Source organism: Lynx rufus, unplaced genomic scaffold, assembly GCF_022079265.1.
Source record: "Lynx rufus isolate CCGP_SWC_20201006 ecotype Redwood Valley unplaced genomic scaffold, mLynRuf1.p SCAF_3, whole genome shotgun sequence".
In the NCBI taxonomy this organism is placed as follows: Eukaryota; Metazoa; Chordata; class Mammalia; order Carnivora; family Felidae; genus Lynx; species Lynx rufus.
The window spans coordinates 29,217,502-29,277,802 of record NW_025814845.1 but is presented as its reverse complement, the minus strand read 5'-3'; the positions used below and the strand labels follow the sequence as shown (position 1 = coordinate 29,277,802).

At 40.4% G+C, this 60,301-nt stretch overlaps 1 protein-coding gene and 1 long non-coding RNA gene across 5 annotated transcripts; both read left to right on the top strand.

Moving 5' to 3' along the window:
• Positions 1 to 9,944: 9,944 nt before the first annotated feature.
• On the top strand, positions 9,945 to 22,591 carry TLR10 (toll like receptor 10). 4 transcript variants are annotated; one of them, XM_047091667.1, is made up of 5 exons: positions 9,945 to 10,162; positions 10,379 to 10,465; positions 16,902 to 16,999; positions 17,814 to 18,044; positions 18,156 to 22,591. In XM_047091667.1, the coding sequence occupies exon 5, from the start codon at positions 18,219 to 18,221 to the stop codon at positions 20,646 to 20,648; it is 2,430 nt and encodes an 809-aa protein (XP_046947623.1). In that variant the 5' UTR covers positions 9,945 to 10,162; positions 10,379 to 10,465; positions 16,902 to 16,999; positions 17,814 to 18,044; positions 18,156 to 18,218; the 3' UTR covers positions 20,649 to 22,591. The 4 variants fall into 4 exon arrangements, with proteins under 4 accessions (XP_046947623.1, XP_046947624.1, XP_046947625.1 ...); XM_047091668.1 differs by lacking the exon at positions 10,379 to 10,465; XM_047091669.1 differs by lacking the exons at positions 10,379 to 10,465; positions 16,902 to 16,999.
• Positions 22,592 to 27,792: 5,201 nt separating this feature from the next.
• LOC124520637 (uncharacterized) lies at positions 27,793 to 28,930 on the top strand. The gene is made up of 2 exons (XR_006964351.1): positions 27,793 to 28,091; positions 28,332 to 28,930. It is a non-coding gene; the product is annotated as an uncharacterized LOC124520637 (long non-coding RNA).
• The last annotated feature ends 31,371 nt before the right edge of the window (positions 28,931 to 60,301 follow it).

The following is a 60,301-nucleotide window of genomic DNA, read 5'->3' as shown; positions in this document are numbered from 1 at the left end:
TAGCCAGACTTATCAAAAAGAAAAGAAAAGGACCTAGATAAATGAAATCACAACTGAGAGAGGAGAAATAACAACCAACACCACAGAAATACAATTATAAGAGAATATTATGAAAAACTATATGCCTACATTTTGGACAACCTGGAAGAAATGGACAAATTCCTAGAAACATATAAACTACCAAAACTGGGGCTGTCTGGATGGCTCAATCGGTTGAGCAGCCAACTTCGGCTCAGGTCATGATCTTGCCATTTACCAGCTTGAGCCCCACATCAGGCTCTGTGCTGACAGCTCAGAGCCTGAAGCTTGCTTTGGCTTCTGTGTCTCCCTCTCTCTGCCCCATCCCCTGCTTGCCTGCTTGCACTCTGTCTCTAAAATAAATAAACATTAAAAAAATTTAATTAGTAATAATAGTAAGAATAATAAAAACCCCGACAAACAAAAGTCCAGGGCCAGATGGCTTCACAGGAAGAGTAAATACTTCTCAAACTGTTCCAAAAAATAGAAAAGGGAGCAAAATTTTCAAACTCATTCTATGAGACCAGCATTACCCTGATACCAAAATGAGATAAAGACTCCACTAGAAATAGAACTATAGGCCAATATCCCTGGTTAAGATGGATGCAAAAATTCTCAATAAAATACTAGCAAACTGATTCCAACAATGCATTAAAAAAAAAGTCATTCACCATAATCAAGTGGGATTTATTCCTGGGTTGCAAGCGTGGCTCAATATTCACAAATCAATCAATATGATACATCACATTAATTAAAGGAAGGATGAGAACTATATAATTATTTCAATAGATGCATAGAAAAAACATTTGACAAAGTACAACATCCATTCATGATAAAAAAAAAAAAAACCTCAACGAAGTAGGTTTAGAGGGAACATACCTCAATATAATAGAGGCCACATATGAAAAAACCCACAGCTAATACCATTCTGAGTGGGGAAAATCTGAGAGCTTTTCCTCTACAGTCAGGAACAAAACAAGGAGATCTACTCTTCCCACTGTTATTTAACATAGTACTGGAAATTCTAGCCATAGTATTCAGAATACAAAAGGAAATAAAAAGCATCCAAATCAGCAAGGAAGAATTAAAATGTCCACTATTTGCAGATGACATGATACTCTATATAGAAAACCTGAAAGACTCCACCAAAAAAATTGCTAGAACTGGTAAACAAATTCATAAAGTTGCAGGATACAAAATCAATTTACAGAAATCTGTTGCATTTCCATACTCCAATAATGAAGCAACAGAAAGAGAAATTAAGGAATCAATTCCAGTTACAATTGTACCCAAAAAAGGTAAGATACCTAGGAATAAACCAACCAAAGAAGTATAATATCTGTACTCTGAAAAGTATAAAACACTGATGAAGGAAATTGAAGATGACACAGAGAAATGGAAAGAAATTCCATACTCATGGGTTGGAAGAGCAAATATTGTTAAAATGTCCCAAAACAATCTACACATTTATTTTTTTAATGTGTATTTATTTATTTTGAGAAAGGAGAAAGGACATAAGCAGGGGGAGGGGCAGAGAAAGAGGGACAGAGAGAATCCCAAGCAGGCTCCATGCTGTCAGTGCGGAACCCAACATGGGCCTCGATCCCATGAACCATGAGATCATGACCTGAGCCAAAATCAAGAGTCAGATATTCAACTAGCTGTGCTACCCAGGTGCCCCAGCAATCTACACACTTAATGCAATCCCTATCAAAATACCACCAGTATTTTTCACAGAGATGGTTCTTTTACATAAAGAACTAGTAGAATAAAATAGAAAAGCACTAAATCCCAGTTGTTATATTGGCAATAAGATGGACAGTTCAAAAGAAGATTCAGTTGGAAAACAAACCAATGAAAAACTCTGACCTTACTAATGCAACCCAAATATCACTATAGTTTCTAGTTTTTCCTTTTATTTTCAAGTAAAACCATTCAAGTCCCCAACCTGTGTAGTTACAGGAAAGCAGTCCCTCCTGAGGATTTCAGGAGTGTGCTGAATTTCCTGGCTACCTCTTTTTGAACTTTCTGTGGGTCCCCAGCACTTTGGACCTGCTCATCCCTGCTTTCCTTCACTGCTCCAAAGCTCTCTGATGGACTTCATCCTCATACTAGGACACAGTCACTTCTTGAATTCCACAAATTAACACCCATACAAGTGGATGGCCACCCTTAATAAAGATCCATTATCAAAGTTAATCAACAAGGTCCCAGGCGCTATGTATTTGAGAGTCAGGGGAAGGAATGCTGCATGTTGATGAAGTGGTTAACAGGCAGGCCTACAAGGATGCTGACCTTTCTTCCAAAACAACTTGGAGATACTTCTTAGAACTTAAATAAGATATCCTTGTTCCCCAAAGAAATTGAAGACTTGGAAAATATGCTAAAGGAAGTTTTAAGGAGTAAGAACGAAAGGATTGGGGCACCTGGGTGGCTCAGTCGGTTAAGCATCTGATTTTGGTTCAGGTCACGGTCTCATGGTTTGTGAGTTGGTGTCCCACATTGAGCTCTCTGCTGTCAGCACAGAGCCTGCTTCAGATACTCTGTTCCCTCTCTCTCTCTGCCCCTCCCCCCCCTTAAGATAAATAGACATTTAAAAAAAGAACAAAAGGATTAATTGCCAATGTAAGAGAAAAAACAAGAAATAAGAGCCTAAATCTGGGAAGACCACCTACATCTAATAAGTATTCTAGACAGAGAAAATGGAGGAGGAGACATTGTCAAAGTAATAAAGGAAAGGTATTCCATTGAAAGACATGAAACTCTTAACTACACCCAGCAAAATTAATGGTACATGGCACCACCTCTTGAAATTTTAGGATAATTTTAGAATAATGTTAGACAATGATCCAAAAATTTTCCAGAGAGAAGGAGAAATGCATATACAAGGAGTCACAAATAAGGATAGCATTACACTTCTCAATACCAGAAGCTAGAAAATAAAATTGTGTGGGGAAAATTATTTGGAACTTAGGAATTTAGATACAGCCAAACAATCGATCAAATATGAAGGAGGACATTAAGCTCCTGCTCTAAATTAACCCTCAAAACACTTTTTCTTAGGAAATTACTGGAGTATGTGGTCCACTATAGCAGGTAAAAACCAAGAAAGACAATGTTATTAATTCTCTATGGTGTTTCAGCTATACAGATATAAAACACATAAATAACTTTAAGAACATAATAAATAGTAAATATCTAAAAAATAATTATGAAGTGATGAGTTTTGAGTATCTATTATTTTGTTTTTAATATAGTTTAGTTTATTTAATTGCAAGCATATACAATTTAATTTTTAATAATAGTTGTTTTGGGCAACTGTTTCACAAAATTCTTAAAAATTAAAACTTTGCTCTTATGAGCTGGTATAACCCAGCTCTAGCACACCACTGGATATATTGGAAGATATCTGATTCAGTGTGTAATTTTTTCATATTCAATCAAAACATTGTAAGTATTTGGTTGAAAACAAAGAAATCTAGGGAGATTTCTCCTGTTGATGTGTCTTACAGGATGTTTGTTACATTATTGTGTTTCTCTATAACTTGGTCTAAAACAAACATTAAGTGGGGCGCCTGGGTGGCTCAGGCGGTTAAGTGTCTGACTCTTGATTTTGTCTCAGGCCATGATCTCATGGTCATGAGATCAAGCCCTGTGTCCAGCTGTGTGCTGAGCGAGAAGCCTGCTTGGGAGTCTCTCTCTCTCCCTCTCTCTCTATCTCTCGCTTACTCACGCTTTCTCTCTCTCAGAATAAATACAGAAACATTAAAAAAAATACAACAAACATTAAGCAACCTATTAATAAAGCTATAATAATAATGGGCACCTGGATGAGAAATCCAGACTTCCCTCCTTTCCTTCTCTACTTTTTTTTCCCTTTGCCACTCCTTTCTTTATCCTATAAATTTTATTCCCCCCACCACTTATTTTTGATCTCCATTCCTATCCTGTCCCTTGTCTTCATCCTGATTTTCTCTATTTTGTTGTCCCCTGTTCTTTCCCCTATGTTTTTGTTTTCTCCTTTAGATTTGCTATCTTTTCTGCTTTTAAAAGCCTTCCATTTTCTCTCTTTCCTTTTTAAAATTTTTTTAAAAGCTTATTTATTTTTGAGAGAGAGAGAGAGAGTGAGGGACAGTAGTATGAGTGGGGGAGGAGCAGAAAGAGAGGGAGACACAGAATCTGAATCAGGCTCCAGGCTCCACGCTGTCAGCACAGAGCTTGACATGGGGCTTGAAACCATGAACCGTGAGCTCATGACCTGAGCCAAAGTTGGATGCTTAACCAACTAAGCCACCCAGATGCCCCTGTCTCTTTCCTTCTTTAATCTTTCTTATTTGCTTATCTTCCCTCTTCTTTCCCCCATTCTACCTCTAATATGTATATGTATATGTATATGTATATGTATATGTATATGTATATGTATACATAGGCTTATCCCTAATGCCTTTGGGGTAATTTCTGAGGACACAGGTCCAGATAGATGTTTCTACAGTAGGGTCATTTGAAGAGTGAATAGGATTATTTGAGAAAGGGAGCAGGAGTTGGAATTAGAAGAGGTGAGGAAATGAAAAATATCAATATTTTTCATTAGTGGGGACAATTCTGTGGGTGAACAGGAGTTCCAGTTTGTTGGCTAATTATAGGATGGTCATTAATTAGCTTAAGGCTCTAGCCCTATTTGTTCAATATGGTAACCACTAGCCATATTTGGCTGTCAAGTGCTTGAAATGTGACAAGTCTGAGTTGAATTGTGGTGGAAATGTAAAACATGTAGCAGACTTCTAACATGCTGTATGAAAAAAAAAAGAAATATCTTAATAGTTTTTATATTGACTATATGTTAATATTTTGATACAATATATCAATTGATTCAATACATATTGAAACTAACTTAACCTGTTTCTTTTTGTCTCTTTAAATGTAGTTACTAGAAGAGCACCTGGGTGGCTTAGTCAGGTAAGCATCAGACTTCAGCTCAGGTCATGATCTCATAGTTTGTAGGTTGGAGCCCCATATCTGGCTCTGGGCTGACAGCATGAAACCTGGAGCCTGCTTTGTATTCTGTGGTCTCCCTCTCTCTCTGCCCCTCCCCTGCACACACTGTGTGTCTCTCTCTCAAAAATAAATAAACATTAAGCAGAATAAAATAAAATAAAATAAAATAAAATAAAATAAAATAAAATAAAATAAATATAGTTACTAGGTAACTTAAAGTTACTTGTGTGGCTTTCATCATCTATATTCTATTGGACAGTGCTGCTCTACTCGTTGATCATGAAGTATTTACCACATCTCTGCAAAGTCTTTCTTTAGGTTTCCATTACATATTTAGGACCATTCAATTTATTTGTTCAAACAAAAATTTTTTCCCTTCCTTATACTTGTCAAGTATAGTAAATGAATGATAAAGTATTAGAATTTCCTAACCATGTGAGAATTTTGTTACCTTTTATTTTTGAGAAATATTAATTCAGAAAAAATACACTATGTCACTATTTTCTCTTACTGATATTTCTAACTAAACTAGAGGAACTTTACTCAACACATACTTAGTACTAGACTATGAGCTAGCCTGCAGTGGCTTTAAGCAACCCCAGTCTCTTCCTTCCACCAGCTGGAAGCCTTGAAATACAGGATCTTCCTACCGGCCCAGATCAGGGACCTAGGCCTTATCAAAGGCAAGATGTAAAATAGGCCAGTATACTATCAGATATGGGTCCTCTGCCAAATAGAGATACTCCATTTTGGAGCTCCTTGGATACAAAGATTCAATAAGATTTCTTACCTTTGGGAAGTACCCTCATTATGAGCCTCTGTCCTGCCCATAAGCTATAACACTAAGAACAGGCTGTAGTAAATAGAAGCAAAGGCAGCAATAAAGAGAAGCTGGCAGTAGAAAGAGGAGCAGATTAAGAAAGAGGAAGAGTCAAAGAGAAGTTGACTCATTACTAGAGAACAGCCTTTGCCCACTTTAGAGGATACAATAAGATGGTCCAACCAGGGCTACTGTGGTAGCCATTTTTTTTTTTTTTTTTTAAGTTCTCTGTGAGATCTGGTAGCCTTCCTTACTTCTGGAGTATCTTTAAAATAAACCTCCAACCACCTAAGGTAACAAAGGGTTCTCTGTTCACTGAAACTTATATATGAAGGATATCTTAAGAGGGGAAAATTATGTGAAAGAGAGAGTGTATGTGTTTGTATGTGTGTGTGGCGGTGTTACCATGGCAGATATCTCCGAAGCTCAGAGTAAGAGAAGAGGGGAAAAAAGGGATGGATAAAGGGGAAAGATTTTTGAAGAGAATAAAAAAAATTATACCCCCAAATTATCAGTGAATATGGTTTTGAGCTTACTGTTACTACTGCTAAGTGTAAATAAGGATTTAAATATTTAGAAATTCCAGATGAAGGCAGAGAGAGTAGTACATAAACTTTTGGTCACCTGGAATAGTGAAAACACTGTGGCCTTTGACTCAGACAGGCTCAGTTTTGAATCTTGACTCCATTTCTTACTGGATGATTACCTTGGGCAAGTTTCTTATTCTCTCTGGACTAGTTTCATCATCTGTCAAATGGGAATTATACGCAAGTTTTGTGGAGTTTCTGGTGAGGATTAGCCAATATCTTGTATGTAATACTTCCTATAATACTTCCTGTATTTACTTTAGAAAAGTAAATCAAGCTATCATGATGATGATGATGGCGATAATGACACAGAATACTGCTTCAAAAAAATATTTATTTATTTTGAGAGAGACAGAGTACAAGCAGAAGAGGGGCAAAGAGATAGGGAGAGAGAAAATCCCAAGCAGATTCCGTGCTATCAGCACAGAGCCTGATGTGGGGCTCGATCTTACCAACTGTGTGATCATGACCTGAGCTGAGATCAAGAATTGGATGCTTAACAGACTGAGCCACCCAGGTGACCCCAGAATACTACTGTTTAACTGGGATTCACTTGTTTTTGATAAGTAAATTAAAAAATAATTAAAGAAGGGGCACCAGGTGGCTCAGTCAGTTAAGTGTCTGACTCTTGATTTCAGCTCAGGTCATGATCTCATGGTTAGTGAGATAGAACCTGATATCAGGCTCTGCACTCACAGCGTGGAGTCTCTGTGGGATCCTCTCTCTTTACCCCTCCCCCCTCTCAAAATAAACAAATTTTAAAAAATAAGTAAAAGAAACTCCATTCACCGGCAGGGCAAAGTGTTTAAACATTTTGAGCTCTGAAAAAGGAAGAATATGTCTTTGGACAGCAAAAAAATATAAGTAATTTTTTCCATAAGAGGACCACAATAGAATGTGAGTGTCCTGATTATAGTGGTTTGAGAACTTCTGAAATGAAAGAGATTTTAGAGCTTAGTTTATCCAACAAACTAGGAATTCCCTCCCCACACTCCCAATGGGTGTACCTCCAGTTACCTATTTTTATAGACATGTTTACATGTTTAGTGTGCAGTAGACTGTTCATTTTCTGTTGTTGTTTTTCTCTATGCTGTTATTTATTGTGTGGTTTCCTCCTAAAGTATGTGCAGAAATACATGCATTACATTTTTTTATGAAAAACCCCAATGTTATTATTTTGCTTTTGTTTTTATTTTTTTTTAGAGAGAGAGAGCACAAGTGGGGGAGAGGGGCAGAGGGAGAGAGAAACTTAAGCAGGCTCCATGCCCAGAGCAGAGCCTGATGCAGGGCTTGATCCCATGACCATGAGATCATGACCTAAGCCAAAATCAAAAGTAGTTGGATGCTTAACCAACTGAGCCACCCAAGCATCCCCCACCAATATTATTGTTTAAAAAAAATCTCATTTTTAAGATTTTATTTACACTAAATATTTAGGTGACACTGCTGGATATCATCAGTGAAGATAAAAACTTCCAAATGGATTGTCCACAAGAGGAATGGCCAATTAAAAAATGAATGATTATAATAGGTTTATGTATATATGAAATTGGGAAGGGAGTACATTCTTAGAACAAGAATTTTTTTTGAAGTTTATTTATTTATTTTGAGAGAGAGAGAGAGCACATACAAATGGGGGAGGGGCAGAGACAGAGAGAAAGAGAGGGAGAATCCCAAGCAGGCTCTACAATGTCAGTGTGGAGTCCAAGGAGAGGCTTGATCTCAACCACGAGATCATGACCTGAGCCGAAATCAAGAGTCAGATACTTAACCGACTGAGCCACCCAGGTGCCCTGATCTGAACTTTGCAGGAAGGAGCCTTCAAAGTGCTCTAAAATGCTTTGGGAAACAATATGGCAGTTCTGGAAAAAATTAATCCAAAAATTGCCATATGATCCAGCAATTCCACTTCTAGGTATAAACCCAATAGAATTGGAAGCAGGGACTTGAACCCCCATGTTCATAGGAATATTATTCACAATAGCCAAAAGGTGAAACAACCCAAATATCCATTGATGGATGAGTGGATGAAGAAATATGGTATATACACAAAATAAAATATTACTCAGCTTTAAAGAAGACAATTCTAATATATACCACAACAGGGAAGAACAGAGTCCTGCCTTACCATTCTTTAACAAGAGTTAGGAATAATTTTTTCTTTAACAAAACTTTCGATCTTGAAGTCAGAGTGAGAGCAGTTAGAGAAAGAAAGATACATAAAGGAACCAGAATGACAATGGAGGGTACATCACTGAGCCTTACCACCACTGGTATGTAGTGAGAAGGATTTCTTGAAGAACAGGTTTTGATCATGGAGGCCAGACTAGTCCAATATGAAAGGTGAAATGAGATATGTGTGGACCTCACTGTTTTCAACGGAAGTATTAGAAACCTTTTTGGTTTTTTTGTTTGTTTTAGTTATTACTAGACCAGAAAGGGTAACTGGGCCCCAAAGAACTCTCATCAAGGGAGGTGAGATTTCAGAGAACAGACTGGAATAATTTCCACCCTGCCACCCCAACCAGAGAATGAAGTCCCAGGAAGCTATAGAGATGTGCCCTCTTAAAAGGTTAGATAAGGAGTCAACAATAAGTTTAATTGGGCAATCACCCTTTAAAGACTGTGACAGTTACACCAGGTAGTCACGCAACTGTGGCCAGATTTGAGGCAGGAAGGCTGAGATGATGAGTGTAGAATGCTTCTAGCATTACCAGTGAGTTTTGAGGTGGCTCAGTTATTAGAAGACAGAGAGAGAGAAAGAGAGAGAGAGAGAGAGAGAGAAGGAAATTCTGAGACACATTACAACATGGAAGAACCTCGAAAACATTACACACTAAGCCAGTCACAAAAGGGCAAACATTGCATGATTCCACTCATATGAGGTGCCTAAGGTAGTCAAACTCCTGCAGAGAATGTAATAGTGGACCCCACAGGTGGAGAGGAAGGGGAATGTGGAGTTATTGTTTAATGGGTCTAGAGCTTATGGTTGGGAAGATGAGAAGATCTACAGATAGACAGTGTGATGGTTGCACAACCATATGAATGTACTTGATGGCACCACACTTAAAAATGATTAGGGGTGGGGGCACCTGGGTGGCTCAGTCAGTTAGGCGTCTGACTTTGGCTCAGGTCACGATCTCACGATTTGTGAGTTTGAGCCCTGAGTGGGGCTCTGTGCTGATGGCCTGGAGCCTATTTCAGATTCTGTGTCTCCCTCTCTCTCTCTGCCCCTCCCCTGCTCATGATCTGTCTCTCTGTGTCTCAAAAATAAATAAATCTTAAGAAAAAAATTTTTTAATGGTTAGGAGAGTCAGGGTGACTCAGTCGGTTGGGCATCTGACTCTTGATTTTGGCTCAGGTCGTGATCTCACAGTTCGAGAGTTTGAGCTCTGCATTGCGCTCTGCTCTGACAGTGCAGAACCTGCGTGGGACTCTTTCTCTCCCCCTCTCTCTGTTCCTCTCCCACTTGTGCTTGCTCTCTCTCTCTCCAAATAAAGAAACTTTTAAAATGGTTAAAATAGTAGATGTTATGTATGTGTATTTTACTGCCATTTTTTAACAAAGTGCTTGAAGATTGTAATAAATTCATGCAACGTGTAATGCCACTAGCATGCAGTAGGGGGCAAAGGAGCTTAAGCTTCACTGAAAAGCTTGATTCAAGCACTCCTGCAGCCAGTTCTGGTCCAGCCAACAAATCATCCACACCTGCAGTTTTGCTAGAGCCGCTGCAAGCCAGGGGGTAAGAACTATTAGCCTTGTTTGCTCTAACACTCATGAGAAAGAAATAAGGGTGGGATGGGTCTTTTCTAAAGAAGAGATCATTCGAACACATGTACATGGGAAAGTAGCCTTACTCAGATTTTTAGTATTTATTATTTTGCCTATATTCATCTAAAGATTAACAATTAATGAGTGATGCTGGGCTACTGATCTAAGGACTTGAACTGTCTTGTAGGTGCTTGAGGGTTTGGATTTTCTTTCACTGGTCGCTGATTAAACCTGGTCAGTTCTTCTACTCAGAATGGATGATCCCATCCTTGTGGTGAGGTTTCTCCAGCTTTTATTTTCCTGTAGTACATGTTAATATCATCTGCTTTGGCTATTTAAAGCATATTTGTTGCTCCTTTACTAAAGTTCTGCATTTGTGTTTTATGTCAAAAAGTAGGAGCCCCTCTAATAGATTTTGTACAATGTAGATATCTTGTTCAGTTTCCTGCAAAAGTCCACGGTGGCTGAAGATGGCCATGTGGCCGCTATAGAGTACAGGATGATTAATAGCACCTAAGCACCTGATTCCTAGAAGAGCTTTACCACAGACCACCTATACTGAGTGATGAATTGAAGTTCTGTGTATGGTCTAAGTTTTATTTCAGTTCTCATGAGTTCATAACTTAGGAATGGATGTAGACAAAGTCTCTTGAGCTTTGTGATATCTAGCAGAGTGACCCCTAGTAGCTGCATGCCACTTCAGAGAAAGGCGCATGGGGTGGGAAGGGAGGAAGAAGCCACCATAACAGCTACCCCTGAGAGTGGAATCAACATGGGTAATCACATCCTAAAAAACTTCATTTCACAGTTTGAAAAGCCTTCAATCTGGGTGCCGGAAGGGACTAGATAGGTCTGGGTTCACATCCATACTCTGTGACTTATTCACTGAGTTACTTTGGGTAAGTTACTTAACCTCTGAGTTTTGGCTTCTCCATTTGTGAAATAGGGATAAAAATGGCCACCATTTGGGGTGCCCGGGTGGCTCAGTCGGGAAAGTGTCCAACTTCGGCTCAGGTCATGATCCTGTGGTCCGTGAGTTTGAGCCCCATGTCGGGCTCTGTGCTGACAGTTCAGAACCTGCAGCCTGCTTCAGATTCTGTGTCTCCCAATCTCTCTCTCTCTCTCTCTCTGTCTGCCCCTCGCCTGCTCATGTATGTGCACGTGCTGTCTCTCAAAAATAAACAAACATTAAAAAAACCTTTTTTAAAAAGACCACCATTTTGTTAAGTTATTGAAGGGATTGAACAAGATAGTGTATGGAAAACATTTAGCTCTATGCCAGGCACATAGGTGACACCCAAAAAATGTCATTCTTGCTCTTTCTTATGTTGCAAATATTGTACAACATGCTATAGGTTTTAACCCTTTCTCTAATTTTTTTATCACTGGGAAAAGAAAAGTTAGATGGTTAAGTATTCTTTGATAAATCACTAACAGTCATTTCATAGTGTCTTTTGATTTGGATTTTTAAATCATAAGCTATTAAAAAGTCATTCTCTTTTTTACCTATTTTCAGCAGAGTAGTAATAGTAGGAGAAGTATGATAAAAATATGCAATACATATTGAATGCATCTTTCATAAAAATTTTATGTTATACTTTTTAAAATGTTGTAATGAAATGCCAGAGTGCACATGCATTGACTGAGAGATAAGACCTTTTTATTTTCTTACATTAAGGAAAGTTCAAAAGAGTTAGTTCCTCTCCCTTCTTTAGAATAAATTACAGATGAGGTTGTGGTATTGGGTAGGGAGAAGAGGTGAGTAATGTATAGAGATCATGACACCTCCTTTCAGGGGATTCTAGAAGCAGCAACTAGGTTAGATATTGTCGCATTTTTCAAGGGCCATAGCCTCCGAACCTAGGGGCTTTAAGTAAGTTGCTAAAAATTTAATTACTCTGTGAGATGATGATGTTAAAAACACTTTTGTCAGTTTAATGACTATAACTGTCAGTGTCCTGCCAAGCCACATTGGATCCTGAGACAAAAGCAAAATTCAGTAATACTGATCCTGTCTTCACGAAAAATTTTGATATTTTGTTCATTGTGAATTTTTATGTTAAAATTAATTTTAAAATATTCCATTAAAACATTGTTTATCGGGGCGCCTGGGTGGCGCAGTCGGTTAAGCGTCCGACTTCAGCCAGGTCACGATCTCGCGGTCCGTGAGTTCGAGCCCCGCGTCGGGCTCTGGGCTGATGGCTCAGAGCCTGGAGCCTGTTTCCGATTCTGTGTCTCCCTCTCTCTCTGCCCCTCCCCCGTTCATGCTCTGTCTCTCTCTGTCCCAAAAATAAATAAACGTTGAAAAAAAAATTTAAAAAAAAAAAAAAAAAAAAAAAACATTGTTTATCTTGATTCTTGAATTTCTTGACACTCCTTAAAACTTGTGTCTGAAATCACCCTACCCTTGGCCTAGATAACTGCTACCATTTGAATAAGCCACACATGGTAACAGTGATTTATATACGTGATCTCTTGTGCCTCTGCACAAAATTTATTTTATAGATGAAAAATTGAACCTTTCAGCAGTTAAATAAATAGTCTAAGTTAACACAGGCAGTAAATGACTAAGATAGGACTTGAACACAAATCTATCAGTCCCCAACATCAAACTCATGATCTGACCATCATGTACTACACCATATCAGGAATTCACAACACAAATTCATTCATTCAACACACATTTTTTTTTTTTTTTTTTTTTTTTTGGGACAGAGAGAGACAGAGCATGAACGGGGGAGGGGCAGAGAGAGAGGGAGACACAGAATCGGAAACAGGCTCCAGGCTCCGAGCCATCGGCCCAGAGCCTGACGCGGGGCTCGAACTCACGGACCGCGAGATCGTGACCTGGCTGAAGTCGGACGCTTAACCGACTGCGCCACCCAGGCGCCCCTCAACACACATTTTTGAGAACATATTATGTGCCGTCATGTGCTAAGAGATACAGAATTGAATTTATTTATTTTAAAAGACTTTATTTTTCTTTTTTTTTTTTTATTTATTTATTTTTGGGACAGAGAGAGACAGAGCATGAATGGGGGAGGGGCAGAGAGAGAGGGAGACACAGAATCGGAAACAGGCTCCAGGCTCTGAGCCATCAGCCCAGAGCCCGACGCGGGGCTCGAACTCACGGACCGCGAGATCGTGACCTGGCTGAAGTCGGACGCTTAACCGACTGCGCCACCCAGGCGCCCCAAGACTTTATTTTTCAAAGTAATCTCTACACCCAACGTGGAGCTCGAACTCACAACCCTGAGATCAAGAGTCACACACTTCAACAACTGAGCCAGCTAGGCACCCCTCATTCATAGATACATTTAAAAAGTATTTACTGAGCATGTGCTTTGTGCACTATTCTATTAGGTGGGGATACAGAAGTGAAAAAGCTCATCAGCTCCTTTCTTCCCTCATGGGTGTAAGATGTGGAAGAGACAGTCAATAAACAAGTGCTCTGTTTTGAAGAGAAATAAAATAAGGTGATGTGAACTAACAGCAAGTCTGGCCACTTTAGATTAGGTAGGTGGTCAAGTCAGGACTCTTAGAGGAGATAAACTTTTTTTTTTCAAAAATTTTTTTATTGCTGAGAGAGAGAGACAGAGTGTGAGCAGGGGAGGGGCAGAGAGAGAGGGAGACACAGAATTCGAAGCAGGCTCCAGGCTCTGAGCTGTCAGCACGGAGCCTGACACAGGGCTCAAACCCACAGACCGTGAGATCATGACCTGAGCCCAAATTGGACGCTCAGCCAACTAAGCCACCCAGGCGCCCTTAGGAGATAAACTTTTTAAGCCAAGATCTAAATGAGAAGAGAGATCCAGCCAAGGAAGGGTTGGGAAAGAGTAACCCAAGGGAGAGGGGGGTGGGAAATCCAGTGCAAAGTCCTAAGGTCAGAGCGAGTATAGTTGTGGCCAGGGAGCAAAAAGAAGGACAGTATGACTGGAGTGTAGAGGGCCAGGAGAAGGGTGGTATGAAGAGAGATCCTAGAAAGAAGCAAGAGCAGCTCATGGAGAGTGTTATAAACCAATTTCAGGTGTTTGGGTTTTATTCTAAATGTAACAGTATGTAGTTAGGACATAGGTTGGCTGCTGTAACAAAATATAGTGGCTTAAACAAGACAGGGCTCAACAGAATGGTTCAGTCCATGTCAGTCCTTATAAGTAGTTGATATAAAACCTAAACTGTGTGGCATTTGCAGACTTACTCATTAGGTTCCTTGGACTCTATGATGGGAAAGTTTAAAGAATCAGTATGACTTAGTGAGATATAATTTTATTATGATTAGGTTATTACAAGGTATTTTGAAAACAAATTTACCTTGACTCACCCTAGAGAGACAAGGTAGCTGAGGGGCTAAGACACCAGGCACTGGACTCACCATCTATTAACTTTGTGACTCTGAAGCAGTCATATGACCTCTCTAAGCACCACCTTCATATCTGTGAAAGGTGAACTGCGGTAGCACTGACGCTGTAAGGCTGTTGTTGTAAGGATCAAGCTATATAAAATTAGTATTACATAGCTCAATGAATGTTAGTGGTTGTTATTAAAAAGACATCAAGTGGCCACTGCCTCATGTGCATGACAGAGTCAGTATGGAGTGGAGATGCTATCTGCCTTGAATAGATATAAATGTATGGATTCATCACCCAGGACAAGTTACTAAGGTCATCCTAAAGGTGGGTAATGGATTAATGTTATGGTACTGGTAACAAATTTATTTTCCCATATTTTTAAAATCTGGAAAATTATCATGAACATAAAGTTGTATTATAGGGGCTCTTTTTTTATGTTCGTGGTTTGTTCTTATATTGATCATTGGATGCTATATTAAGTGTCATATAAAAAGGAGTGACCAAGAAAAGGCTACCTGGGATAAATTGGAAGAATATTCTCAGTGGAAAGGTGAAAACCCCAGGCCAGTTCCAGGTTACCATCTTCTCAACCCCATTCCCCACCCAGTGTCTTTTGTGCTTTCTTCCCCTGAGCACACAATGGACAAGGAATATCAAAATCAAAGTTTTCTCTTTATATTCATGTCACAAGATGGTCAAGCAATTCTGTATCCATTTTTCTATATTCTACAAAATAGTTTTACAAAGTATTTCATTTTTAAGTTATTTTGGGAAATGTCCACATTTTCTAGAATTTCTAAACAACAACAACAAACTTAGGCAGGTTCTAGAGAAAGAAAAATCTAGATGAACATGAGGTAATATTCCAGGTGTCCTCTTGTATGACTTCTGCCTGTTTTGTCCCCCCACCATGCCTTCATACATATTATCTCATTTATTTATCTTGAAACTCTGGGAGGGGAATACTATTTCCTGCATTTTACAGATGAGGAAACTCATGGATGCAGAATTCTGAGGACTTTGAGAGAAGAGTCAGACTTCAAGTTGTTTGGACACAGAACAGAGGCAATTAAAGAACTAAGTTTTTCATAATATTCATTATTCAATATATTTATTAAGTACCCACTCTGCTGGGAACTTTTCTGGGCACTGGGGCTATAGCAGTGAATAAAACAGATAGAACTTCTGTTCCTACATAGCTTACATTCTAGTAAGGGGTAAGAAAAGAGAGTCTATAAAAAAAATGATAAATGTGCATGTTAGGTGGTGAGAAGGGCTAGAAAGAAAAATAACTTTTTGGGGCACCTGGGTGGCTCGGTTGGTTAAGCATCTGACTTCAGCTCAAGTCATGATCTTGCGGTTCACGACTTCGAGCCCCACATCAGGCTCTGCTGATAGCTCTGAGCTTGGAGCCTGCTTTGAATTGTGTGTCCCTCTCTCTCTCTCTGCCCCTCCCCTGCTCATGCTCTGTCTCTCTCTGTCTCTCAAAAATAATGAACATAAAAACGTTTTTTTAAAAAAAGAAAAGAAACATAACTTTAAGATAAGGAGAATAGAGAGTGGGGAGTGATATTTTGTAGAGGGTGGTCAAAAAAGTCTCTCTGATGTGGTGATCTTCATGCAGAGATGTGAAGGGAGTGAGGGAGCATGCCACTTGTCATCTAGAGAAAGTGTATTTTGGAAAAAGAACAACAAATCCAAGTTCAAAAATCTGATGTGGGAGCATGCTTGGGAAGTGTAAGGAATGACCAGACTAGAGTTGGAGAAATGGATTGAAGATGTCAGCTGTTGCAAGGACTCAGGATTTTCCTCCAGTTGAAATAAGAAAATAGTGGAGGATTTGGACTAGAAGAGGGTCAGATTCTGATGTACATTTTAAAGATTCCTCTGTTTGTTGGGTGGAAATGACTGAAGAGGCACAAGGTTGATAGGAAAGACCCCCTGGGTCTCTATCAAGAAGTGGTTAGATTCTAATATTAAATTTGTAAACTCTTAAACTTTATGTCTTCCTACACCATGCACTGGGAAAACACCAAGGCAAGGTAAGTAGCTTGGTGAGAGTTTTCCTGCTTAATACATGCATGTATTTCCTGCTTAATACATGTGCCCAATACACACCAACCCTCACTTTCCTCAGGCTGGTAACTCCCACAGAACAGCAGGAGGAACAAAAGATATAATACTCCATGGGAAGATATGGTGTAGTGAGACCTCTCTGCTGTTCATGCTATCCCATTGTTCTGAGAAGCTATGTGTGTGTGTGCCCATGTACCTGTGCAGACATGGTGTATATATTTTGGCACTGTAGAAAGCCCCCAAGAAATGGAAACTGTTATTATCATTATTTCTCTTATTTGTCAGTGATCTAGATTGCTGTTGCCACCAACCTGAAGACATATGGAACCATAAGGACAGGAACCATTCTGTTTATTTCTGTTTTAGACCTTCCATGTGTATGGGTAAGCATTGTTGAAAATCAGATATTAGCTCAAAGGACTCTCTATGTCCACAAATGTAAAAGTTGAGGAACAATTCCTTGACGTTAATTCAGGAGCCCATAGTATTTGGTAATAAAAAAGTACCTTCATTGAGAGTTTAAATCTTGCACAAAAACTGCACATAGTTGTTTATAGCTGCTGTATTCATAATTGCCAAAACTTGGAAGAAACCAACATGTCCTTCAGTAGGTGAATGGATAAACAAACTATGGTACATCCAGATAATGGAATACTATCCTGTGCTAAAAGGAAACAAACTATCAAACTATGCAAAGAATGGAGGAACTTTAAATGCATACTAGTAAGTAAGATAAGCCAATCTGAAAAAGCTATATACTGTATGTTTCCAGCCAAATGACAGTCTGAAAAGGACAAAACTATGGAGACAATAAAAATATCAATGGTTCTAAAGGGTTGTGGAGTACAAGGAAGATGAATAGGCAGAGCATAGAGGATTTTTAGGGCAATGAATGTATGCATAATGATGAATGCATGCCACTATACGTTTGTCCAAACTCATAGAATGTCCAACACCAAGAGTGAACAATAATGTCAATTGTGGACTTTGAGTGATTATACTGTGTCAATGTAGGTCCATTGATTGTAACAAGTGTGCCATACGGATGGAGGATGTTGCTGACTGGGGAGGCCATGCAGGTGTGGGGTTGGGGGGATATGGAAAAATTTCTATACTTTCTCCTCAATCTTTCTGTGAGCCTTAAACTTCTCTAAAAGAATAAAATCTTAAAATTTTTCACTTTAAATTTTCTTAAAGCCTTCAGGCTATCCAAATGGGACGCAAGGGAGTGTTGAATATGGCCTGGCAATGAAATTCCGAAGTTGAACTGGGAGAAAGGCACTTCTGCCAACTATTATATGTATCCCTTCTGGGAATTCTGACTCACCTCAGTGATGGGGATATGCACAGCAACTGGCTTGGAAATCTGTAAGCCAAACTCTCAGATCATGTCACGATCTCAGATCATGTCAAAGACTCAATATACAGGTTAGAACTCTGTTCCAAACTCTTGGTGAATATAGTGAATTTTGGGCATCAAAAATAATCCTGTAGGATTTAAAAAATTACATAACCATGTAACATTATATATCTTTCTAGGATTTTGAACTCATCTTCATCATCCATATGAAGGAACCAAGTGATTGAATCCTTGGAATTACAATGACACTTATCAGAAGTATTTATGTATTTTGTAGTATTGTTATGTCAGTGCTGGGCTACGCGTCAAAGCCGCCAGAAGACAGGGAATTGACAACCAACTGCTCCAACATGTCCCTAAGAAAGGTTCCTGCAGACTTGACCCCAACCACAACCACACTGGATTTATCCTACAACCTCCTTTCTCAGCTTCAGAGTTCAGATTTTCGTTCTGTCTCTAAACTGGAAGTTTTGATTCTATGCCATAACAGAATCCAAGAGCTGGATATCAAGACCTTTGAATTCAACAGAGAGTTAAGATATTTAGATTTGTCTTACAACAGATTGAAGATTGTAACTTGGTATTCACTGGCAGGTCTCAGACATTTAGATCTTTCTTTCAATGACTTTGACAGTGTGCCTATCCATGAGGAGGCTGGCAACATGTCACATCTGGAAATCCTGGGTTTGAGTGGGGCAAAAATACGAAAATCAGATTTCCAGAAAATTGCTCATTTGCATCTAAATACAGTCTTCTTAGGATTAAGAAGTCTTTCTTATTATGAAGAAGGTAGCCTGCCCATCTTAAACACAACAAAACTTCATATTGTTTTACCAATGAACACAAATTTCTGGGTTCTTTTGCGTGACGGAATCAAGACTTCAAAAATACTAGAAATGACAAACATAGATGGCAAAAGCCAATTTTCAAGTTATGAAACTCAACAAAATCTTACTTTAGCGAATTCCAAGACATCTATTCTATTGCTTAATAAAGTTGATTTACTCTGGGACGACCTTCTCCTCATCTTCCAGTTTGTTTGGCATACATCAGTAGAATGCTTCCAAGTCCAACATGTGACTTTTGGAGGCAAGGTTTATCTTGACCATAATTCATTTGATTACTCAAATACTGCAATGAGAACTATAAAATTGGAGCACATACAGTTCAGAATTTTTTATATTCCACAGGAAAGGGTCTACTTGCTTTTTACCAAAATGGATATAGAAAACCTGACTATATCAGATGCACAAATGCCACACATGCAGTTTCCTAATTATCCTACAAGATTCAAACATTTAAATTTTGCTGATAATATCTTAACAGATGACCTGTTTAAGCAACCTATCCAATTGCCTCATTTGAAAACTTTAATTTTGAAGGGCAATAAATTGGAGACACTTTCTTTAGTGAGTTTCTTTGCCAACAACACATCCTTGAAGCACTTAGATCTCAGCCAGAATCTGTTACAATATGAAAATGATGAAAATTGCTTTTGGCCAGAAACCTTGATCACTATGAACCTGTCATCCAACAAATTTGCTGATTCTGTTTTCAGGTGCTTGCCCAGAAGTATTCAAATACTTGACCTGAATAATAACAAAATTCAAACTGTCCCTAAAGAGATTATTCATCTGAAGTCTTTGCGAGAACTAAATCTCGCATTTAACTTTCTAACTGATCTTCCTGGGTGCAGTCATTTCAGAAAACTCTCAATTCTGAACATTGAAATGAACTTAATTCTCAGCCCATCTCTGGATTTTTTCCAGAGCTGTCAGGAAGTTAAGACTCTGAATGCAGGAAGAAATCCATTCCGGTGTACCTGTGAATTAAGAGATTTCATTCAGCTGGAAAAATATTCACAGGGCATGATGATTGGATGGTCAGATTCATATATCTGTGAATACCCTTTGAATCTAAAGGGGACTCGGTTAAAGGATGTTCATCTTCCTGAATTATCTTGCAACACAGCTCTGTTGATTGTCACCATTGTGGTTATCATGCTAGTTCTGGGGACGGCTATGGCCTTCTGCTGCCTCTACTTTGATCTGCCCTGGTATCTCAGGATGCTAGGTCAGTGGACACAGACATTGCAGAGGATTAGGAAGACAACCCAAGAACAACTCAAGAGAAATGTCCAGTTCTATGTGTTTATTTCATACAATAAACATGATTCTACCTGGGTGAAGCATGAATTAATTCCCAATCTAGAGAAAGAAGAGAACTTGATTTGCCTTCATGAAGGAAACTTTGATCCTGGTAAGAGCATTACTGAAAATATCACGAACTGCATTGAGAAAAGCTGTAAGTCCATCTTTGTTTTGTCTCCCAACTTTGTCCAGAGTGAGTGGTGCCATTATGAACTTTACTTTGCCCACCAAAATCTCTTCCATGAAAATTCTGATTACATAATTTTTATCTTGCTAGAACCCATTCCACTCTACTGTATTCCTACCAGGTATCCTAAGCTGAAAGCTCTTATGGAAAAGAAAGCATACTTGGAATGGCCCAAAGATAGGCGTAAATGTGGACTTTTTTGGGCAAAACTTAGAGCTTCTATTAATGTTAATTTATTAGAAACCAGAGAGATGTGTGAACTACAGACATTTGTGGAGCTGAATGAAGAGTCTCAAGGTTCTGTAATCTCTCTGATAAGAACAGACTGCCTATAAAAATCCTCCCTTCCCGTAGGGAAATGGGCCTTGCATACACCGTGGGGATAGAAATTGATACAGCCTTTATGATGGTTATTTGGCAATATCATTTAAATGAAAAATGACTACTTTTATGTCACTTCCTCGAAGGATTTCTAAGAATGTATCCTACAGAAATACAAGTTTGCAAAGGCTTCTATAAAACAGTGTTCATCCCAGAATATTTGTAATACTGAAAAATTGAAAACAGCTCATGTTTCCACAGAATAAAAACGAATTCAATAAATTATAGTTCATTAATGTGATAAAATGTTACACAGCCATTAAAAAGAATGAGGTAGTTCTATATTTACTGGTATGGAGAAAATTATATTAATATGGTGGTTTATATATTGAAATAAAAGTCTAAATGAATCTATATTCAGTACTTTGGCATACTTTGGTATACTTTGGCAATTTCACTTTGGTGTAGTAACAGTGGTTTAGGCCTGGGAGGTTATATTACAGAAAACTTTTGGTTTCTATGTTGTATACTTCCATAATGTTGAAGTTGCTTAAGTGAATCTATATTTCTTTATTAGGTAGAAAAAACAAGAAAGATAATGTTTAAAGCCTACGCATCCTACTCATTTTGCTTGATTCTTCCTTTCTAGTCTCCCCAGTCATAGAAAGAAAACAAGCTTTTCTAAATTTTGCAAAATTATATTTCAAAAAATGTTAACTCCTTCATTAGAAAAATTTCTGTGACTTACCCACCTGATAAAGGAAGAAAATGGCCATGCTTGTTTAAGATCTGACACCAATCTCCTGTTACCTTCCTGCCTCCTATCATTGAGCCGTATCAAGTTATTGGCCCTTTTCCAGAACATTCAGTCTCTTTCTCTGCCCCCAGACCCTAACATATTGCATGACTGACTGTACAATCCAAATGTCAACTTTTTTTTGGAAAACTTCCTCACTTCTAAGTATGATGCCCCTTGATTCTCCATAACACTTCAAATATATTTCTATCACAAACTGATCATATATATTTTTAAAGTTTCCCATTCTCATTAGAGTATGAGCTCCTGAAAGGCAAGGACAGACTTCCCTCTGCCCTTATATCAACAGGTGTTTACTCAGTCCCTGGTTCAGAGAAGGTGTCAATAAGTGTTTATGGAATGGATGCCAGGTAAGCTAGAGGAACTTAGCAGGGACTCAACCAGCTTCAGGATAGAAAGTCAGGGGAAAAAGGCAGAGAATCCAGAATTGAAGTATTTCTGAGTACAGCTTGAATTATGTGAAATTGCCAATATGTTGTTGCTCTTGACCTACAACACCTACTTCATCTCATTCAATCTAATAAAACTAATATCCTAAGTAGGGTAAAATTAGGCTCTGCATCTACCTTATTTCCTTATAGTTGTGATCTTATGAATTTCTCATGCTAGCAGTCATTTGAGAAATTGTATTCAAGATGGTCAACTTGAAAGTATAGAGACAGGGTTGGGTGTCAATCTCTAAGCCAGGTTGTGCTACCATTTGGCCAATGACCAGTCTACTTGGAGAAGCTAGAGCTCAGCAGCCTTGAGGCTGAGTGTCTCTCTTCTTCCTCCCTTATGAGCTCATGGTCTGTTTGGTAAAAGGGGAAACCCAAAGAAACCACAGTGCAGCAAGATCAGAGCATGGGGAGAATGCTTTTCCAACCAGGCTTTTTGCATCTGGGCCATTGCTATTAGTGTGATTCATGGCTTCTGGAGGAATCAGACAGACACTGTATGAGTATTTTTAAATCTTGAGTAAATTACTCAGTGTGAGACATTTATCTTTAAAGAGCAGTTAATTGAGAACATGTAAAGTAGGTAACATTAGTCCTGAAGTCAATAGGGTTGAGTTATTCCATGGTAGAATCCTCAATTTAATAATGCGGTTTTAAAAATAGATGTATTTTGTCACAATTAAAAAATAATACATTAGGTATACCTCTAGGCAACTTCTTTTTTTAAATTACTTCTAGTATTTTTTTAATTTTTTAACGTTTATTTATTTTTGAGACAGAGAGAGACAGAGCATGAATGGGGGAGGGTCAGAGAGAGGGAGACACAGAATCTGAAACAGGCTCCAGGCTCTGAGCTGTCAGCACAGAGCCCGACGCGGGGCTCGAACTCACAGACCGCAAGATCATGACCTGAGCCGAAGTCAGCTGCTTAACCGACTGAGCCACCCAGGCGCCCCAGGCAACTTCTTGTTTCAGCAGCTAGACTACCATGAAATCTTACCTATCAGATCATTGTACTGTTCCAGAAACTTAAGATTTTCCAGAAAATTAGAACTTCCTAATTTGCTTGGTTTTGAGTCTTATTAGGTATATAATATTGACTCTTGTGGTATATAATAGAAAATGAATCATACATAGGTTTAATATTGGGATATGAGATTGAAGTAGCACCTAGCCTCATGCAGAACTGAGGATATACTTTTACCCAAGAAGTTTTAGATTTCATCGAGGGACCCACTCTCCTCAAGCATGACATTGATGAGGAAGTAAGCATACACAGACTGCATGCTGTAACAGAACCCAGTGTAATGAGTCTGATCATATTTTGAAAATGATTCCAGGTCTTATGAAGTTGCAAGTTCCTTCCCATTCCCTTGCCATTTGCCAACCTGGAGCTTCTTCCATTTTTTTCTCAAGGAGATTGAGCTCTGTATCAATATTGTTCAAGTCTTCTGCGGATTCTTCAGGATGCCTTCCCAACCACTGTGCATCTCTACAGATAAATGACACTATTTTCTGGGTGTCAACAGTCCAGTGTGGATAATGTTCTATATTCTATAAAAGTGGCAAAGAGGTCTATGATAAAATGGGATTATAATCCTCAAATTCCAAATGGTTTGGAGGGAGATGAGTTTTAAATCTAATTTATGGCAAATTTTCTCTGAGGTGCAACTCCTTCGTGTATTATGATGAACCATTCAAGAAAAGCATAGATTAGGAATGTAAGTCTATGAGTGAGAGTTTAGAACCTATCAGATATAACTCTCACTTTCAAGTGGGAAATTGCATCTTTGGAATTTTAAATGACTCACCTAAGCCTGAGGTCAAACATTGATCTTTTAACTCCTACACTGATGAGACTTTTCTTTCCAATCCAGGACAAGATGCCTCTTACTTTTTGTATTTGATTTCATCATTGTGATCCTTTCATTTCCATTCTCAACAACAGAGCCTTGGATTGGGCCCCTTGCATATCCTGCTTAGACTGTCCAAAATTATTTGTGCCTGGACTCTGCAGTGTCTCCCCACTGCCTTGGACCCCTTCCTCCATCCTGGCTACCAACTCTTTTGAAGGGCCTTTGTTGAATTTCTAAGTCCTTCTTAGGGTCTGGTACTACCAAGACTGGCAGTGTTCTTCAAGTGAGATATCCCTGGCCCAGACCCAGACCCATATGGATCCTGGTCTTCATTTGTCCCCCTCAAGATGCTTTCTGACCCACTGCCTTACACATGAAGTCAATCAGATATCCTGAGGCGCTCTAGAACTCATGCCTAGGGGGCCCTCTCAGAGTTTGGTTGTTGGACCCCAATTTGAGTTGGACAATCTGGCAAGCAGATCACTGCTGCTGGCTGAAGCAGTGTGGGACTACCCAAGATTGGGCCAACAGAATGGTGCTAACATGCTGATTTGAGATGACTCTCACACTGAACACAAGATGACTTCAGGGGTCAGGGCTATCAATAGTCTACCACCAGCCCTTAGACTTGAGCCACCAGTGTGGGCTTGTGTCTATCTGTGTTTTGACTATAGTGCCGCCTCTTGTCTATAGCACCATAGGATGGCAAGCATGGCAGCAGGTGTCTTTCACCCTGCACTCCTCCTCTTCCCCCAGCATCTGGCATCCAGGGTGATAACTGCCATTGCTGTAGGCTCTATGTCATGTGTTAGGCAGTCTTTCAAGGATGGCTTTCAATACTGAACACAAATGGGCCTTATAATCAATGTCCTCTTTTACCTTCCACTGATGTGGTGACATTGTGCTCTCCCTGTCCTAAGCCATGTTGAAGAGGGAAGTCCTTATCCTGGAAGAGTGGGACTGTGCTTCTCTCTTCACACATGAACCCCTCACCGACCCTCCCCCACTGGTGTTAGTGTATGGAAGGCAAGGGTCCATTCAGCATCAAAAGAGCTCCCATTCTGGGAATGCAATGATTACTACCTCAATAGTCCATGGGAAGACAAGACTGGAAAATGCCTTGTTCTATGTTTATACCATAAAATTATGAACGGTAAACTTAACAAGACCAGAAAAGGAATATTGGTTCACATTGACCTGCATATTTTGGGGAAGGCTTGCATCAATGAAGCACAGTACCAACCATTGAGAAAGAGTCATTGGAAGGCAGTGTGGACAGATGATGCAGTGTCATGGCTATTAATGTGACCAGTGTTATAGACATACTATTAGGGAACTGAAGAGGCACAAAGAGCTATAATGTTTAATGTAAGTAGGCTCTGAAGACCCGTGTCCTTGTGATTAATTACAGCACTGCTACCATTTTCTCCTGGTGGTACATATAAAATTAACCATGGAGGGTGCATTGGATAATAAAATGCCTGAAGAGATGGTTCTTGGATTTGAAACAAGAAGACATGGTGCTTGGATCTCACAAAGACTCTTTCAATGAACCACCTAGAAAATAAATAATACATAAGTAACTCTTCTCTATCCATCTTCATTAATAAGACACCAAGCCTCCCATGGGTCCATACATTTTGAAACATTTTTAAATCAAATTATTTATATAGACACGAGTCTATATATATATATATATATAGACACGAATATATATATATACATATATATATATATATGTATATATATATATATTCCCAGAGCCCTGCACACCCTGGAGGCAGCTCTGAGAAGGAAAATATCCTGGCTCATGTGGCCAGAACTTATATTGCTTCTTATTTCTTGGCTACTCAAACTTGTTTTGGTTTTAGCAGAAGTCATTGAGCACAGGAGAGTTTTGTCTCAAGTGCTATGGCTCATGTGGTGAAATTCAGTGGTAAGACTAATGGATCTGACAGATTGGCAAAGGCAAATTCTAGCAACACAATATTAAGGTTATTGGAAGTTTCTCCTACAGTTTTGACAAAAAATTGAAGGAAGGGATGCATTTCTTATTTTATATCAGGATGGGTGAAAGCTCTACATTATTAGGTTCTGTTTTCTCTGTGGAGGAAGTTAGATTTTTAGTTGTGTCTGGGAACTTTCTAAACCTAGTGACCTGAAGTATTTAACTTCCTGGCAGCAGCACCTTTGGCCCTGGGGAAAGAAATAGGGCAGAAGAAGAAGCTATATATACCAGTTAGCTCTAATTGTCCATTAGGCTCAATGTCTTCTTTTGATTCCTGGTCTCATTAGTCCTGGGGAGATCCAGAGACCCATTAGCCCTCAACCTTCTCCTGGTTCTTTGATTTCTGGAAAAGAGTTGAGTCAGTCTCCATGATACTGCTTTTTTAGTATCGTGGCCCTGTATGTAACAATACAAATTCTAACCCTTCTTGAGGTTTATATGTGCCAGCCACTGTTCTAAGGATGTTGTGAGTTATACTTGCTAATTGTCATAGATCTATGAATTAAATTTTATCATTATTCTTATGTAACAGATTAAGTACAGAAGGTACTCAAAAGTTAAGGTTTCATGGCTAATAAATGACAGAAATCCAAGGTAGTCTAATTATAGAGTCTGCTTTCCTGTGTACTATGCTATGCCGATTCCAAAGAGCCTGTTAACTATTGGTTTCACTCATATTTATATTCACCATGAAAATACTTGTTCATGCTAGACCATATTTTTGAATGGAGGGGTCTCGTTGATTAAGAGTAAGTCTCATCATTTAGTATATAACTCAAATGCTGCCAGTCCTTACTGGCCTATGGCTAAAATAAGGCACATCAACATCAGTGACCCCAAGTTTTTGTTCTTGGCCCACCGGCTTATGCAGGGCTTCTGGCCTCCTGCAAAGGTCCCCATGAGTAATTCTAGGAGATCTCAAGGAGCCTCAGTTCTGCTCGCACACCACACTGACAGCTACACTCCCCATTTGCCACCACCATGGCCTGCCCACTGTAGCTAACTCAGGTGGCTAAACCTGGGGCCCTTCAAAGCCCTTGAGAGAGCCTTGCACTATTGACATTGCTGAATGAAGGTGCCTCCTAGATGATGCTAATGTCTGTGCTGAGGTGTTTTCTCTCAATAAACCCAAATTCATTTATCCTTGAGGTGAGGAGCCATGCTGAGTTCCATGCAGTAGTAGGAGGTTCAAAATCTCTCTTCCTAAAACAGGGTAGGTATCAACATCCCAGCATTCCAAAGCTGCAATGCTGGAATCCAGAATCTCACCAAGTCAATAAGCTCAGCATCACTAATCATCAGGGAAATGCAAATCAAAACCACAATGAGATATCACTCACACCTGTTAGAATGTCCATTATCAAAAAAACAATAAATAACAAGTGTTGGCAAGGATGTGGAGAACAGGGAACCTTTGTTCCCTTGAAAAAGGAATTCCTTGTTGGTGGGAATGTAGATTGGTGCAGCCACTCTGGAAAACAATATGGAGGTTCCTCAAAAAATTAAAAATAGAACTACCGTATGATCCCGCAATTCCAAAGAAAGTGAAAACATTAACTAGAAAAGATATGTGCACCCCCATGTTCACTGCAGCATTATTCACAATAGCCAAGACATGGAAACAACTGAAATGTCCAGTAATGGATGAGTGGATAAAGAAAATGTGGTATATATGTATATGTATACACACACACACACACACACACACACACACACACACTGGAATATTATTCAGCTATTAAAAAGAAGGAAATCCTGTCATTTTTGACAATATGAATAGACCTTGAAGACATTAAGCTAAGTGAAATAAGTCACACAGAGAGAGACAAATGCTGAATGATCTCACTTATGTATGGAATCTAAAACACAAAACAAAAACCAAACAAATACCAAACTCGTAGATACAGAGAACAGGTGGGTGGTAGCCAAAGGCTGGTGGGGGGTGAGTGAAATGGATGAAAGGGGTAAAAAGTTACAAACTGCCAGTTACAAAATAAATAAGTTCTGGGGATATAATGTACAGCATGATGACTATAGTTACTAATAATTTATTGCATATTTGAAAGTTGCTAAGAGGGTAGATGTTAAAAGTTTTCATCACAAGAAGAAAAGGTTTTGTTACTAGGTATGATGATGGATGTTGTGGCAACCATTTCATAATGTATACAAATTTCAAATCATGTTCTATGCTTGAAACCAATGTAATATATTTCAATTATGTCTTACTTTAAAAAACTGGAGAGAAAAATAAGACAATCATACTAGTGCATAGAGTTCATTTAAAAATAACTAATAATTTGAAATCTAATGTCATATTAAATGATGCTGTTAGAAAATAGGTAAATAGGGGCGCCTGGGTGGCGCAGTCGGTTAAGCGCCCGACTTCAGCCAGGTCACGATCTCGCGGTCCGTGAGTTCGAGCCCCGCGTCAGGCTCTGGGCTGATGGCTCGGAGCCTGGAGCCTGTTTCCGATTCTGTGTCTCCCTCTCTCTCTGCCCCTCCCCCGTTCATGCTCTGTCTCTCTCTGTCCCAAAATAAATAAAAAAAAAAAACGTTGAAAAAAAAAAAAAAGAAAATAGGTAAATAATTGCACACAAATATTCACTATAAACCACCACATCTATAAGATAACATAACTGCTTAAAAAGTAAAAAATGGCTTATATACAGAATCTCAGAAACCTCCATCATTAAAGAGGAACTAAAGAAAGAGGAAAAACACTGCATATTCATTACAATCAAAATAGTACCTGGGCACCTGGGTGGCTCAGTCTGTTAAGCATCCCACTCTTGATTTCGGCTTGGGTCATGATCTCACATTCAGTTGTGGGATCAAGCTCCCCATCTGACTCTATGCTGGGTGTGGGGTCTACTTAAGATTCTCTTCCTCTCTCTCTTTCCCTCCACCTCTCTTAAGAAAATAGTACCACGTGTATGTGTAATCAACCTAATGAACTGGTGAAAATTTTCTGTAACTATTATAACATGAAAATTTACATTTCTATTCATTTTTAAAACATTGCCAACTATTTATTTGGGCTCTTTTCTATAATATTTTTCTGAAAAATAGAATTGAAAAAAATCACTAAGTCTTCTGATGCTTAATAATAACTTTATGAGTGTGAAATTGTGAATAATCAGCCAATTGGGCAAAAATAAATTTGGTCCTTTGCTGCCTCCCTTTCGCCTTTTGTACAGTACTGTTCCAGGGTGCACAATTGTGCAGAGACCACAAAGTCATGTCATATTTCTTGGCCTTTACAATTTATATGGCAAAGTTGAATTAAAATTTAAAAACATTTTATTCTTTAGAAGGTTCAGAAAATCAGCTCCCCCAAGCCAAGCATGTGGCTTATATAATCAAAACAAATTAGTTGAATTACATGTGTTATGCAAGATTAAAAAAAATATATATATATACATATGTATATGTATATATATACACATATATATGTGTATATATATACATATACATATATATGTGTATATATATACATATACATATATATGTATATCTTCAAAACCAGGTGTGCAAGGGGGCGCCTGGGTGGCTCAGTCGGTTAAGCGGTGGACTCTGTTTCAGCTCAGGGCATCATCTCAAGGTTTTGTGAGTTCCAGCCCCTGGAGGGGCTTTGCACTGACAGTGTGGAGCCAGCTTGGGGTTCTCTCTCTCTCAAAAATAAAATAAACAAAACTTAAAAAAATTAACAATGCACATGTCAGCACCCAAAGCCTCAGTGCTGGGATCCACAGTCTGACATGAAGTCTGTTTGTTCGGCATTTGCTGTTAACCTTTGTAGGAGCCCCAAACCCGTCCGGGGGCAAGGAGTATGATGAGCACCACATTCCTCCCATTTTCATTATTCCTTCCCACCTCTCATTTGCAACCTCCCCTCAACCAAGTACTCTTTCGTCCTCCTACCTATGCCTATCAATATATGCATATTAACTGGGAGGAATGAACATCATGCAAATAGCCCAACTTTCAGTCTTAGTTTAGATTCAGTTACAACACACTGCTACATATTTTATAAATCAAATTGGATGGGGAGGTTTGCCCCATAAGGAGGCCCAGGAGAGGATGGAGGGGGGAAAGGAATATATTTTCCACTGTCAGAACCTTAGAAAAAACTTCGACCCGACATCTTCCTCAGTTTTCACAAGCGGGAAGCTCAATAAGCTTGAAACTGATTTGATATAATAGCTAAAACCTGATAGATAGAATTTCGTTTTTAATTTTTAAAACTTGGCCTCAGGTGCCAAACGAAAAAGGACAAAAAGGATATACGACGGTCGTTAAAAAGGAAAACCCAAACCAAACAAAAAAAGAAAAAAAGAGGAAAGGTTCAAGAGAAGAAGAAACAAACACGGCAGGCGCCAGCAATAATGCAACTTCTCCTTTAGCAGTGTGCGTCTAAGCTTCAGGCCAGGGCCGCCAGGAAGTCAAACGCCCCCCCCCCCCCAAACCGGGTTTACTAAGAGTTTCACTTCAGCAGTGGCTCTTTTCCCCCTCCCCTGCGGGTGTGGAAAGCAGAAGTTCGCGACATTAAAATAGATCCCATTGTGCACGCAAGAGTAATGCCATCAGCAAAGCGTCTCTTCCTGTCAGTGCACTTCAATTCTCAGCTGGCGCCGTGGAAACCCTGCCTTGGCTTGGGGGGGAAGCTTTCCAGTGTTCGCTGCAGCATTTGACCACTTGGTGTTCTGTAAATTCTGCAATAAATTCCTAAATGAGCCCTTGTGCCAGAGAAAGAAGTGCAGGGAAAAACCATTCTGACCTTCTCCGGAGCTCACCTCGAACCGGGGCACCTGTCACATCAGTCATTCTTCAGACGCCGGGGGCGTAGCTGCGAGGGACTCAGGACATTGGGATGTCACAAGAAAGCTGCCCTGATTTTTCTTTTGTTGTTTCTCATTTTTCTTTCTCCCCCCCCCCCTCCTCCACCGCCTCGGAAAGCCATAGAATGAAGCCACTTTACGGCTCTACTTCATTCTTATTCCTGTCCCAAATCAGGGGAAAACGGTTGGGAACCAGGGGAAATCGCTGAAAGCCAGAACTTCGCTGCACCATCAGCATCACCTGAGAGCTTGTTAGAGGCCTCACCTGAAAGCTTGTTAGAAATGCAGTCTTTCAGGATCCATCCCAGACCTACTGAATTAGAATCTGCATTTTAGCAAGGCCCCCCGCTGATACCTGTGTACAATAAAGTTTGAGAAGGCTGGGAAAGAAAACTTTAAAAATGAACTGGAGTCTTGCCCCCAGGGGCGTGCCCTTGTGTGAAATTTTGGGGTCACAGCGACACCCTGTGGCTGCTTTGGTAGTTGCTGTTGCGCTTTCCAGTGGGTAAGCTGTGTGTGACAGCAGTTAGTTCACGCATCACCGGAGCAACAGGTGACTGTGTGGTACCAGTCAGTGCCAGAGGCCTCTGTGTTGCGCCTCTCTCCACCACTCTGTCAGATGAAGAGATATGGGCCCTCTTCCGAGGATGCTTTCTACTGAAGCTTACGATGGCTTATAGGCTTAGCCATTCTCTGCGTTCGAAACAGCGGGACAACAGATCTCAAAGCCTTTCTTTACCCACCAGATTTGTCACAGAATTCACAAAGCCATAAAAACTCAGCGACACGAGATGGTTTTAGATATCATCCAGATGAGTGGTCCTTACCCTTCATGGATGACGATCACCATGTAATAATAGTTGCTTTACTGCACTTTCACTTTGCTTCAAGCACTGGTCTAAGCACCTGCATGCATTCAGTCATTTAAACTTCACAGGTCAGTGAAGCAGGTGATACATATCACCTCTCTCTTGTAGATCCTTGTCTGATAATTTTGTCAGTAGTAGTTGTCCACTGAGAAAAATCTATACTAATAAGAAACTGTTAGGATGAATCCAGTAACTCTCGAAAATGTATTTGCATTGAATTAAACCCAATGGCTTCTATATATATTTTGGGAAGAGTAGTGCAGATGTATAAGATATGTTATTTACCCCGCCTCGGACTGGGGTTGGACACGGACTTGGGTCCCCTTGTAACAGCTCCAAGGCTCTCCAAAGGATTCATAGCTCACAGGCTGGGAATCCCCAGTGCAGAAGCATGCCCCAAATGCTTTGTCGATGCCATGCCATACGATCCTGAAGACACCTAATTTTACCTGGTCTCTGATGCCTAGCAGGAACAGACCTGCCTTGGCCTTGGATGGCAGACTTTGGGGAGTAGCAGATGACGAAACCGACTTTAGGGAAGTTGCCTATGGCTACACTTCTAGCTTGAAAAGCTACAGCATAGGGACAGAGTCGTGGCCAATCTCTTTCTTCTGTTCTCCAACCTGTATACCCTAGGAAGAATAATTTTCCTGAAACACCGTTATGTTTGAGTTATTCTCCAACTCAAAATAACCCCCAATTATGCCCAGCTGGTTATGTGAGATAAAGCCCATTCTGATTGCCTTGGTTCTCAAAGCAAAATCTTGTACCAACTAACCTGTTTGTTGCTATTCCCTTCATGTCTCCCATGCTCTGTCTAGACTATTCCTCTTGTCCTCTGTGTTGTCAGTGGAGAATGAGGGTCTCAGAGGAGATCCCTAGGAGGCCAGCGTTGGCTAAGGTGACTCTCCATGGGAAGCACTGCTTTGGTTAAGTCACTTGGAATGCAGATAGATCCTTCATAGACACAGGAAAAGTTATATGGCCTTCTCTCGAGAGTAAACACAAGTTTACTGTAAAAAATACAATTACTGATTTGACCAGGTAAGTGCATATACTCGTGGGTATTCTGTTCTACCGGCCCCTATTGGAAGAAATAGCATAATCAGAAGGAAACTTGGTCAGCATGAGTCTTAGCCATCTCTTGTTTCTGGTTGCCCAGTATCAACTCCCCCTTCCTAAAAGTACATTATTTCCTTTTGAGGCATCCTTTTTCCCAGATATAGTCTGGGAGACAGTGACCAAGATTCTGGCACTTGCTGGTTAGTTGGTAGAGAGGTGGCCCAGACTCTTAGAACAGTAGACAATTGCGTGCTCTCTTCCTGGTATTTCAATCTTGACCAGAGGATCAAAGAAATAGAAAAGAATTCGATTCCATCCCCACAGTGGTGCCCTGGTCTTCCGGAGCCTTTGTTTAGACCCCCTGGTGGTCTTCGAATCCTATCCTCCAGGAATATCCTAGTTCCTGCCTGTTTCCCAGCTTCCACCTCATTGATTCTGTAAGCGTCCAACATCCTTCAAAAAAGAAAACAATCTTTTGATTAAGTCAATATGCTAGTCAGCTATTGCTAGCATGTGTTGTATTGAAAACAACCCTCAAAATCTCAGTTGTTTGTACCAACCAGAATTTATTTTCTAAACTCACAGTTCTGTTGGTCGGCCAGGGTGGTTGTGTCGGGCTTCAGTTCTGGTTAGGTCTGTTCCAGGTACCTCTCATTTGAAGCAGTGACTCAGGGCATGGTCTTCTCATGGTAGATGGAGGAGGACAAGGTAGCCACACAAGCACATTTACATGCTCTGTTAAGCATCATATATGTTATCCTACATTTTGTTGTCCAAAGCAAGTCACACGGTCAGACTTAAACGCAATTGTGTGGAGATGTGTATTCTGCTTACTCTACAGGTGGGTACTGCAAGGTCACCATTGAAAAGGGATCGATGTAATTGTGTTCTGTTACAAGGAGAGGGTGCAAGGTTAGGACCTTAACCTACCTTGGTTAGCCACAAAATAATAAAATGTTGACAGATTAATTTTAACATAGTTAATCTTATCAATCTTTGCCTTAATGGCTTGTGCTTTCTGACTCTTGTTTAAGAAATTTCTGGTTCTCGGGGCACCTGGGTGGCTCAGTCAGTTGAGTGTCTGACTTTGGCTCAGGTCATGATCTCGCAGTTTGTGAGTTCAAGTCCCGCATCGGGCTCTGTGCTGACAGCTCAGAGCCTGGAGTCTGCTTCAGGTTCTGTGTTTCCCTCTCTCTCTGCCCCTCTCCTGCTCACACTCTGTCTCTCTCTCAAAAATAAACAAACATTTTTTAAAAAATTAAAAAAAAAGAAATTTCTGGTTCTCGGGGCGCCTGAGTGGCTCAGTTGGTTAAGCATCTGACTTTAGCTCAGGACTTGATCTTGTGGTTCATGAGTTCAAGCCCCGCATCGGGCTCTGTGCTGACAGCTCAGAGCCTGGAGCCTGCTTCGGAATCTGTGTCTCCCTCTCTGTCTCTGCCCCTCCTCTGCTCACACTCTGTCTCTCTCTCCCTCAAAATAAATAAACATTAACAAAAATTTTTAAAAAAGAAAAAAAAGAAATTTCTGGTCCTGAGACCCAGGCAGGTCATAAGGATAGTCCTCTTTATTTTGTTTTTCACACATAAGTCTTTAGTCCACAGGACAGCTAAGGCAGGAACCCAACTTTACATCTTTGCTAATGGCTGACGGATTGTCCCAGTATTACTTATTTCATCCTATTCCCACTGATCCGTAATGCCTCCTTTGCCAAACGCCAAATTTCCCTAAATGCAGGAGTGTCTTTCTGGATTCTCTCTTATTTCATTGTTCTGTTCATCAACCCTTGTGCTGATATTGCACTTCTCAATTATCCCATCTTTAATCTTCATTTAGAATCAGCTTGTCAAGTTCCACTATACACACTAAAAATACTGATCAAAATTTTGTTTGGAATTTCTTTGAAGTAAAGATTAATATGGGGAGAAAGAGGGTTTTCAAGATAGTAAATCCTCCTCCACACGAACATGGAATATTTCTTCACTTATTTGGGTCTCTAATTACATTCCACAAAATTTTATAATTTTCTTCTTATAACATGCACACCATTTGTTAGATTTATTCCTAGAAATTTTATTTTTATGTTGGGATTTAAATGTGATCTTTTAAAAGTTACATCTTTTAACTATTTGCTGCCTATCTATGCAAGCCAGAAAATTTTATCATAATAGCAACATTTATGTAACCCTTACCATGTGACAAGCACTGTCCTAAGCATTTTATATGTGTGGAATTCATCAATCTCACAATGACACTATGAAAGAGGTATTGTTATTATAACTATATATGAGGGAATTGATGTCCAGAGAAGTGCAGAGATATTAAATAAATTTTCCAAGATCATAAATGGTAAAGCCAGGATTCAAGCTCATTGTTCAACATCCAGGGCTCTAACCACAACACTGTATTTGCCTCTTAACCTTGTTAAGCTCTTGCATTAATTTGAATGATTTGTTTGTCTATTTCTTAGGCTTGACATGCAAACAACAAAAACAATAAATACTTTTTGGAAAAAAACGTTTATTTATTTTGAGAGAGAGAGAGAGCACTAGCAGAGGAGGGACAGAGAGAGAGGGGGAGAGAGAGAACCCCAAGCAGAGTCCTGTGCTGTTAGCTTGCAGCCCAACTCAGGGCTCGAACTCACAAACCGTGCAATTGTGACCTCAGCCCATATCAAGAGTCAGATGCTTAGCCAACTGAGCCCCCCTAAAGCAATAAATACTTTAGAAATCAACTAGCAGATATATGGTTAACACCCTACTGAAGTTGTGCAAGGGGTGCACGTGTGTGTGTGTGTGTGTGTGTGTGTGTGTGTGTGTGTGTTGGGAGGAAGAACTTTATTAAGAGCAGCATTCTCAGAGAGAATCGAATTCCCCACACCTTTGGGATTGCTGGTGGACTTCACGGAGGAGCCAGGCATATCGGGTACTGAGGCACCAGCCAAGTCAGGGCATCCTCAGGGAGGCCTGAATGGGGAAAGAGGCCCAGGGCCAAGTGCAACAGACAGTGTCAAATGACAGGCCTTCTCCTCCCCCCACCTCCAACCCCAGATTTGGGCTGAATCAAAGGGCCATTCAGGCCCCTCCCTTTCACAGACCAAGGCCAAGGGGGCTGTCCCTCGAGGCTGAAATGCAACAATCCCATGGGCTTCTGCTCCAAACAGGCTTGTGTTTGAAACCACAATATACTTGGCTCCGGTTTTACATGCATTAGTTTCTGGTGCTGGAAAAAAAAAAAAAAAGAAAAAAAAGGAACTAGAAGAATGAAAGGGGAGGTCTTGAGGGAGGGGGAATTCTTTTTCCAGTCTAGTGAATGAGGTTAATAAGTGGAAAAATAAAACTACTCTCCGTGAAGGGTATTTGGAAGGGTTACCAGGCCACAGTAATTAAAAGCAAATTAAAAGGCTATATCATTCATGCAGCCTCAATGGCTTCTCTCAGCGCTGAGGGAACTGAATCTACCTCAGGGCAGTGGAGGCAGAGTGGGGAGGAGGGAGAGCAAGGAGGAGAAGGAGGGGGAGTTGGAGAGGAGGGAGAGCAGGGCGGAGGAGAAGAAGAGGGAGTGGGGAGGAAAGGAACGGAGAGGAGGGGGAGCAGGGAGGACTGCTTGTCCTCCCATGTGGGGTGGCAATCCACAAGCAGCCAGGACACCCACCTGTTTCTCTCTGTGGCATCCTGAATGCTAATTCACGAATTAGGGAATTGATTGATAATCTTCCCAAACCCCACTACAAATTGGACATTTGTTCACACATTTCAAAGGAATGTTTTCTAGGACTTTGCACAGTGTGGAAAAAACCCCACCAAACCAACCTTAGGTTTGGTCATCTTGAGTGAGTCACTTGAACCTCTCTCTCAGTTCCCTCTCTGTAAAATACAGGTGCAAACTAATCTATTTTGTCCAAATAGTGCTCTCCTGAGTTCTCTCCGAAACTTGGAACAGGTAGAGGGAAGGGAAATGGAAATATTCATTAAGCAATTCAGCCCATTGCGCTTCTGTCATTTTTGACCTCAGACCATTTTCAACACCACCTAGTTGAGCAGTTAATTCTAACAAGCCTGTTTCTGTGACATGGTAATGGTGTGTCAACAATCCTGGGTGACCGCGAAGGTCAGAGGCACTGCCTCTCATACTGGTTTGGCCCATATTGCCACCCTGTGGAAGGTGTGGAAGGTTCCAGCCAGCATCAGGTCTTTCTTAGGGAAACCTTTTCATAGGCCTGGTGGGTGGTAAGTACTTGCAGGTTCTGTGTTAGCGGACGAAGCCCTGTGGCCTGTGTTGAAGTGGACTCCCACAGATCTACATCGGTGTTTTCACAAATGCAGGTGAGACTTTGCATGAGATTCTGCAACAATTTCCCTGTGAAACCTTTCTTGAACTCCAAAGTCAGGTTATGATGTTGTCCTATGTTTTCCAACGCACCCTGGCTACTTGCTACCCTAGAACTTAAAGTTGTTAGGGGTATTGCCTGTTTACCCACTCTTCCTGTACCCTTTCTCTGGCTAGAAACCATAGCTTTTCACTAGGAATCCCCAGGGCCTAGCAAAGTCTTTGCCCTACAAAGGCGATTGTATTTTCTGAAAATAGCAACAGCAATATTTCCGGTTTCACGTGTTCTTCTACAAACTTTCCACTCCCCATCACAAGGCAGAATCTATTTCTCCTCTGCTGAGACCCAGGGTAGAGAGAGGGCAGGCTCCATGACGCCTCAATAAATAGAATCCTGCAGAATGCTTGACTTCCAAGGCTAGATTGTAAAAAGAAATAAGGCTTCTGCCTGATGCTGTCTTCCTTGGGATGTTCACCCTTGAAACCAGCCACCAGGTTGTGGGGAGCAAATGATGCCCCCAGCTGATAGCCAGCTTCAACTGCCAGGCAGGTGAATGGAGGGGCCTTCAGATGATAGCATCCTGTAGCCTTCAAGTGTTGCAGTTGAGGCATCAGACATTGTAGGGCAAGACAAGGTGTCTCTGGTTTGTCACGTCCAAATTCTTGACTCCCAAAATCTGTGAGCATAATAAATGTTTGAAGTGCACCACAAAGTGTTGGGGTTATTTGCTACTCAGCCCTAGTATTTGGAACAGTGGTCAATGATAGACACTAAACACATTAGTGAATGGCCAGACAGTGTTCCATGAGATCCCTGGACCCTCCCAGGAGGTAGAAAAGAGATACAGTTATTCCAGGAAATAAGTGGAAATGCATTGTGTTTCTCTAAAGTTTTAAGGCATAAATATCCGTAAATACCTACTATACTATAATAGAAAAAATTCTTTTAAAAATCAGGATATAGGGGTCCTATCAATCCATGAAATGGAGGAAACTTAGATGCATGTTACTAAGTTAAAGAGGCCAATCTGAAGAGCCTATAGATTGCATGATTCCAACTAATGTGACATTCTGAAAAAGGTGTAACTATGGAAGCAGTAAAAAATATCAGTGGTTGCAGAAGGTTGAGGGGAGGGGATGAATAGGCAAGGGACACAGGATTTTTAGGGTACTGAGACTATTCTCTATGATACTATCATGGTGGATATGTGTTATTGTACATCTGTCCCATAGAATGCACAGTGTGAAGCATGAACGTTGATGCAAATGAGAGGCCTTGAGTGATATGTCAGTGTTGGTTTCTAGATTCTAACACATGTACTACTCTGATGCTGATGGTGGGGTCAACTGTGTTGGTGTGGGGACAGGAGGTATATAGGAAATCTCTGTGGTTTCTATTCAGTTATGTTTTCTTTCCACTCATTTTTTCTGTAAACCTAAAACTGCTCTAAAAAATAAAGGCTAAGGGCACCTGGCTGGCTCAGTGAGTAGAGCATGCAACTCTTGATCTCAGGTTTGTAAGTTTGAGCCCCATGTTGGGTGTAGAGATTACTTTAAAAAAATAAATAAAAATGAAAAAAAGGCTATTTTTTTAATGTTTATTTATTTTTGAGACAGAGAGAGACAGAGCATGAACAGGGGAGGGGCAGAGAGAGAGGGAGACACAGAATCTGAAACAGGCTCCAGGCTCTGAGCAGTCAGCACAGAGCCCAACGCGGGGCTCGAACTCACGGACCGCGAGATCATGACCTGAGCGGAAGTCGGACGCTTAACCGACCAAGCCACCCAGGCGCCCCAAAAAAGGCTATTTTTTAAAGGGGTCATTTAAATATGGTCTTATTTAAGAGCCTAGGGATTCCTTCTTCCCTCTCCCCAACCTTCTCACAAATAAACAAGCTGTGGATTTTTAATGTTTGCTTCACTGCATTGGAGCTTGAGGGTAAAGTCCAACCACGTACATCAGGGGTACCTCGGGACTTAGTCTTTCCCTTCCTTCCTCTCTTTGGTGGACTTTGTGTTATCTGGGAGCCGGTGTGTTTCTAACATAATTTAAGGAGTCCTCTGTTTCTACCTTGAGTGACAGGGAAAAAAACGTGAACCTTAAAAGGCACAGAACTATATAAATGGCTTAGGAAGAGATTAAACAAGGATCCTAGGGCAGATTGAGTAACAAATAAAGTCTTCATTATTCTTGTTTCTCCAACATTTATTAATTAGTAACTGTTTTCCATAAAAGTATCAGCAGAATCATCATTCTTAAAACTGACCAACATAAACATGATGTTTAATTTTGTGTTGTAATTCATTAGATGGCATAATTGGCTCTTACTGTTATGTCTATTTGTTTAATAGATAGCTCCTCAGAAAATACAGCAGGCGACCATGTAGTTTCCAGATTATCTGCATGGAAGGTTAATGTATATGTACCTGTGTATGTGCACACACTTGCTACACGTCTTAGAAGAAGAGTGGTTTTCTCTCTGTGCCACAGAACCTTCCACCCTCCAAGGAGCAGAGGTTATTTTTTCTATTATTTATTTTTTATAATTTACATACAAGTTAGATGGTGCAACAATGATTTCAGGAGTAGATTCCTTAATACCCCTTACCCATTTAGACCATCCCCCCTCCCACAACCCCTCCAGCAACCCTTATTTGTTCTATATATTTAAGAGGCTCTTATGTTTTGTTCCCCTCCCTGTTTTTATATTATTTTTGCTTCCCTTCCCTTATGTTCATGTGTTTTGTATCTTAAAGTCCTCATATGAGTGAAGTCATATGATATTTGTCTTTCTCTGACTGACTAATTTCGCTTAGCATAATACTCTCCAGTTCCATCCACATAGTTGTCAATAGCAAGATTTCATTCTTTTTGATTGCTGAGTAATACTCCATTGTGTGTGTGTGTGTGTGTGTGTGTGTGTGTACCACATCTTCTTTATCCATTCATCCATCGATGGACATTTGGACTCTTTCCATACTTTGGCTATTGTTGATAGTGCTGCTATAAACGTTGGGGTGCATGTGTCCCTTTGAAACAGCATACTTGTATCCCCTGGATAAATAACTAGTAGTGCAATTGCTGGGTTGTAGCAGAGTTCTATTTTTAATTTTTTGAGGACACACCATACTGTTTTCCAGAGTGGCTGCACCAGTTTGCATTCCCACCAGCAGTGCAAAAGAGATCCTCTGTCTCCACATACTCACCAACATCTTGCCTGAGTTGTTAATGTTAGCCATTCTGACAGGTGTGAGGTGGTAGCTCATTGTGGTTTTGATTTGTATTTCCCTGATGATGAGTGATGTTTAGCATTTTTTCATGTGTCAGTTGGCCATCTGGATGTCTTCTTTGGAGAATGCCTATTCATGTCTTTTGCCCGTTTCTTCACTGGATTATTTGTTTTTGGGGTGTTGAGTTTGATAAGTTCTTTGTAGATATTGGATACTAACCCTTTATCTGATATGTTGCTTTCAAATATCTTCTCCCATTCTTTCGTTTGCCTTTTAGTTTTGCTGATTGTTTCCTTCACTGTGCAGAACTTTTTATTTTGATGAGGTCCCAACAGTTTGTTTTTGCTTTTGTTTCCCTTGCCTCCAGAGATGTGCTGAGTAAGAAGTTGCTGTGGCCGAGGTCAAAGAGGTTTTTGCCTGCTTTCTCCTCTAGGATTTTGGTGGTTTCCTGTCTTATGTTTAGGTCTTTCATCCATTTTGAGTTTATTTTTGTGTATTGTGTAAGAAAGTGGTCCAGGTTCATTTTTCTGCATATTGCTGTCCAGTTTTCCCAGCACCATTTGCTGAAGAGACTGTCTTTATTCCATTGGATATTCTTTCCCCCTTTGTCAAAAGTTAGTTGGCCGTACGTTTCTGGGCTCATTTCTGGGTTCTCTATTCTGTTCCATTGATCTGAGTGTCTGTTCTTGTGCCAGTACCATACTGCCTTGATGATTACAGCTTTGTAAAACACGTTGAAGTCGGGGATTGTGATGCCTCCAGCTTTGGTTTTCTTTTTCCAGGTTGCTTTGGCTATTCGTAGTCTTTTCTGGTTCCATACAAATTCTAGGGTTGTTTGTTCTAGCTCTTTGAAGAATGCTGGTGTTATTTTGATACATATTGCATTGAATATGTAGATTGCTTTGGGTAGTATTCACAGTTTAACAATATTTTTTCTTCCTATTCAGGAGCATGGAATATTTTTCCATTTTTTGTGCCTTCTTCAATATCTTTCTTAAGCTTTCTATAGTTTTCAGTGTATAGATTTTTCACCTCCTTGGTTAGACTTATTCCTAGGTATTCTATGCTTTTTGGTGCAATTGTGAATGGCATCGATTCCTTGATTTCTCTTTCTGTTGCTTCATTGTTGGCGTATAGGAATGCAACCAATTTCTGTGCATTGATTTTATATCCTGCAACTTTGCTGAATTTGTGGATCAGTTCTAGCAGTTTTTTGGTGGAAGCTTTTGGGTTTTCCATATAGAGTATCATGTCATCTGCGAAGAGTGAAAGTTTTACCTCCTGACTGATTTGGATGCCTTTTATTTGTTTGTGTTGTCTGATTGCTGAGGCTAAGACTTCCAATACTATGTTTAACAACAGTGGCAAGGGTGGACATGCCTGTCTTGTTCCTGACCTTAGAGGAAAAACTCTCAGTTTTTACCCATTGAAGATATTAGTGGTGGGTCTTTCATATATGGCTTTTATGATCTTGAGGTATGATCCTTCTATCCCTACTTTCTTGAGGGTTTTTATCAAGAAAGAATGCTGTATTTTGTCAAATGCTTTCTCTGCATCTACTGAGAGGATCATGTGGTTCTTGCTTGTCCTTTCTTTTATTGATGTGATGTATCACATTGATTGTTTTTGCAGATATTGAACCAGTTCTGCATCCCAGGTATAAATCCCACTTGGTCGTGGTGAATAATTTTTTTAATGTATTGTTGGATCTTATTGGCTAGTATTTTGTTGAAAATTTTTGCATCCATGTTCATCAGGGAAATTGGTCTATAGTTCTCCCTTTTAGTGGGGTCTTTGTCTGGTTTTGGAATCAAGGTAATGCTAGCTTCATAAAAAGAGTTTGCAAGTTTTCCTTCCATTTCTATTTTTTGGAACAGCTTCAAGAGAATAGGTGTTAACTCTTCTTTAAATGTTTGGTAAAATTCCCCCTGGAAAGCCACCTGGCCCTCATCTCTTGTTTTTGGGGAGATTCAATTTCTTTACTGGTTATGGGTCTGTTCAGATTTCTATCTCTTCCTGTTTCAGTTTTGGTAGTTTACCTGTTTCTAGGAATTTTTCCATTTCTTCCAGATTGCCCATTTTATTGGAGTATAATTGTTCCTAACATTCTCTTATTATAGTTTGTATTTCTGCTGTGTTGGTTGTGATCTCTCCTCTTTCAATCTTGATTTTATTTATTTGGGTCCTTTCCTTTCTCTTTTTAATCAAAGTGGCTAGTGGTTTATCAATTTTGTTAATTCTTTCAAAGAACAAGCTTCTGGTTTCATTGATCTGTTCTACTGTTTTTTTGTTGTTGTTGTTGTTTTGATAGCATTTATTTCTGCTCTAATCTTTATTATTTCCTGTCTTCTGCTGGTTTGGGGTTTTATTTGCTGTTCTTTTTCCTGCTCTTTAAGGTGTAAGGTTAGGATGTGTATCTCTGACCGTTCTTCCTTCTTTAGGAAGGCCTGGATTGCTACATACTTCCCTCTTCTGACCGCCTTTGCTGTGTCCCAGAGGTTTTGGGTTGTGGTGTTATCATTTTCATTGGCTTCTATGTACTTTCTGATTCCTCTTTAGCTTCTTGGTTAGCCCATTCAGTCTTTAGTAGGATGGTCTTTAGTCTCCAAGTATTTATTGTCTTTCCACATGTTTTCTTGTGGTTGATTTTGAGTTTCATAGCATTGTGGTCTGAAAATATACACATTATCTCGATCATTTTTTACTTGTTGAGGACTGATTTGTGTCCCAGTATGTGATCTATCCTTGAGAACATTCCATGAGCACTGGAGAAGAATGTGTATGCCGCTGCTTTAGGATGAAATATTCTGAATATATCTGTTAAGTCCATCCAATCCAGTGTGTCATTCAAGGCCATTGTTTCCTTGTTGATTTTCTGTTTAGATGATCTGTCCATTGTTGCAAGTGGGGCGTTGATGTCCCCTACTATTATGGTATTGTTATCTATGAGTTTATTTATGTTTATGATTAATTGATTTGTATATTTGGGTGCTTTCACATTTGGAGCATAAATGTTTACAATTGTTAGATCTTCTTAGTGGATAGACTCCTTAATTATGATATAAGGCCTTCTTCATCTCTTGTTACAGTCTTTATTTTAAAGTCTAGATTGTCTTATATAAGTATGGCTACTCCGGCTTTCTTTTGGTGACCATTAGCATGATAGATGGTTCTCTATCCCCTTACTTTCAGTCTGAAGGTGTCTTTAGGTCTAAAATGGGTCTCTTGTAAACAGCATATAGATGGATATTGTTTTCTTATCCATTCTGTTACCCTGTGTCTTTTGATTGGAGCATCTGGTCCATTGACGTTTAGAATGAGTGCTGAAAGATATGAATTTATTGCCATTATGTTCCCTGTAGAGTTGGAGTTTCTGGTGGTGTTCTCTGGTCCTTTCTAGTCTTTGTTGCTTTGGTCTTTTTTTTTTATTTTAATCTTTTCTTCCCTTAGAGAGTCCCCCTTAAAATTCTTACAGGGCTGGTCTAGTAGTCACGAACCACTTTAATTTTTGTTTGTCTGGGAAACTTTTTATCTCTCCTTCTATTTTGAATGACAGCCTTGCTGGGTAAAGAATTCTTGGCTGCATATTTTTCCGATTCTGCACATTGAATACATCCTGACACTCCTTTCTGGCTTGCCAAGTTCTGTGGATAGGTCTGCTGTGAACCTGGTCTGTCTTCCCTTGTAGGTTAAGGACTCTTTTTCCCTTTCTGCTTTCATGATTCTTTCTTGGCCTGAGACTTTTGTGAATTTGGCTATGATAACCCTTGTTGATGGACAATTTTTGTTGAATCTAATGGGAGTCCTCTGTGCTTCCTGGATTTTGATGTCTGTCTTTCCCCAGGTTAAGAAAGGTTTCCACTATGATTTGCTCACATAACCGTTCTACCCCTTTTTCTCTCTCTTCATCTTCTGGGACCCCTCTGATTCTGATGTAGTTCCTTTTTAATGAGTCACTGATTTCTCTAATTCTTTTTTTTTTTTTTAATTTTTTTTTTCAACGTTTATTTATTTTTGGGACAGAGAGAGACAGAGCATGAACGGGGGAGGGGCAGAGAGAGAGGGAGACACAGAATCGGAAACAGGCTCCAGGCTCCGAGCCATCAGCCCAGAGCCCGACGCGGGGCTCGAACTCACGGACCGCGAGATCGTGACCTGGCTGAAGTCGGACGCTTAACCGACTGCGCCACCCAGGCGCCCCTGATTTCTCTAATTCTTAAATTGTGCTCTTTTGCCTTAGTCTCCCTCTTTTTTCTGCTTCATTGTTCTCCATAAGTTTTTCCTCTCTATTGCTGATTTGCTGCTCTGCCTCATCCATCCTTGCTGCTGTGGCATCCATTGAGATGGCAGCTCAGTTATAGCATTTTTTATTTCATTCTGACTAGCTTTTATCTCCGCAAAAAGGGATTCTAATCTGTTTTCAATCCCAGCTGGTATTCTTATTATCATGATTCTAAATTCTGGTTCAGACATCTTGCTTGTATCTGTGTTGATTAAGTCCCTGGCTGTCATTTCTTCCTGTTCTTTCTTTTAAGGTGGATCCCTTCATTTCATAATTTTGAAGGAAGAAAAGGAATTAATAAGGTAAAAAAATTAAAATTAAAAAAATTAAGAACAACACACAAAAAAATCAGATCCTAGGTGTGTTCTGGTTTGGTTGTTGAAAGGAGCTTGATAGATTAGAGGAAAAAAAATGGGAAAGATAAGATAAGATAAGAAAAGAAAAGAAAGGAAAGGAAAAGAAAAAATGAAAATGCTTGCAAATTTGAAAAAAATGAATACAATTAAACTGAGTAAAATGAAATAATGGAAGTAAAAAACAGAATTTGAAAATTTTACAGAAAAGTAAAAAGATATAGTAGAAAAAAATTAAAGAAAAATATTTTTAACAGAAATGGAAAATAAAAATAAATTTTTTCTCTTTTTGTATTCAAGAATAAGAAAAGAGAAGAAAAGAAAAGAAAAGAAAAGAAAAGAAAAGAAAAGAAAAGAAAAGAAAAGGAAAATTGGGTAGATGGACCAGCCAAAAAACTGTAGTACAATTGAAATTACATCGGTTTCCCCTGGAAGTTGAACTATGAAGCACTTTATAATCTGTAGACTAAACAGGTGGAGAGACTTGTGTCGTTCCTGAAGAGCGAGGTTGGCCCAATTGGGCAGAGCTCAGTGTAATGGCTTCATTCTCCACTAGACGGCACTGCTTAGCTTACTGGGGTGGATTGTTGTGGCACTCATAGGTGTGTATGCACATGTGCAGGAGGGGTGAAAATGGCATCACCCAGCTGCCCAGTCTCTAGTATCAGAACTCTGCACTCTCCCCGACCAGCAGTGGCGCACCCCTCCTTTGTCTCCAGCTTCCATCCACTCCCTGCTTTTACACTGTCTGTGACCAAGCCGTCAGGTTGCCAGGTAGCACCTCCATCCTGAGTTTTATCTCAGATGTGGCTGTGTTTCCCAACCCTCACTTCTGAGGGACTGCAGGTTGACTCACTCAGACCTTCTGGGGGAAGTTCTCATTGAGCAATGGCCAGGTGCCAGCCTGCCCCCAGGAACGTTTGGGAGACCATGCTGATGCCAATGTCCAAAGACTGTGGCTAGGTGCCAGCCTGCCCCAGAAAAAGTTAGTGCAGTCTTATAGCAGCCGCATTTCAGGGATTATGAAAAATCACAACACATATCTGGCACCAGGCTTACTCCTTAACGTCCTTGTTCCAGCACCAGCGAATGTGGTTATTTTCCAGGGTCTGCTGGGATCTTTGCCTGTGCGGAGGCCGCACCACTTCTACCAAATGTCCTCCCAGCAGGGGAACCACCTCTCTCCATGTGGTAGAAGGACCCCGAGGACCTCACTCTCTGCTCCTGGGGATTTTCCCTTCCCACCACAGTACTGCCAGGAATCGAGCTGCAGAGTTTCAGACTCTGTGCTCCCCACGTTTATAGAGTCTTAATGTAATTTAAACCCTCTCTCCTTTCTCCCTTTGTTGTTCAGTCCCTTGCATACTCTTTCTTTTCTATCCAGGTGCTTTTGGGTGGGGGGGGGAATGCTTTCTGTACTCTCCCTGCCCTCACCATCTCCATCTTCTCTCTGCAAGCAAAAACAGCTCCCTGCCCTCCATGGCTTTCTCCCAGTTCACCTCTCCACACCATGTACCTGCTGAGTTCTCTGGTTCAGGTTGTGCAGATGGCTGTGTTAACCCTCAAATCAGTTTTCTAGGTGTGCAGGATGGTTTAATGTTGATCTGGCTGTATTTCAGGGACAAGAGATGCAAAAAGACCTTCCATGCTCTTCCACCATCTTGGCCCCTCCCCCTCCACAGAGCAGAGATTTGATGGCAGTTTCAGTGCCCTAGGACTCCGCAGGACAGGGCTGATGAGAGGGAGGTCTGAGAGCTTCTTTCTGTGAGTTTTTCATATACAGATGATTACAACAGGTAGAGTCTTTTTATTAGTTAAAAATATTTTAAGAATGTGCATTTGTTATAAGGTTTTTTAGTTTTGCCAATGTTCAACACATATAAAAGTTAACACATCAAATGGTTTTATAAGGCTTCGCTTGAAAACCAGCCATTCTCTACTATCCCTTTCCCTTCCTGCTTTCCTCTCCATAGAGATGATCACTTCTAGGTTTTTTTTAAGTTTATATATTTTGAGAGAGGGACAGAGAGAGAGTGAGCACGTATGAGCAGGGGAGGGAGAGAAAGAGAGGGAGAGAGAGAACCCCAAGCAGGTTCTGCACCATCAGTAGAGCACCCATCATGCAGCTTGATCTCACGAAATGTGAGATCAAGATCTGTGGAGAAACCAAGAGTCAGTCACTTAACTGACTGAGCTACCTGATCACTTCTGTTTCTTAAAGCTGTTTCTTCTGGAAACTGTCTTCAGATTTCTACATTATGTGCTCATACTACTATTTTTCATACCCTTACCTGTAAAATGGGTTTAAAAATCTCAGAAGTTTGGTGTGGGCTTTAAAATGAATTAATTCAGGGACTGGCACAGTCTGTAGAGAATGTGACTCTTAATCTTGGGGTTGTGGGTTCAAGCCCCATGTTGGGTGTACAGCTTACTTAAAAAAATAAAATAATAAAAAAAGGAATCAATTTATAAAAAGCACTTTTAGCAGTGCCTGGAACTGTTGTTATATTAACTTTTTGGTTTTAGTTATTCCCTATTGTCTTCTTACTATAAAAACATTATGTTTAGCTGTGTTACAACACCCCCTTTACACACACAGTTTCCTCTCCTGGCCAGTATTTTTTTTATCATACGTTTTTAAGCTCTATTATTTAGTGTTTGCATAATTATAATCTTGAATATAGATGGTTGAACCACATAGAATATTATGACTACATTTTCTTTCTTACTGGAGTTAATAATTATCTTTTTTTTTACTTGTTTGTTTGCTTAGTACAATTAATTGTACAATTGGAATTGACACCAATTCCAATGTCTGTGTTTTTTTCACACCAGCAAAAAATTCTCTGATACCAATTGAATGTCCTACAATTCAATTCAATTCTGATACTAGGTACCTGGAGATAGTGCCAGATCCCACCGGTTAAGGGCTCAGTCCACAATACTGCCCCCTTCCGCACTTCAGATGCCAATTCCAAGTCCAGGTTGTCACCTGTGCTTCTGACCCCTGGGTATAAATCAGAGGTTCCCACTACCCCTTCCTTGGATTAGATTAATTTGCTAGAGTAGCTCACAGAACTCAGAGAAACATTTTACTTACTAGATTACCTTTTCTTCAGAAAAGGATATAACTCAGGAACAGCCAGGTGGGACAGCTGCATAGGGCAAGGTGTGGAGAAAGGGTGTAGAACTTCCATGCCCTCTCCAAGCCTACCATTCTTCCTGAATATCCATGTGTTCATCAACCAAGAAGCTTTCCAAACCCACTCCTTTTGGGTAATGATGGAGGCTTTATTACCTAGACATGATTGATTAGATCATTGGCCTTTGGTGACTGATTCAACTTCCAGCCCCTCTCCCCTCCCTGGAGGTCAGGGGGGTGGGACAGAAAGTTTTAACCCTGAAATCATGTGGTTGGTTCTCTGGCAACCAACCCCCATCCATATTACATATTACATAAGGACTGTCTAAAAGTCATTTCATCAGCATCACAAAAGACACTATCACTCATACCACTTAGGAGATTCCAGGGGTTTTAGGAGCTCTGTGCCAGGAACAGGGACAAAGACCAAATATAGATTTATTATAAATCATAATGTCAGACTTCACTTTCTGTGTACCCTACTTAAGTCATTCCCAAACTGTCCACCAGAAATGTAAATCTCTTCTCAGTATGTTGAGGGGAAGATATACTTCCCAGTGCTCACTTTCCTCCTTCCCTACAGTGACTGGCTGTCTCTAAGTCTGCTGCACAGCTGTCACCCTGGGGTTGTCTTTTACTATCAATTCAAAATCCCTTTCTGTTCTCCTGTATATTAGATCCTCTTTTTTTTTTTTCCTTTCCATGAAATCTTTCTTGCTTTACCGTTTCGTTTTGAGTGAGCACATCCTTCAGTACCTTCTTGGTTACAAATGTTTAAAAAATTACCTCACATTCACACATGATTGACAGCTGGGTTGGGTATAGAATTCTAAGTTGAAAATATTTTTCTCTTAGAAGTGTGAAAGTATTGTTTTTTTTTTAGCTCTCAGTGCAGTTCTTGAGAAGTCTGATATTTTTCTTTTGAATGAGGCTTGTTACTTCATCTCTGCATGTGTTTAGAATCTTCTCTTTGTCCTTGGAATTACAAAAATGTATAATTACATGTTTTGGTGTGGGGCTTTTAAAATCTATTATGCAGGAAACTCAATGAGTCCTCTCAATATGAAAACTCATGTCCTTCAGTTCTGAGGATTTTTTAAAAATTAGTTTTTGAATATTTCAATACCTCTATTTTCTCTGTTTTCTCTTTCTGGAACTTCTATTTTCTTCAAACATTGTAATTTTTGGTCTGGTCTCCAAAAATTTTTTGTGCTATATTTCCATGTCTGATATTTTTCTGCTTTCTGGCACATTTGTCAAAATTTATCTTCCAATCTTTCTGTTATATTTTGCATGTCGGTTGTCATAGTTTTAATTTCTAAGAGCTCAACAGTTGGTCTTACAATGAACTTTTACATAATGTCCTAATTTCTTTCTCTTCTTTTCCTCTGAGCATATTAATGATAGATTTCTGAAGTTTTCTTCTGCTCCTTGCATTGTTTCTATCTATACTGAGCTCTTTAAAAACTTATTATTTGTTTTGATCTGTTTTCGAATTAGAAAGTTTTCTCAGATGTTTGATCATCCTTAGCTCCCATCTCACATATAAGAATGAGACACTAAATGGGGGACCTGTGTGGCTCAGTTGGTTAAGCATCCAACATTGGTTCAGGTCATGATCTCACAGTTCATGGGTTCGAGCCCCAAGTCAGGCTCTGTGCTGACAGCTTGGAGCCTGCTTTAGATTCTGTGTCTCCCTCTCTGCCCATCCCCTATTCATGCTCTGTCTCTCTCTCTCTCTCTCTCTCTCTCTTAAAAATAAATAAACATTAAAAAACATTTAAGAATGAGACACTAAAAAAATCATGGGAAGCTGTGTGGGATGTGTGTGTGAGAGAGAGAGAGAGAAAGACAGTGTGTGTGTGTGTGTGTGTGTTTGTGTGTGTGTGTGTGTGTGTGTACACATGTGGTGTTGCGGGCTATAGGGAACTTGCCAGTGGCAGGAATTTTCTGGAGGGTGATCTTGCCGGGCTGTCAGCAATCTGAGACTGGAGTGGAGGAAAGGGGATAAGAGTCCACAGTTTAGGAAGTAAAATTCTACTTCATCCTCAATTTTCTGTATGATGCTCTGGCCTACCTTCTTTAGAGAGCCAGCCTCCGGATTTCTGGGGTGGGGGTAAACAGTTGGCAGATCTCGGTGCGAGTGTCTGTGTGCTTCTTGTACCAACTCATAACCTTCTGTTCTCAGCCTCACTTTCACCACAGAGCCACCACCTCCAGAGCCTTTCCAAGGTCCAGTGACTCCAATCAGCCTGCTCCAGGCTGCCCAATGTTGGCATTGGTTCAGCTTCCTTTGGTTGGCTAAGTCAGGAAGTACTTGTTCATAAGCCTTCCAGCCTCCAAAATATTTCTTTCCTTTTCCGCTTTATTTTCTCTTTATGTGGGCATATGTGGTCATATGCCCACTTTATTTCCTGTGGGCATATATGTATACACACACACACACATACACACACACACACACACATATAACCATTCACTGTCATTTTGGTGGGACTCGTGGTGGGTGGGGTAGGGGAGACATAAAACTGTAAATAATATTTTCAACTTGCCATTTTTAAAATTTTTTTAATGTTTATTTATTTGTGAGAGAGAGACAGAGTGTGAGCGGGGGAGGGGCAGAGAGAAGGAGACACAGAATCTGAAGCAGGCTCCAGGCTCTGAGCTGTCAGCACAGAGCCCGACGGGGGGCTCGAACTTATGAACCGCGAGATCATGACCTGGGCCAAAGTCGGACGCTTACCAACTGAGCAACCCAGGCGCCCCTCAACTTGCCATCTTTAGCAGGAGTTTTGAGTGATAGAATTCAAACAATGTAATGGTAAAATCTAAATGGAGCTGCATTAATTTAATTCCTATTGGATTCAGTGTTGACTTTTAAAAGGGGTTGGTAAATCTGGCTGTTTTCATAGGGTTTTATATTTCCATAGGTGTCCTATTTATGTTGCATGTTTAGATCAGGAAAAAAAAAAGAAGCACTGGAAATCAATAAATCATCTCAAGCATTAGAGAAAGAATAGCAAATTATACCCAAGGAAGCAGATGGAAGGCAATTGCAAAGATAAAGTTAAAATGAACTGGGAAACAATGTACAATACAGAAATTCAGCAAAGTAAACCCTAGTGAGACTGATCATGAACAAAAAAGAGAAGACCTAAATTACCAATATCAGAAATGGGGGGAGGTGGGGAGTCTTCACCTTAAAGTCTAATATATCATATTATGAACAATTATGTTTTCAAAAATTTTATATAAGCTGGACAAATTCTTAGAAAAAAATAACCTGCCAAAATAGACATTAGGAATATGAATAGTCCTTTAAATAATTTTTAAAACTGAATCTGTAATGTAATCCTTCCCACCAAAACAACAACAAAACAAAACAAAACAAAACAAAACAAAACAAAACTCCTCCAGGCTAAAATGGCTTCACCAGAGAATTTGACTAAAGCTTTAAGAAATTAGACCAATTTTTTACAATCTCTGCCAGAGAACAGAAAAAGTGGAACAATTTGCAAGCTGTTTTAAGAGGCCAGCATACCCTTGGCACCCAAATCTGACAAGGACATTATAAGAAAAGAAAATTACAGGCCAATTCTACACATACATGAAAAACATCCAGAATAAAATATTAATAAGCTGGATGCAACCATGTATGAAAAATATAAAACATCATGACCACATTTATTTATTAAGGGGCTTATACCAGAAACCCAAGGTTGATTTCCTCCCAAATATCAATACAGTTTATCACCCAGCAGAAGAAAGGCCACATTTGTGTTGAGGTGACTGTTCCATATGCTCTCCTTGCAAGCAGAATTTTGAATACCTTGCTATTTTTCTCTACAATGCACTAATCAAGGCAGAAGGTAAGAAAATCTGTCCAAAATCTAGCTAGGGCCTGTTCATTGGGATGGGAGCAAAGAGCAAGGCAAGCCAGAAAGTATGAAGTTGTGGGTCTAGATCCGGACAAGGAAGAAGCTGAGGAGGGCAGGGGGAGAGGCCACAGCATCTGGAAAGTAAGGTCCTCGGTAGGTAACAAATTCCCCTCCCTTCCGATACATACAAAGCTTTCTGGAAGAGAATCTACCTTCTGATTTTCAAAATATATCAGTACAACCCAAGAAGTATTCAATGTTTAATAATAAGTACCCAGTCCAACTTCCTTTTGATAACATCACAGTTGGATGTTCCAGGTTCCATTTTTCCCAGGGTTGAAGGTGATGGTCATCTCTGACACACTGACCCAGAGGAGAGTGAGGTTGGGGCTTGCAGAAAAGCATCGAGAAATGCCAGTCTTTTCTCCGCTCGGTCACACCGGTCAGTCGTGAGAGATCGACCTCTTTGCAGTATGTCTCTATTTGAAGTCAGCTCTCCATTGTTACTTCTTAGAATCTTGGGTTATTCTTTTTGTTTGTTTGTTTTACCTACTCATTGTTTTTCTTTTTCTTTTTTTTTAAAAAAAGAGGTCTTACTCTATCCCAGTGGTTAAGAGCACTGCTTCTGGAGACAGCTCTGGGTTCAGTATTAAGGATGAAACTGAATCAATGTAATCAGACACAACCCTTGGTGTCTTCTGTTGTGACAGCAGGTGTGAAGTAGAAAAGCAAGGATGAGTGACTCCCTTCTTCACCACCTCACTACCAGGTTATAATTCTGCCACATAGATATTTATTAAGCGAACATCTATTAACAACCAAGTACTGAACCATTTGTGTAAACTGTTCTTTAGGCTGAAGGAAGGCTCAGCTTTCTGTGCCTCGTCTACCGCCTGGTACGATAAGGTCTTTCAAAACAGACTCACCAAACCCCCAGAGACAGGGTTCTCTTCGCTTGAGAGCTGGTGCTTGGCTTGAGAGCGAGCCAATATCCTCGGAATCCATGACTGTTAGGGACTTAGCCTGGAGCTTTATACTGAAGGGTGAAAGCCACAGGAGTCAAGGGTCTGTGTATTTTATTTGTGTAGTTGTGGGCCGTGCCTCTAGAAGAGTTTAGTTAGGCCACATATTTTCAATACCTTTAATTTCTCCACACAAAACTCGTTTCTAAAACCCGTCGGGCTACTTCACCAGCCACTATGATCACAAATGAAAACCCATTTCTGACATTCTCTATGGCAGTTGGCAAAGCAGTAGATGTGGACTGAGGCACGTGTCGTAGCTGCCTCCGGAGCACAGCCTTCCCGATTAGAATGTGCGCTGGTTACTATGCATTACAGACCACGTGAGTTGTTGCTTAACCCAAGTAATACATATATCACATTGCATATATGGAAGTATTTAAAAGCAAGTTATAAGGGTGTCTGGGTGGCTCAGTGGGTTAAGCGTTTGACTCTGGCTCAGGTCATGATCTCATGGTTCATGAGTTCAAGCCCCTCATCGGGCTCTGTGCTGACAGCTCGAAGCCTGGAGCCTGCTTCGGATTCTGTGTCTCCCTCTCTCTCTCTGCCCCCTCCCTGCTCGTACACTGTCTTTGTCTCTCTCAAAAATAATGAATAAATAAATAAACATTAAAAAAAAGTAAGTTATAGGCATTGAAACAACCATCTCTGCCACCTCCTGGGCAAGGCATTCAATATCTCTATGCCTCATTTTTCTCCTTTGTCTGCACACATGAATTGTTGGGTCAACCAAAGGAAATAACGCATGTAAAGTACTTAATATTGTACCTGACATAGAAAAAGCAACTAATAAATGTAAGTTAGTATTATAAGCGGCATACTATATGCCACTACATATCTTCTACCTGCCTTTCAGAAAGCCCTGGCTCTCAGTCCACGTTGTGGTAAGGATCGGGGTCCCCCTAGGTACGTTGGATGTGACCACACGTCGGGGACTGGATCGTCACAGTGAAGTGGCCCTCAGCTTACAAACCAGGAAATTGTTCTTCCTTAGTATTTCCAGAGATGACTCGTGATAATCAAGCTCATTAGAGACTGATGTATAAATCCAACTTTCAATTTATAAATCCTAATGGGAAACATAGCTACCGAGTACATTGGTTATTCGAGTTCCTGAGAGTCAGTGATGATATCTTTTGTATGAGTCCATTCTTATGAAATGGATGAATTCCTGAAGACTTTGCATTGTTCAAAACTCACGTAATTCAAAGCAAACATTCCCATATTAGTAAATTTAAAGGGTACTTTATGTCCCAGAGCACATAAATCTACACCCATTGGTGTCTAACTTCATTTTAATGATGTCTTTCATTTCTTCAGCATGATCTCTCATATTTTGTAGAAGCGAATCTGCTAGGTTCTAAGCATATCATATCATCATGGCTGTTAGGTCTTCTTCAGAGCCTTTTTATGATATCTAAAGTCTGTAATAAATGCATTGCTCTTGGTGCTTTTCTGCACCACCGCATCATAAATGCTCTGATGACATGGTTGTAGGATATGAAAAAAACATTTCAAATTATAATAACCACACAATTGTCACCAAAATCACTTGATGAAGTTCTAAGCCATGTGAATAGCAGCATAGTTTATGAGATACTAATAAAAGGAAGAGAGGAGTTCTGTGTTAGAACCAAAGTGTTACAGTTTGCGATTCACTTGTCTGAGCAGGTTCAAAATTGAGCAATTCTTCGTTTCTTTTTTAATTTGGGAAATTTGCATGGTTTCTCATTTTGAGCACCAAATAAAACCTTGTGAGTGTTTTGTATCACACAATTACATGTAACTCCAATTTGCTTAAAATGTAATTATGGTACTGACAAGTTGTTGTTTGGGATGGTCTTTTTCTTTTCAAGGAGGGTTTAGCAGAAAAACCTTGGCTTTGAAACCACCAGACAGATCGAGGTCTAATGTAGTTTTCTTTCATATATTAGCTGTGTGGGACTCAGTTTCCTTATGTATAAAATGGGAATTATAAGTGCGTGTTATATAGGGTGATTCTGGATTTGAATATTAATATTTACTACCTATTAAGCATTCCTAGTGGCTCAGTCAGTTAAGCATCTGACTCTGGGTCTCGGCTCAGGTTATGATCTCACAGTTCTTGAGTTCGAGCCACACTTTGGGCTCCATGCTGACAGTGAGGGGCCTGCTTGGAATTTTCTCTCTCTCTGTCTCTCTCTCTGACCCTCCCCTGCTCACTCTCTCTCTCTCTCTCTCAAAAATAAATAAATACACTTAAAAAAATAGTTACCACTTGTGAGAGGGCTCACCATAGACCAATCAATTCATATATATTATTGGATTAACCTTACAGAAATTCCATGAAGTACAAATTGCTATTCCACTGAGGAAAAGGGCTTGTGAAAGTTAAGTAAACATGACCAAAACCAAATAACCAAAAAGCAGCAGAACTGGATTCAAACTCAGGTTTGAACTGACTTCACCTCAAGAGACACTACTCTTTTTTCCTAGAACTAAATGAGATGATATTTTTAAAATGACCAAGAACAATATTTTACACAAAGTAGATGATTAATAAATGGCAATTATTGTTACCATTGTTTTTAAATGTTTATTTATTTCAGAGGAGGGGAGGGGAGGGAGATGCATAGTGAGAGAAAGACAGAGAATCCCAAGCAGGCTCTGTGCTGTCAGCGCAATGGGGCTTGATCTCATGAACTGCAAGATCATGACCTGAGCTGAAATGAAGAGTCTTGCTCAACCAACTGAGACACCCAAGCACCCCTATTGTTACCATTATTATGGGCACCTCCTCCCTCATGTCCAAAACACACACACACACACTCACCCACACAAAGAATCTGTATACTACAAATTGCCTTAACCTTCTACCTTATTCATTTGATCACTCATAGCATATAAACATATAATATGAAAGGAGAAATGGAGTCTTTAAGCCTTTTTAGAGAGCTTACAACAACCAAGAAAAATACCTACTGCTTTTCTTCCTGGAAATAGATGACTCAGGCAAAGTCACCAAGTTATCTGCCAATAAACTGAGTCTGTATTAGTTTCCTATGGCTTCTGTAACAAAGGAACACAGACCAGGTAACTCAAACAACAGACATTTATCGTTTCATAGTCTACAAGCTTCCTTCCATTGGCTGTGAGAATCTATTCTCGTCTATTCTGAGAGAATCTATTCTGCGTCTCTCTCCCAGCTTCTGGTGGTTTGCTGTCAATCTTTGGTATTCTTTGGCCTCAGAAATATCATCCTGATCTCTGCCTTCTTCTTCACGTGGTGCTTTCCCTGTGTCTCTGTCTTTTCACACTGTCTTCTCTCTGCGCATGTACATCTTCGTGTCTAAACTTCCCCCTTTTATAAGAATGCCGGTCATATTGGAATTAGGGCCCACCATAATGACTTCATTTTAACTTGGTTACCTCTGTTAAAGACCCAATTTCCAAATCAGGTCACATTCTGAGGTACTAGAAGTTAGGACTCCAATGTATCTTTTGGGGGAGGGTTACACTTCAACCAATAACAGTGTGTACAAGTGTGCATGTGTGTGTGTGCATGCGTGTGTGTGTGTGTGTGTAAGAGAAACCATGTAAGCAAGGCTAGTACTGGATGAAAGAAAATTGGAAGAGGGAAGGATTGTTGTTGGGGACTGTAGACTTACCGGCTACGTGTCTCCTGGCCTCTGTTACGTTGGATATGTTAGGTCGTGACTCTTTGGGTTACAAGTGACAGAGACTCAACTTGAAGTAGATAAGCAAAGGGAGAAAGTGGTTGGGTTATGTAATCAAACTACAGAAATGGCAGGAGAGGAATGGCCTTAAGAATTAAAGGACTTGAAGGCCATCAAATCTCTTTCTCATCCTCTGCTCTTTTTCCTACACGCTGCTTTCATTCTTCTGGCTGTTTCCACGAGGCTGTGGGCATGATGCTAGACCACTCCACACTTCCATCCATACTGCCTTGTAACCAGAGACTTAAAAAGCTTCTTAGTTGGTAAAAGAAGGGTGCCAACAGGCTCTCCTTGAATCACATGCTCTTCTTTAAACCAACCCCTGACTCTGAGGGGATGAGGAAATATGATTGGGCCCACCTGGAACATGTGCCCATCTGCAGTCATGGGTCTGGGCTACTAGGACTGGCAAGTTGAAATTCGAAGGTGTAGTTGCCCAGAGAAGAGGACAAAACAGTCAAGGTCCTCATCACAGAAGGGCTCTGGGCATGTTTTCAGTTTGAGGTGCAGCTAGAAGTTTGGCTTCGTACAAGCTTTCCTGGGGACTCATGTCTCCAGTGAAGGTCTGACCTATGCTTTTGCTCTGTCCTGGGATCTCACGTTGAAGTCACACGTTGAAGTCGGTGGAACCACAACATGGAAGGAGCATAGGCTCCTGAAACCCTGCTTGGAGGAGAGCCGCCAGCTCACTGGGAACCCGATTCCAGACCTATCTGAGGGAGAAGCGAACTTCCATTATTGGAACAATTACAAATTTCAGAGCTTTTCACAGCCGCGAGTGCTGCCCTACCAAGCCATTCTTCCCTCTCTTCACCATTGGTGTCATTATCCCTGGCTCCCCAAACAGCGGTAGAGGAGTCCTGGAACCAACAGAGCTACGTTGGGATCCAGACTCTGCTGCTTTCCAGTGCTGTGACTTCAGGCAGGTCACCCATCTTCTCTGAGGTGTGGTTTTCTGATCCATAGAATAACTGTGCCAATTTCACAAGGCTGGAGTGCAGATTGAACTACACAGAATATATGAAAATAGTTGTTGATTCTAGGTGTTGCTAGTATATTAAAAAAAATTTTTTTAATGTGAGAGACAAAGAGGGGGTGTGCATGTCAGTGCACGAGCAGGGGAGGGGCAGAGGGAGAGAGGGAGAGAGAGAGACAGAGAGAGACAGAGAGACAGAGAGACAGAATCTTAAGCAGGCTCCAGGCTCAGTGCAGAGTCTGACATGGGGCTTGATCCCATGACTCTAGGATCATGACCTGAGCCAAGACCAAGAGTCGAACGCTCAACTGAGCCACCCAGGCGCCTATATATATATATATATATTTTTTTTTTTTTTTTAACTGCCACAGGGTGACTTCATCCCAAATGACTTCCCACCAGGCTCTGGATGCACTGGGAACTATCTTGTCAGTAAGAAGATTGATTCCTCAGTCTCAGAAAAAAAGCCTTCATGACTTAGAACACTAAATTATGTCCTTGGGCTGTGGTAAACTGCTGTTTCCACTAATCCTCTTTCTACCAGGAGGCAAACCCCAGCAGATAGTAAGTCCCAGGCCCTTGTGCTGCCTCTCTGGAATGCCTCAGGTAGGAATACTTCTCTGTTCTAGGCTCACACCCTTTGCTTCTCTGATTCATTTACTCCTTCATTCATTTGTCCATTCTCGTGTGTGTCCATCTGTCTGCTTATTCATTCAGACCCAGAACAAATATTTAGTGCATGCCAGCTCTGTGCTGGAGATTCAGGAGCGGAAAGGAAAGACATGGCTTCCTCCCCATGAAGCTCTCATTCTAATGAGAAGTCCGAGAAGAGAGTGGTGAGTGCTGTGGCTGGTACAGGATGCTTCGGAGGCTCAGAGGAGGCACGTGGTCCCGGCGCTGGGGTCAGCAAAGGTGTCCCACAAGTAGCAATGCCTAGCACAAAGCTTTTCCAAGCAAAAGGATGGCAAAGCTCTTTCTACCACGACTGCTAGCCAGCTACCCCCGAAATCAAGCTACTGGGTCTTCTGCTTGCCAGCGGCATCACTTAGATATACCATCACCACCAATCACCGCCACCTCCCTTTCCAAGCCCTGCCCTGCCCAACTTCCAAACTTTTTAAGAATACAGTGGCCGGTGTAGTCCTGTAGCTAGCAAACAATTCTTCTATGCCTCACTCCTTCCCCACAACTGCCAACATTCCACTCAAAGAGGCATGGCTATCAGTAAGGCATTCTGTATGGATGTGTATGTACACATGTATAGTCTTTAAAGTGTTCATCATACATACACAAATGCCTTAAGATGTAAACTATAAGTATACATGTTTTCATACATATACGCACAATGCGTGTGTGTGTGTGCACCAATATACCTATGTATATTCACCAAATTTCCAAGAACACTAATTGTTCAGTTGGGGTTCCTGTTGCTACCTCAGACACCAAACTTTATTAAATTTCTCCAACAGCAATAATAAAAGGCGGCTCACAAGTTATTTTGCTATCAGAAAACAGCCAACAAACCCAACAGACTTGGCTGGCCGGCTGGAAGTGCCCGGCTGATACATGTTATTTTACCTTTCTCCTTCGAGAAAGCTTTATTGTTGGAATAGTGTTAATGATTTCTTCCCTTCCTTTGGTGTCTAGAATAATGTGTGCTATCATGCACGCCAAGGTTTGGGTGACTAACGGCTGCCAGTAATTGCATATTTATCGAGGGGTGGAAGGGGAGATGTATTTTATATGTATCATTATCTCTACCATATTCCCTCTCTGAGCTGTCTCCCTGTTAGGGAGATTGTTAGAAGTTGTTAGAAGCTCTAGATGTTCTAGATTGTTAGGAGTTGTTAGAAGTTCTAGTTGTTAGATTGTTAGAAGTTCTGATGGCTATGAGAGTGACATTTAGGGTTGAGAGAGAGGAAGGAAGCTTCCTCGTAGGTTTTATTAGTAATAATAGTGAGAATAATGATGATAGCAATTATAATAGCAATTATCAATACATATATAATTAAGAACTATGCTGTTTTACACATATTACCTCATTTATCTCTCAGTGTTTCGCATATTACTTCATTTATGTCTCATAACTGCTCTTTGAGGTAGATTCTAGTATTATCCTCCTGATTTACAGATGAGGAAGGAAAGGCACAGAGAGGCTTAATGATCTGCCCAAAGTCACACAGCAACGGCAGAGATAGGATTGGAACTCAGGCAGTCTAGCTCTGGGTCCACCTTCCTCACCCCTAAGCCATGTTGCTTTTTCACTCCTCATGTGCACTTCAGTCCTACAAGGAGGAGAAGGAGAGCCAGGTACCAGAGGGGAGCAGGAGGTACTCAGGAAAACCCTGAGAAGATCGCTGGCTCTGAACTCGACCCCCAACGTCTGTGTCCACCCCCTCCAGCAGGGGGCGCCTATAGTCCACGTTTTCTGTGTGCCCTCTTAGGGACAGCCTCCTCAGCTGTTGAGAACCAGAACTCCTGACCCTTATCAGAAAAAGCCCTTATCTTAAAACTTGGTCTATCATTCTTGAAGTATTTATAGTGTACTAATCAAAGGAATGATCCAAAGTGTGGAAATACTCAAGGAATGAATACAGGGCATTTCTTGGAGGACCTTCAGTGGCCATTGATAACCACAAGCCCAATAAACCTGCATAGGCCCCAAGCTTATGCAGCACTTCCTGGCTCTAGATAAACCACAGAGACATTAGAGGTAGGGATTTTTCTCACCACACTCAGAAAGCATGTGATTCGAACAAGCCGCAGCTCTTGGAGTGGCCTCGAGCACGCCCCGTCCCCCCACCTGGTTTGTAAGGTCATGGAGCTTGTGATGTACGCACTACACTGCCCTTTG

Excerpts from the sequence above, each read along its gene's own strand:
- TLR10 (XM_047091670.1), top strand. The coding sequence starts at position 18,219 with ATGACACTTATCAGAAGTATTTATGTATTTTGTAGTATTGTTATGTCA.